Source organism: Pistacia vera, unplaced genomic scaffold, assembly GCF_008641045.1.
Source record: "Pistacia vera cultivar Batoury unplaced genomic scaffold, PisVer_v2 Contig521, whole genome shotgun sequence".
In the NCBI taxonomy this organism is placed as follows: Eukaryota; Viridiplantae; Streptophyta; class Magnoliopsida; order Sapindales; family Anacardiaceae; genus Pistacia; species Pistacia vera.
The window spans coordinates 44,204-112,664 of NW_022196359.1; the positions used below are offsets into that span (position 1 = coordinate 44,204).

Here is a 68,461-nt window from a genome sequence, read left to right on the forward strand (position 1 = left end):
ATATACTATTTAAACTGATTTTAAATCGAACCAATAATTTGGTTCAGAAAATTGGTTAACCGGTTTTGAATCGATTTTTAAATAAAAAATTAATTTACAAAAACAATCTTACAAACACACCAAATCCTAGCCACCGCAATCTGCCATACTCAACCACGGGTGGCTAGGCCACCACAAACCACAGTGTACAAGCACCTTTTCACTTCTTTGCTTGCAATTTCTCAATTTTAAATTTGTAAACCAAATCTAGACGAAGAAAAATTCAAAAACACTAAGGAGACCAAGAAGATTCAAAATCTGTTAAAAAATGTGTTAAACAAGAAATTACTATTTTATGATATACTTTTATAAAATAGCTAATTCTAACCAATTATAGAAAAACCCATTATATTATTGTCACAAAAATGCTATTTAAGCTTTTTATATTAATTATCATTCCTTGTTTCTTTTTTTCATTCTTCCTTTCCAGATGACTTACCCTCTTCCAATCTTCTCTGTCTATTTATACAACTAATCCTACTAACTAAAAAAATGTTACTTCTAGTGTTATATTTATAAGGTTTTACTATCATTTTTGGAAATACTAGAAAAGCTTCAAATTTTGAAGTAATTCCAATCTTAAGTTAGTATTTGACTTTTTAACATTACGATTTGATTTGAAAAATGAATTGATTTATTCTAAAATATGTGTATCATGCCAAAAGAATCAAGAGATGCGAAGATTGAATGTAAGAAAACAGGGATACAATAAACCACCATTGAATGTATCAAGTTCGGATATTGGATTGGATAAAACAACCACAAAAGGTTGGATCGTTTAAGATAACCACAAAAGGTTCTCAATAATTCATTCAAATAATATAATCAACTCTTTTTTCAAGGTTACAAATAAAGGTGGAAAAAATGGGCTGGGTTAGGCGGGTCAGCCCTAACCCAGCTTGACTAAACCTAGGCCCGACCCGTCCCTGCTTAAGGGAAGGTCGGGCCAGGCCGGGTATCCCCAACCGGGTGGGCTAGGCCTGCATAGGCCAACCCGGCGGCCTGGCGGGTTGTTATTTTTAAAAAAAAAAAAAAAAACCTGGCGGTCCTGCCAAGTTGGAGACAAAAAAATTAAATTTTTTTTTCAAAACCCATCTTACCCTTCAAATATAGCTATTTTATAGCAGTTGGAGGGTCTTTTTGGTCATTTTCTTTTCTCCTTTTTTTTGTATAAATAGTGTATAAACTTCTCATATTTGCTTACATCCGAAATTCTCTTAGTTTCTTCAATTGCTTTATTTGCTCTTGCTCTAAAAATTTCTCAAATCTCAGTTGTCAATTTGCTCTCATTTTATTTTTTTATTACTTTTTGCAATTTTCAATTCATATTTCCAAATTCTAATTCTCATTCTTTAATTCTTTTATATTAAATTGTTTTTTTTTTTTTTTTTAAAACTGGAATTGATAGATATTTCCATCCCACCATCAATTTTGATGATGAAAAAAATTATCATAGTCCTCCTAAATTTACAAACACAAATGCAGTAGATTCAAATATTCTTGCTTTCCCATTCTTAGAATCTGATATACCTAATAATATTTCCCCTTTTCCTCCCCGTGCTGCTATAGCTCCCATTGGTTCTAGAGGTCGTTCTCATAATTGTTGTCCTCATCCAATTCCATTTGAAGTAGAAACAGGTTCATCAACTGCAGCTACCGGAACTGACGACAGGCACACATTAGATGTTTGGATGCATTTCGTAAAGTTTTACGAGACAAAAAATTGAGTTTAAGTGAAGAAAGCAAGATGTAAGTATTGTGGAAATATTTATAAAGCTGATGTAGGTAATAGTACTAGTACTTTAAAAAGGCGTGCAGATAAACATATAACTCATAATATTTCCCCCTTCCTCCCCATGCTGCTACAACCCTAGTGGTTCTAGAGGTCGTTCTCGTAATCATCATCCTCGTCTAACTCCCTTTGAAGTAGAAGCGGGTTCATCAAATGCAGCTACCGGAATCAACAACAGGCACACATCAGACGTTTGGATGCATTTCGTAAAGTTTTATGAGACAAAAAATGAAGTTCAAGTGAAGAAAGCAAGATGCAAGTATTGTGGAAATATTTATAAAGCCGATGAAGGTAATGGTACTAGTATTTAAAAAGGCATGCAGATAAACATATAAATCATCATTGAAATAGACAAACCAATCAAATTCAAATAACTAGTATGGGTAATAGTTGGCGTTATAATTATGATGTATATAGGGAACAATTAGTTTTATATATTGTTGTAACTGATCAACCTATTAATATGGCTGGAGATATATATTTTGAAAGATTTATTAAAATTTCATTTTTACTAGAATTTAAAACTTATTCTAAAGCTTCAACTAGGAATGATTTAATAAATTTGTTAACAAAATGAAATTAGAATTAAGAAATAAAATACATAGTTGTCATGTTAATGTGGCTCTAACAGCCGATATTTGGAGAGGCAGAGCTAAACAAGATTAATTTAAATCCTAATCCAAGTGGTGTGAATTTCATGGTGACGATGGTCACAACACCGTTGATTGCATCACTTTAAGATTAGAGGTGGTGGCACTACTGAAGAATGGACACATTCGAGATTTATTGACAGACAAGGGAAATAACATAGTCAGCCAGAGAAACAATAAAGAACCATCTCCTCCTCTGCGAGAACTGACACCAAAAGGATTCTGCTCCATTATCTCTGGAGGTTCGGAAGTCAGTGGGGTAAGTTACTCCTCTGCCAAGCAGCATGCCCAAGCAAGCCATCACTCAGAAGTCCGCTTTACCCATCCATCCTCCCAAGCATCAACCCAGCAGGTCATCCAGTTTGAGGATGACGATCCAGCCACCTTAGTCGCTCCACACAATGATGCCTCAGTCATCTTCCTTCAAATAGCCAACGTCCTGGTTAAAAGAGTGTTTGTAGATGAGGGGATCCTTAGCCAACATCCTCTCTTCCTTGAAGTAGTGAAAGCCATGGGACTGGGTGAGTTGAATATCAACAAATGTCCAACCATCCTGGCCAGATTTAGTTCTGAACAGAAGTATACCATTGGAGAAATTGCCTTGCCTGTCTATGCCAACGGAGTCAACAGACAAACCATATTCCTAGTACTCGACTGCCTCTCCCCTTACAATGTCATCTTGGGTCAACCCTGAATCCATGACATGCGAGCTGTCCCATCCACCTTTCATCAAACCATCAGGTTTCCAACTAAGTGCGGGGTGAGGGAGATCAAGGGAGATCAAGGGAGATCAAGGGCGATCCCAAAGCCTTGAGAGATTGTTACAAGAACGCCTTCAAGGGCAAAAGCCATGCTTCATAGCAATTACAGAGCAATCCAACGCTTCTAACCTAGCTAGATCAACCATTCATGGAAGAGTTGGATAAAGTGCAAATACACCTGGATTACCCCGATCGAAAGACCCAAATAGGCTCTCATTTGAGGTTTGAGATAAGAGAGCGACTCATAGACTTCCTCAAGCAAAACTAGGACTGCTTCGCCTAGTCCCACACTAACATGATTGGGATTAGCCCAAAGGCCATTGTCCACCACCTTCATGTAGATCTTGATCACCCTCTAGTGAAGCAGAAGCTAAAAAAATTTGCTCTAGAACGCAACCGCGTCATCAATAAGAAAGTTGACAAGCTATTAAGTAACAGATCGATCCGAGAAGTGCATTATCCTGATTGGTTTGCCAACATGGTGGTCGTAAAGAAAACGAACAGAAAATGGAGAGTCTGCATAGATTTCACAAATTTGAGCAGGGCATGCCCCAATGACTCATTCACACTCCCCCACATCGATATGATGGTTGATGCGAGGATAGGACATGAACGCTTGAGCTTTATGGATGCCTTCTCGGGCTACAACCAGATTCTGATGCATCCAGGAGACCAAGAGAAGACAACCTTTGATCTGATTGTATTAAGTGTGAGTTAGTTAAGCTAGTTCAAATCAACCAACACAAAAACATCTCCACCTACAGTTCTACACAACAATCATTATCAAACTTTAACTCCAAACTCCAGCAAACAATCAACAAAAAACAAGCAAGAACAAGTTCATCCGAGCCTCAATAATTCATAACAACAATAAATTAACAAAGAAAGTAAATAGCCAACCTCAAGGCTTAAAGGCAAAGCCACCGGTTTGGATATTCCACCACCAAGTTCGGCCAAAGGTAAGATAAAGGATATGGGAAGACTCTTCAAGAGTTCAATTTTCATTCATCAAAAGCTCCCATTACAATGCAAAGTTGGCTTTAATTAGCCTTACAAATTGTGCTCACAATAAAAACTAAAAGACATAAAATAATAAAATAAAGGCAACATGTGACGTCCCAAGAAAAGAGAATCATTCACATGTTTACAAGAGCACATGGGTGCTTTAAATGCTAGTCTATGTCTTCCTTAAACAAAACAAAAGCTGATTTGAGATAATCTTTGACTTTCCAAATGAGGAAGGGGGACAAGGAGCTGTCGACTTGTCATGGATTGTCTTTTCCCGAAAGGGAAAGTCTTGAGTTGCCTTTGTCATAGGTTGTCTCCTTGAATTCTTGATGCCATGTACTTGAACTTTCTCCCAAGTTTGAATTTTCCCCCTCATTTTGACTCATTGGTTCCCATGATAGAATATTATACCCAAAGGTTGGATTAGGGTTTAGGAATTGGACTAGGCTTGCCTTGGGCCACGTGGGCTCACTTGAGTGGCCAATTTGAGTTGGGTCGAATGGTTTAACTCCTCTTGCAAGTTTTTATCAATGTGGGCTGAGATGTTGGTTGTTCTCTTGGCTTGGGCCAAACCTACATCACAAGTTTGGGTTAATTTCTCCTTAGACTTGACTTGGCTTATATTGGTGGGCATATTTGCATTAGCCTTCGTCGCAGAGAAGGGAACCTATTGTTACAAAATGATGGCCCTTGGTCTTAAGAATGCCGGAGCCACTTACAAGCAGCTGGTCAACAAAATGTTCGCTGAACACCTAAGAAATACCATGGAAGTGTATATTGATGACATATTAATCAAATCTCTCATAGCCAAGCAACATCTCGATCACCTCAGCTAGACTTTCATCGCTCCTCAGAAAATACAACATGAAACTCAACCCGGCCAAGTGTTCATTTGGGGTCTCATCCGATAAATTCTTAGGATAAATGGTGACTCAGTGCGGGATAGAAGCCAATCCTGATTAGATCTGGGTGGTCTTGAATATACCATCATCGACTTGTATCAAAGATGTCCAGCGCCTTGCGGGGCGAGTGGTTGCCCTGAGTCGTTTCATCTCCCGATCTGCTAACAAGTGCCACCTCTTCTTCGTCGCACTCAGGAAATCCAAGGAGTTTGAGTGGACCCTAGCCTGCAAAGAAGCCCTACAACAACTGAAGAGGCATTTGACATCTCCCTACTCCGCTCTAGGCCTTTAAACGGAGAAAAGCTTTACACCTACTTGGTAGTCTTGGAGATGACTATCTTAGTACTGTTAGTCCAAGAAGATAATACGAAGTAGCTACCGGTATGCTATGTAAGCAAATCACTCCTTGATGTTGAGACTCGGTATAGCCAGCTAGAGAAATTGGCACTCACTCTTATTTATGCATCTAGGAAGCTCATACCTTATTTCTAGTGCCATTCCATAGTCGTTCTCACCTCCTTCCCGCTCAAGAAGATACTACATAAGTGAGAATTATAAGGACGACTCACCCAATAGACAGTGGAGCTTAGTGAGTTCAATGTATCCTTCCAACCACGCACCGCCACCAAGTCTCAAGTGTTAGTAGACTTCATCGTAGACTTCACTCCTAACACTTCCATTTAGGCAGAGAAAGAGCTACTCTACATGACTAGTAGGACATCTTCGAAGTGGACTCTCTTGATGGATAGCTCAAGCAATGTGAATGGAAGTGGATTGGGCATCGTACTGATCACACTAGAAGGGGATATTATCCAGCGGGCCATTCGGTGTGGGTTCAAGTGAACAAACAACGAAGCTGAATTTGAAGCCTTGATTGCCGATCTATCCCTAGCCAAGGAGATTGGAGTAAAAAAGTTAGAGCTGAAATTTGATTCCCAACTCATAGTCAACCAGCTGCAAGGTATTTACTAGGCTTGAGACTAAAAAATGACAACTTACCTAAACTTGTCAAAGAACTCTAGTCAGCCTTTAAAGAATTCTCAATCACCTAAGTTCCAAGAACAAAAAATACTCATGCCGACACACTTGTCAACCTTGGCTTAGCCCTTCAAGGCTCCTTCGAGTTATCCATCCCACTCTTGTTCCTCCAATGGCCAACCGACAGGAAGGAATCCGTAACCAACGAGTCGCCCAATCCTCAAGAACCTATATAAGTAATGGATGTTGAACCAGACAATTCATGGATGACCCTTATAATTAGGTACTTGGAACAAGAAGAGCTCCTAGCTGACAAGAATGAAACACGCTATCTGAGGGCCAAAGCTGCAAGATTCACCATCTACGAAGGCCAACTCTTGAAGAAGTCATTCTCCGATCGCTATCTCAAATGTATAACTCCAAAGGAAGCCATGTATGTTTCTCGCCAAACTTCATGAAGGCGAATGTGGGAACTATGCAGGGGGACATAGCCTTGGCCACCGGGTGATCACCATTGGATACTATTGGCCCACAATATGCTTTGACTCAACATCCTATGTAAGGAAATGTGATAGTCGTTAAAGGTTTGCCCATGTCTCACACCTCTTGCTAGAGCGACTTAATTCCATCCTCACCTTGGCTATTCACGAAGTGGGGGATGAACATAGTTGAAAAACTCCCAATCGCACCCGGGTAGCGAGTCTACATGTTGGTGGTCACCAACTATTTTACTAAGTAGATCGAAGCCGAGGCATTCACCCAAGTCAGAGATAGAGAGGTAAAAGCCTTCATCTAGAAACATGTTATCTATCGATTTGGAATACTGAAGGAAATAGTCATTGACAACGGGTCTTAGTTCATTAGCTCAGGTTTCAAAGACTTTTGTGACATGTGGGGAATCAAGCTTAGCTTTTCTCCTCGCAATCCCTAGTCGAATGGCCAAGCTGAATCATCCAACAAAACGATCATGTAGACTTTAAAGAAGTGCCTCCAACAAGCTAAGGGTGCAAGGGCAAATGAACTACCAAGGGTCCTTTAGTCTTATCGAATAACAACCCGCTCATCCATTAGCCAAACTCCTTTCTCCCTTACATATGGATCTATGGTAGTCATCCCAGCTGAAGTATCAATCCCCTCTACAAGACTTAAATGGTTAGATAAAGCCAACAACCAGAACCTTTGCCACAACCTGGACACAATCGATGATCTCTGTGAGCAAGCCAACATACGTAATGCCATCTACTAACAGTAGGCCACTCAACACTACAATCGTAATGTCAGAATGAGAACTTTCAAAAAAGGCGATTGGGTTTTCTGCAAAGTCTTTCAAAACATCAAGGAGATCAACTCTAGTAAACTTGACCCTATGGGAGGGGCCTTACAAGATCACAAAAGAGGTAGGAAATGGTGCTTACAAACTCCAATCCCCTGAAGGCAAGGACATTAGCAATAGTTGGAATGCAATCCACCTCAAACGCTACTACTTCTAGTAAGATTTGTCTTAGTTTCATTTTTGTTTGTTTTCAAAAAGGATGAGTGGGATTGTCCTCTTCCTTCACCTTCAGTCGGCCTCATGACCTAGATTCAATAAAAGTACTATTCAATAAAACGATTGCATGCACTTTCAGTTTACATCGACTTGGCCACATGGCCACTCAATTCACCTTCAGACAGCCTCATGGCCTGGTTCAATTAAAGAAATATTCAACTACAAGTTGCTTTCACCTTCAATCGGCTCATACCGACTCGGCACATATGTTTTCACCTTCAAATGAGTCAAACTAACTTGATCACCAGACCACAACATTCTAAGGCTTATATGATCACCTTCAAACAACGCTATCAACTCAACTACTTGGCCTTTACTCCATAAAAATACAATTAGTCAGCTAGGATCGACTCAGCAAGGCATACACTCGGTCAGCCTACACCTACTCATCCAAACAAATTACATCTACAATGCAATATAAAGAAAAGAGGGTCAAACCCTCAAACATCAACTATCAATCAAACTTAGTTGCCCATAATGAAGGAAACAAAATGGAAACACATGCGGAATCACAGAAAACCTCAAATGGCCAAGTGTCAACTACAAAAAGGCACACGCGTCATGTACAAACAAAGGTAACTCAGGCCTCCAAATACAAAAAAGAAAAAACAAATACTAGTCTAAGGAGCATCATGCCCCATGTCATTAGTACGAGTTGTCTCATCCATCACTGACTCGGTCCGAATGTCACCTCCCCCGGAAGTCACCCCTCTAGCCTGGTCACTGTCATAAGCTCCATCCTTGGACCTGGTAGTCGTCCGCCCCAACTGACTAGCAAAATCAAGGATCTAGTCCTTGACTCGCTCTTCCGTATGATCACCCTGCCCAACAGTCTCCTTCTCCTCCATCTCGTGCCAGAGTTGGATGTCCTCATCCGAATTCCAATGGCAGTGTTTCTGGATTTGTAATCCAACATCAACTCTCCTCTGGCCCTAATGATAGCATCATCGACAATAGTGAGGCATTGACCCCTTAGCGAGTCAATCTTTACATCCTTCTCGGCCAACTCCTTCTTCAGTCGCTCCAACTTAGCTTTTACTTCATTTACTCGCTGCTGGCTCTCCCTCTCGGCCTTTTGGACCATCGCCTCTCTCATTCGCAAGTTGGTGTTCGACCTGGAGATTTCTTGTATCTTCATCTCCTATGCCATAGTGGACTTCTTAAAATGCAAACTGCTCATGAAAGCCTGCATAAAATCACTCAATCAGTGTTAAGTCACATAGCAAACACAATAAAATAAAAAGCCCGATTCATACTTGAAAGGCACAAGAAACCCCCTTATTAGTAGTTGCGGGCACCCCCATCTGATTCAGTCGACTCTCGTCTGTAGGAAAGAGGAACGAGTTAGCCAACTTACTTATTGAAGCTACATCAGAATATATTGACGCTGAAGCGGAGACATTGAAGGTCAACATCTCACTCTCCTTGTCCAAGACTATCGTCTTAGACGACCTGGCCTCAATCACAACCAGTCGGCCGGGAGGAGTCACAACCACATCCTCCACCCTCCTCTCTTCCCTAGATGAACAGTCCCTCTTCCTCTTCTCGCGACGCCTCATGATGGACTCACTTCTACTCGAGATAGTTAACTTTTTCATAAGTCTTGCAATCGTAAATTCCTCAACAATTAGTGGGTTCAACTGTGACTTATCAAACAACATATGATTGCAGTAGCGAGTGAGCAGCATGTGCCACGTCTGCTTCAACAAAGGAAAGGGGGTACCTCACTGAATCGCCTCGACACTAGCCCACAGGTGACTTGCCCTTAAATTGGCCTCCTCCAACACCACTCGCCAGTTTCTCTGCTCTTTCATATGGTAAGAACCTCTCTAGTCGGCACGTCTAAGCCGTATCCATTATGACCAGCTTGGTTGGAATAAGGATCTGTAAAGGAAAAATAGAATAAGACTTTAGTAATCAAAGTACAAGTAAAAGAATAAGTTTCTTACCGGTTGCTCACCAAGTATAGGGGATCTAGCCTTGGCCTCTCTCTCCAAAGACTGCTTTGCCCTTTAAGACGAAACACTTTTTCTAGTTTTTACCCCCTTAAGAAGAAGCGCTCCTTCAAGTTTTTATCACTTGATCGTAGGTTGGTTACAAGGTGGATTCGATCGTGCTTGAGAGTCACCGCGTATCTACCTTTATCATTGTCCTACTTCTTCAAAAAATACGAGTACAACTCATGCAACCCAAACATGACTTCGTTCTACACACAAAGAACTTCCAAAGCCACCAGCAGCCTCCACTTGTTTGGCATAATTTGGGTCGGCATGATCATAAAGTGGTTCATCACCTCTAAGTCAAGACGGGGTATTGGAAGTCTCGGCTCGTCATGGAACCACTTCTCATAAACACTAACCCAGCCTTTTACTTCCCAATTGACCCTCTCATATGACTTAGGTATCCTTATTTCGACTGACTCAGGAATATGATACAGTGTGCTGATTCTAAACACATCATTCTCCTTCAGTAAGGGCAGATAATCTATATTAAGTATCCCACTACTAGGCTGATTCGACTCGTCCCCTGAATCACCATTGGTAGAGGGCAAATCTTCAAAACCATCAGAATCATCAAGGTCTTCCCCACTCGTCCCTTGCTTATATGAATTATCATCACCAAAATCGGCACCACTCAGCCCGAGAGCAGCTACACTCACTCCCCTCGATATACCTATAGGTACGCCTCCACCCTTTTGCATCACCACCATCGTAAGGGCTCTCTCGTACTCATCACCTACCTCTATCTCTCCTTCGCTCGACTCATCCGACTTTGAATGTGACATTCAATAAGTCTCTTTACTCAACTCAACCCAAGCGACCGACCGAATCTTCACCAAAGCTAAGATACGTTACCTTTCAACTAAACACAACTCTGCCACTCTGCTTGGTCAGGACGACAGAGTGATTATCTCTTGATGATTTTTTTGCCAACTCTCACACTCGACTCAGTCAGGGAGACCGAGTGACCATGCCCCAAACTTTTCAACTCACAACTTGCCTTACTCGGCTCGATCTTATAGACCGGATGACTAAGGCGCCTTAGATCTAATTCCAAAAGCACCTCCAACCTTAGCTCCCAGTCAACCACCTCACATGGCTCGGTCAAGTAGACCGAGACGAGCTAAATGAGGTTCTTATATAAATTGACTTCATCTTCTGTCTCCCCAAAACCTACAAAACCCAAAAAAGACAAAAACTAGCCAAAATCCAGAACCTCGCTCTTCAAAATACAAACCTTACCAAATCAAAAGCCTAAATATCCAAACCTTCAAAACCGGAAAATGAAATGGCCAAATCACTACTGGAATGCCTAGTTCAATCTAAAAAAACCTCACACTCTCTTTTTCTTCAAACTCTTCCAAATAAACTACTAAACTTCACTAAAATTTCTTCAAAACTACCGGAAACACTAAAAGAAGTAAAAAACAAAACAAAAGTTCGAAGAAAATCAAAGACTTTACCGTGATTGGTTAAAAAAATCACCAGAGTAACGCTACTGCAACAGAGAGAACTTTGAAAGAAAGAGAGAGAAAATGAGAAACGAATGAAGATGAACAATCTCCCCAAAGGAATTTCACATTTTCTACACATCAAGCCTATCCAAGCATCACACATGGTAGCCTACAATAAGTCATTGAACGACGAGACTTTTCATTTTCCTGCCTCAAAGCAGAAACGAAATCATAGTCGTACACGTGTTGCATAGCAAGCTGTCCTTGAAAAGGCTCAACCTTTTTTTTCCCGCTCAAAGTTCAAAGTATTCACGCCTTGCACATGCTGCTCCATTCACCCGACCGAGTAAGAGGCACCACCACATGATACAAGGTATGTCCTAATAACTCTCTATCCTATTTATGTAATGCCACGCCATATAGCTCACATTCACTCACTCAGCTCGTCATGCTGAGTGGCAGATACATAAGGCACCAAATCCAACCATTTGGTCTAGACCGAATGGGTACTTTGGGTAGAAATTCGACCTCTTTGTACTTCACAAACGCTCATTTAGTTAAGTCAATAGATTCATTCGATATTGCACACCAAGAGATGATCCTTTAAGATTCTACTACTCCTACCCACTCGGTCAAAGACACTGAATGAACGTTTCTCCAAGGAATCGATTCACATCTTCTTGCTCGGTTGTATGCACCGAGTAAGGACACCTTCACTGGATGTTCCTCACATCCTCTCACTCAGTTCGATGCACCAAGTGAGGACACCTTAAATGGATATTTCTAACATCCTATCACACGGTTAGATGCAACAAGTGAGGACACCTCCACTGGATGTTCCTCATATCTTCTCGCTTGAGTCGATGCATCGAGTGGAACACACCTTCAAGGAATCGCACAACCTTCACTCGGTTTGATGCACTGAGTAAGGACGCCTTCGGATATGTTTCACACCCTCCCTCGGTTCAATGCACTGAGTAAGGCCTTCATTTATTGCCTTTTTTTTTGCTCGATTCGATGCGCCAAGTGAGAACAAAATCTTAGTTTATGCCTCATACTTACCCACTCAACTTGACATATCGAGTGAGTCACCTTGAAGTTTACTAAGGACCTGGTTCCATGAACCGAAGAGCTGGTATCTACATACATACTCACCTAGTCAGACAGGCAGATTGACTGAATACACCTTCACGTAACAGTAACTACTCTCTAAGTTAAGTACTCCTTAACTTAGAGAGTGGGGGGCAAACTGTTAGGGCAAAAAAATATCTTCGGCCTCAATAGGCCCAAAAGTGAAACACCGTAAAGAGGGCTCACGGCCATGCCCTAATTTTTGGTTAGGCCCACAATAGAACTCGCATAAGTTGCTAGCCCATTACACCCATTAGGTTGCTTATAGATTGAACCCAATCACTAAGGGCTTGATTCACTTAGGCCTCACCATCAGTTTATCAGGGCCTATGCCCATTAATCCAAGATCACCTACTGGACCTAAGGTTTACTTGGACCCTAAGGCTGTCTACTTTATATTTCGATACTATCCAGATTCTCTCAAAGAGATCCATCAATATCCTAATTCGTCTAAGATTTGAATCGTAGAATAAATAGGAATCCTTCCCCTACTAAGGCAAGTGAATCGAAGACTTTTCTGTTCACTAAACCTCAACCACTATGGACTCATAGTCTTACTAGGATTCAGATATCCTACAACTACTATATAAACATAGGTATACCCTCCACAATTCATTTAGCATTACACCTTCAAACCCCCTAGTTCTCACCCTTGAGAGCTTTACATCACCGCCGTAGTTCTAGTCTTCAACTAAACTTTTGGTAACCCTCTCTTTCCTTTACCCTCACTAAAGTAATCTCATTCAACCTTGTTGACTTAAGTGTCAGAGTGCCTACGACAAACACCACCCCAGTTCATTTCCGTTTGCTTCATGCTTGTTTCTTTGTATGTGCAGGTGCAGCGGATTGCTAGTGGCCTCAACCTCACGGGATTAGACCTCCTATTCCATAACTGTAGATTTTACCGTCTACACTAGCTAAACATGGCATTGTTTTTTGAAAATTCCACATTTTCAAAGCATACAAAAGCATTAGTTGCCAGGGATCAATTTTTAGTTGGGCATTTGAGCTAAAGAGCTTGTCAATTGTGAGAAAAGAATGTTTGCTCTTTTCAGCTCTTATTTTAGGATTGTTTATAACCAACTTTCAATATCCTAGTAATGTAAGTGGTATTTATCTTCGTGTGTCTGTTTAGGCTAATAATTATAAAATTTTTAATCGTTTCTAGGTCCATTTATGGAAGATAATTTAATGTTTAATTTTCACAATTGTTTGCTGTTTTTCAGATGGTTGATGCTTTACCTTACTCGCATAGGAGAAAATTCTTCTTCTCAAAAAGAAAAATAAATATGAAAAAGTAGTGATTGCTTCCGATTGGTGATTCCAAAACTGAAATTCGGGGATCATTGTGTGTAGAACTTGAAACCTGAGATAATTGTTAGCATGGTGCACTTGTTAGGTTGTCAAATTCCATCCCCTCTTCACATAAATAATAGTGTAGCAAGGACATGTTTTAATTATATTATTAGATAGTTTTGGTTATATTTGTCGAATGGTGAATCAATAATGGTTTGGTTGTAGTAGATACCATTTTAAGCAATGGTTTTACGGTCTGTTGATTTTAATAAGCTTTGATGTTACACAGATTTGAGTAGCTAAAGCTAACCTATACCTAGGGGTGTTTAAAACCAGTTAACCAGTCCGAACCGGTTGGTTTTTAAACTGAATTGGAAATTCGGTTAAACGAAATTTTTGAATCGAAATCGAATCAGTTCAGGGGTTAAACTGGTTTTGAACCAAACCGATAATCCAGTTAACTAGTTTTGAACTGGTTTTACATCAAGTTTGTAATCGGGCATATCCAACAACTTTAAAACTTAACAAACATACTCCTAAGAAATTACATCACAATCCCTACAAGTTTGAGATCCAATAAACACACCCTTACAATAGAGAAACCCTAGTCGCCACAATTTGTCATACTCCACCACGGGTGGCCATGCCACCGTAAGACACCACAAACCACCATGTACAAACACCAATCAAACCCACAACACAAACCAATCGGTGGCGCGTCTTGGGAGTAGAAGGAATGGCAAAGACTGCGAGATAGTGGGTTGGATTGCATGAACAAGCGCATTATGGGGTTGCTTAGTGATGTTTGGGGTAAGCAAATGTGATGGAGTGGCGAGGGAAGCAAGGATTGGAGCAGAAGATCGCGCACATAGGCATCGTGCTCCTAACCAGTCACGCGAAGGGAGATCAAGAGCCAAGGATGACGGAGAGTCAATCACTACTTGAGGATCTGCTTTAGACTTTAGATAAATCAAAAGTTTAGAACTGCAGATTTTAGGTTTAGGAATTTTTAACATAATCGATTTTTAAAACCGGTTCGGGTAAACTAGTTTTCAACTGGGGATGAACTGGTAACCGAATCGGAAAACCGATTCAGCCAAATTTGTGAACCAAAACCGAGTTGGTTTTAAAAAAAAGNCCTTACTCGCATAGGAGAAAATTCTTCTTCTCAAAAAGAAAAATAAATATGAAAAAGTAGTGATTGCTTCCGATTGGTGATTCCAAAACTGAAATTCGGGGATCATTGTGTGTAGAACTTGAAACCTGAGATAATTGTTAGCATGGTGCACTTGTTAGGTTGTCAAATTCCATCCCCTCTTCACATAAATAATAGTGTAGCAAGGACATGTTTTAATTATATTATTAGATAGTTTTGGTTATATTTGTCGAATGGAGAATCAATAATGGTTTGGTTGTAGTAGATACCATTTTAAGCAATGGTTTTACGGTCTGTTGATTTTAATAAGCTTTGATGTTACACAGATTTGAGTAGCTAAAGCTAACCTATACCTAGGGATGTTTAAAACCAGTTAACCAGTACGAACAGGATGGTTTTTAAACTGAATTGGAAATTCGGTTAAACGAAATTTTTGAATCGAAATCGAATCAGTTCAGGGGTTAAACTGGTTTTGAACCAAACCGATAATCCAGTTAACTAGTTTTGAACTGGTTTTACATCAAGTTTGTAATCGGGCATATCCAACAACTTTAAAACTTAACAAACATACTCCTAAGAAATTACACCGCAATCCCTACAAGTTTGAGATCCAACAAACACACCCCTATGACAGAGAAACCTAGTCGCCACAATTTGTCATACTCCACCACGAGTGGCCGTGCCACTGTAAGACACCATAAACCACCATGTACAAACACTGATGTAGACCTTCTAGGCGAATCACCCTAGGAACCCACGAACTCAATGGAATAGGAACTAGTTAGTTTGTTAGGAACGTGTTAAGGATGATTGAATTAGAACCCTAAGGAAACTAAGTCCTTAAAACCCTAATTTTGAGACGCCACAAAAGTTGATCACTCCCTTTGATAAGTCGAGATTCAAACATTCATTCAAGAACACAAGAAGGCAAGCAAATAGCTTTCTGAAAAAAAACTTCAACTGATAAAAATATGTCCCTAAGAAATAACATGGCTACCCCTTTTTATAATCAGCAAACCCTAAAAAAACCCTAGCTAATTGAAAAAAATAGGTTGGGCTTAAGTACAAGCGAATTGGGCCTAAATAAACCTTAAATAAATAAAAGACTAAAGAATCTAATGATAATTTAAAAATGAAAAAAAAAGCCCAAGATTAAAAAAACAAAAAATTAAGTCCTAAATTAATCCTCGCATCTAACTTGATCCTCCGAATCTACCCCTTGCGTAAAAAGATAATAGATCATCCTTGGTGAAGCTTTGAAATCTTCGAATTTAGTCTTAGAGTCTTCTATTACAACCTCTTTGTATTACACTTCCATGATCAAGCCTTGCAAAGCCTCTTTCATCCTCTTTGTCTTTGCCCTAGTCATTGGACCGCCAATTCCTTGCAAAGGATCTTGGGAATATTTGGGAACATCAACTTGGTCAGCACCTCGATCTCCATTATTCCCCTCCTCTTCGAAAGGATTCGTCCTCGAATCACCTACATCAAACAAAGATAAATCAGCAACATTAAAAGTTGCACTAACATTACCATAGTCGCTAGGCAAATCTAGCTTGTAGGCATTATCATTGATCCGCTCCAAGACTTGAAAAGGTCCATCTCCTCTAGGTTGCAATTTTGATTTCTTTTGTGTGGGAAACCTCTCCTTACGCATGTGCACCCAAACCTAATCTCCGGGTTGGAGGACAACCTTCAAACGCCCCTTATTGGCTTGCTTAGCATATTGCTCATTCTTCCTTTCAATGTTGGCCCGAACTTTGGCATGTAAATCCTTCATAAAATCTACCTTTTTCTTACCATCAAGATTAGCATGCTCATTAGTAGGCAAAGGTAAAATATCCACAGGTGTTAAAGGATTAAAGCCATAAACAATTTCAAAAGGAGAAAATGAAGAAGTAGAATGAACAGTCTTATTATATGCAAACTCAATATGTGGCAAACATTTTCCCACTGCCTTAAGTTCTTTTGAACGATAGCATGCAACAAAGTAGTAAGTGTCCTATTAACTACTTCCGTTTGACCATCCGTTTGAGGATGTGCAACAGTAGAGAATAACAGTTTGGTTCCTAATTTATTCCATAAAGTGCGCCCAAAATGACTCAGGAACTTAACATCTCTATCACTAACAATTGTCTTAGGCAACCCATGCAAACGAACCACTTCTTTAAAGAACAAATCAACAGTATGTCTTGCGTCATTGGTTTTAGAACATGCAATAAAATAAGCCATTTTACTAAACCTATCAACAACAACAAATACGATATCCTTACTACTTTGAGTCCTTAGTAATCCTAAAACAAAACCATAGATATATCAATCCAAGGCTGATTAGGTGCAGGTAAAGGGGTATACAAGCCATGCAGTCTAACTTTAGATTTTGCTTGCCTACATGTAATGCACTTATCACAAACAAATTGCACATCATGCTTCATATTAGGCCAATAAAAATGCTCATGTAGTATATCTAAAGTCTTTAGAACACCAAAGTGACCCATCAAACCTCCCCCATGACTTTCCCTAACAAGCAACTCACGAACAAAACAAATAGGCACACATAATTTATCTTTCTTGAATAGAAATCCTTCATGCCTATAAAAATCACCAAACGCACACTTATCACATGCATTTCATACTTGGCTGAAATCAGAATCATTTGCATAAAAATCCTTAAGCAATTCAAAACCAAGTAATTTAGTTTGCAATGAATTAAGTAATACGTACCTCCTAGACAATACATCAACCACAACATTTTCCTTCCCATGCGTGTATTTGATTACATAAGAAAACGTTTCTATGAACTCCAACCACTTAGCATGTCTTTTATTAAGTTTACCTTGGTTCTTCAAGAACTTCAAGCTTTCATGATTGGAATAAATGATGAATTCCCTCGGCCACAAGTAATGCTGCCATGTTTGAAGAGTTCTCACTAAAGCATAAAGCTCCTTGTCGTAAGTAGGATAATTCAACACTGCCCCACTTAGCTTTTCACTAAAATAAGCAATTGGTTTGGAATCCTGCATCAAAACAGCTCCTATTCCAATCCCGGGTACGCACATTCTATCTCGAAAGCTTTATCAAAGTTAGGCAAACACAACAAAGGTGCATTAGTTAGCTTATCTTTCAAAGTTTTGAAAGCTCGGTCATGCACATCATCCCACTTAAAAACAACATTCTTTTTAACAAGTTCATTCAAAGGTGGAGCAATAGAACTAAAATCTTTAACAAACCTTCAATATAAACTTGCTAAACCATGGAATTTCTCACCTCATTCGCATTCTTAGGTGTAGGCCAGTCCTTTATTGCCCTTACCTTTTCTTCATCAACACTAATACCCTGCAAACTAACAACAAATCCAAGAAACACAACAGATTCCATGCAAAACGTGCACTTCTTAAGATTAGCATACAATTGGTGCTCTCTCAACACCCTAAACACAGCATGCAAGTGTTTCACATGTTCATCCAAATTTTTGCTATAAACTAAAATATCATCAAAGTAAACTACCACAAGTTTTCCCATAAAAGTACGCAAGACATGGTTCATTAACCTCATGAATGTACTAGGTGCATTAGTTAAACCGAAAGGCATTACTAACCACTCATACAATCCATATTTAGTTTTAAATGCAGTTTTCCATTCATCTCCCTCTTTCATGCGAATCTGATAATAGCCATTCTTTAAATCAATTTTAGAAAACAATTGAGAGCCATGCAATTCATCAAGCATATCATCTAATCTGGGGATAGGATGTCTATACTTTACCGTTATCTTGTTAATAGCTCGGCAATCCACACACATGCGCCATGTTCCATCTTTCTTTGGGACTAAGAGGACAGGAACCGAACATGGGTTGAGACTTTCCCTTACAAATCCCTTTTGCAACAGCTTATCCACTTGCCTTTGTATCTGCTTCGTTTCCTCGGGATTAGCTCTATAAGCAAGTCGATTTGGTATGACGGAACCAGGTATGAAGTCTATTTAATACTTAATTCCTCTTAAAGGGGAATCTCTTCAGGAAATAGGTCCTCAAATTCCTGCAATAAAAATATGATAACACTAGGCAAAGATGATTTAAGGTCGTTAGTAGAAAAATAAGTACTTGTTGCCTCGCCATCATTACACTCTTAACCTCATGTTTTTTAGCAAGTACACTCATTCTTTTATGTTTCTCTCCTTCTTGCTCACTTTTCTCTCCATTTTTCCTCTTGACCTCACTTGCTCTCTTTCTATTTTCCTCTTGCTCACACTTTTGTTTCTCTCTCATTTTGCACTCTCTTGCTATCCTAATATGGTTCTCATAAGCTTGCAAAGGTTTTAGAGGGGCTAGTATAACTTTTCGGTTGTTCATTACAAAAGAATAACGATTTTTGTACCCATCATGAGACACCCTCCTATCAAACTGCCACGGTCAGCCAAGTAATATATGACCAGCATACATTGGTGCCATATCACAAGAACCTCATCCTCATACTTGCCAATGGAAAAAGGAACTTGAACTTGCTTGTTTATCTTCACTTCTCCACAGTCATTCAACCATTGTAGCTTGTACGGTTTAGGATGCTTCTCCTACTTCAAATTCAACTTTTCTACCAATAAAGTACTAGCAACATTAGTACAACTCCCACTATCAATAATCAACGTACATACCTTATCCTTCACGTGGCATCTTGTGTGAAAAATATGCTCATGTTGCTCCTCATCTCCTTCATCCTTAGGCTGTATACTTAGGGCTCTCCTTGTAACAAGTAAATCACCATGCACAGGTTCTTCCACTTCAACATCGGAACAATCCTCCAATGGTGGCATCTCATCGTCACTTGAGCTAGCACTTTTGACTTTCCCATTTGCCCATACAACCATAACCTTTTTGTTTAGGCATTCGGAAGCAATATGTCTGAACCTTTGGCACCTAAAACACTTAATATCATATGACTTAGTAAGAGTTTTAGTTTTGGGTTTACCGTTAGGAATAGCAACTGAATTCTTTGACTTTGCTTCTTTTTTTGTTCTAAAGGCAACTTTGTTGTCTTTCCAATTTGATCTCCACGAACAGATACAGGACGAACTAAGTCTGAACCTCTTGGACTTGATTTGCTTCTCCACTTTAACGGCTTTGTGCAGTAGCTCCTCCATCTCTACGTAATGTTGCAACTCAACCACGTCAGCAATCTCCTTGTTCAATTCGGCAATGAATCTAGCCATTATTGCTTCTCTGTCTTCTTCTCTGTTTGCTCTAATCATGGAAATTTCCATCTCCTTATAATAATCCTCTACATTCATGGAACCTTGAACCAGTCCTTGCAACTTCCTATACAAATCTCTATAGTAATGGCTAGGTATAAATCTCTTGCACATCACCAACTTCATCTCTTCCCATGACCTAATAGGCCTCTCACCATTCCTGCTCCTATTGATCACCAATTGATCCCACCATATACCTTCATAATCTGTAAACTCCACGGCTGCTAGCTTTACTTTCTTCTCCTTGGAGTAATTATGAATATCAAATACGTGCTCAACCTTTCTTTCCCACTCCAAGTATAGCTCAGGATCATTCTTTCCTTGAAAAGTCAGAATTGCCATCTTTATACTGCCTATATTGTTATCTCCTTTGGAGTCAATCTTCTTGGCCTGTTTATAACGTGTTCTCTCCACTTCGGAATCAGCTTCGTCGAATTCATGTCTTCTATGTGATTTAGAAGCGGAAGAGGACTCCAAATCATTCAATCTCGCATTCAGCAATTTAAATTGGTCATTAACAGCCTTGATGAAGAATTTCATGTCGACCTCTTCTAGTTCTCCTCCTTCCTTACTCATGGTTTCAACCTGTAAAATAAAATAAAATAAAAGGTGTTGTTCCTCACACACTCCTTCACGTGTTTGTACTCAAATCATATTGTTATCACTCGTGTTTCACACTATTTTGGCTTTTTCTTGATGATGATCTCTCTTGCCTTTTACCACTCAAAGCCAAGCCAACCCCTTTTATGTTTTTAACAGAATCAAAGAATTCACAAATCTCAAGAAGCAACCGGTTAGATGGTGACAATCTAAAAAATCAGAACTTTAAAACTTAGTTGAGGCAAACGGTGAACAGAAAAAGGACCCAAGATGACTCCAAAGAACCAAGGAAAAATAAGAAAACTCTAAAAGGAAGCAAAAGACATGTGAAAGAAATCACTAGAATTGACACCAATTGATTAAGAAGGCAAAAGACAACAAAGAACCTTGTATATAGTTGAAACAATCACTAGAACAAAAAATAAAGGGAAACTTGAACAAAATAAAAAGGAAACTAGAACATAATAAAGGAAACTAATTCAACAAGAATAAGAAACTCAAGCAAGAAAACAAGAATTGGAATTAGCAAAGAGAACAAGAATGAGAAATTTTACAACTTGAAATTGCTACTTTGTTCTTCTTCTTCTTCTTTTTTTTTTTTTTTGATGTGACCTCTAGGCGAATCACCCTAGGAACCCACGAACTCATAATAGGAACTTTAGTTGGTTAGGAACGTTGTTAAGGATGATTGAATTAGAACCCAGGAAACTAAGTCCTTAAAACCCTAATTTTGAGACGCCACAAAAGTTGATCACTCCCTTTGATAGTCGAGATTCAAACATTCATTCAAGAACACAAGAAGGCAAGCAAATAGCTTTCTGAAAAAAACTTCAACTGATAAAAATATGTCCCTAAGAAATAACATGGCTACCCCTTTTATAATCAGCAAACCCTAAAAACCCTAGCTAATTGAAAAATGGTTGGCTTAAGTACAAGCGAATTGGGCCTAAATACCTAAATAAATAAAAGACTAAAGAATCTATGTATTTAAATGAAAAAAAAAGCCCAGATTAAAAAACAAAAAATTAAGTCTAATTAATCCTCGCATCTAACTTGATCCTCCGAATCTACCCCTTGCGTAAAAAGATAATAGATCATCCTGGTGAAGCTTTGAAATCTTCGAATTTAGTCTTAGAGTCTTCTATTACAACCTCTTTGTATTACACTTCCATGATCAAGCCTTGCAAAGCCTCTTCATCCTCTTTGTCTTGCCCTAGTCATTGGCCGCCAATTCTTGCAAAGGATCTTGGGAATATTTGGGAACATCAACTGGTCGCACCTCATCTCCATTATTCCCCCTCCTCTAAAGGATTCGTCCTCGAATCACCTACATCAACAAAGATAAATCAGCAACATTAAAAGTTGCACTAACATTACCATAGTCGCTAGGCAAATCTAGCTTGTAGGCATTATCATTGATCCGCTCCAAGACTTGAAAAGGTCCATCTCCTCTAGGTTGCAATTTTGATTTCTTTGTGTGGGAAACCTCTCCTTACGCATGTGCACCCAAACCTAATCTCCGGTGGAGGACAACCTTCAAACGCCCCTTATTGGCTTGCTTAGCATATTGCTCATCTTCCTTTCAATGTTGGCCCGAACTTTGGCATGTAAATCCTTCATAAAATCTACCTTTTCTACCATCAGATTAGCATGCTCATTGTAGGCAAAGGTAAAATATCCACAGTGTTAAGGATTAAAGCCTAACAATTTCAAAAGGAGAAAATGAAGAAGTAGAATGAACAGTCTTATTATATGCAAACTCAATATGTGGCAAACATTTTCCCACTGCCTTAGTTCTTTTGAACGATAGCATGCAACAAATTAGTAAGTGTCCTATTAACTACTTCCGTTTGACCATCCGTTTGAGGATGTGCAACAGTAGAGAATAACAGTTTGGTTCCTAATTTATTCCATAAAGTGCGCCCAAAATGACTCAGGAACTTAACATCTCTATCACTAACAATTGTCTTAGGCAACCCATGCAAACGAACCACTTCTTTAGAACAAATAACAACAGTATGTCTTGCGTCATTGGTTTTAGAACATGCAATAAATAAGCCATTTTACTAAACCTATCAACAACAACAAATACGATATCCTTACTACTTTGAGTCCTTAGATCCTAAAACAAAACCATAGATATATCAATCCAAGGCTGATTAGGTGCAGGTAAAGGGGTATCAGCCATGCAGCTAACTTTAGATTTGCTTGCCTACATGTAATGCACTTATCACAAACAAATTGCACATCATGCTTCATATTAGGCCATAAAAATGCTCATGTAGTATATCTAAAGTCTTTAAACACCAAGTGACCCATCAAACCTCCCCATGACTTTCCCTAACAAGCAACTCACGAACAAAACAAATAGCACACATAATTTATCTTTCTTGAATAGAAATCCTTCATGCCTATAAAAATCCACAACGCACACTTCACTGCATTCATACTTGCTGAATCAGAATCATTGCATAAAAATCCTTAAGCAATTCAAAACCAAGTAATTAGTTTGCAATGAATTAAGTAATACGTACCTCCTAGACAATCATCAACCACAACTTTTCCTTCCCATGCGCTGTATTTGATTACATAAGACGTTTCTATGAACTCCAACCACTTAGCATGTCTTTTATTAAGTTACCTTGGTTCTTCAAGAACTTCAAGCTTTCATGTGGAATAAATGATGAATTCCCTCGGCCACAAGTAATGCTGCCATGTTTGAAAGTTCTCACTAAAGCATAAAGCTCCTTGTCGTAAGTAGGATAATTCAACACTGCCCCACTTAGCTTTCACTAAAATAAGCAATTGGTTTGGATCCTGCATCAAAACGCTCCTATTCCAATCCCGTACGCACATTCTATCTCCGAAAGCTTATCAAAGTTAGGCAAACACAACAAAGGTGCATTAGTTAGCTTATCTCAAAGTTTTGAAAGCTCGTCATGCACATCATCCCACTTAAAAACAACATTCTTTTTAACGTTCATTCAAGGTGGAGCAATAGAACTAAAATCTTTACAACACCTTCAATATAAACTTGCTAAACCATGGAATTTCTCACCTCATTCGCATTCTTAGTGTAGGCCAGTCCTTATTGCCCTTACCTTTTCTTCATCAACACTATACCTGCACAACTAACAACAAATCCAAGAACACAACAGATTCCATGCAAAACGTGCACTTCTTAGATTAGCATACAATTGGTGCTCTCTCAACACCCAAACACAGCATGCAAGTGTTTCACATGTTCATCCAAATTTTTGCTATAAACTAAAATATCTCAAAGTAAACTACCACAAGTTTTCCCATAAAGTACGCAAGACATGGTTCATTAACCTCATGATGTACTAGGTGCATTAGTTAAACCGAAAGGCATTACTAACCACTCATACAATCCATATTTAGTTTTAAATGCAGTTTCTCCATTTCTCCCTCTTTCATGCGAATCTATAATAGCCATTTTTAAATCAATTTTAGAAAACAATTGAGACATGCATTCATCAAGCATACATCTATCTGGGGATAGGATGTCTATACTTTACCGTTATCTTGTTAATAGCTCGGCAATCCACACACATGCGCCTGTTTCCATCTTTCTTTGGGACTAAGAGGACAGGAACCGAACATGGGTTGAGACTTTCCCTTACAAATCCCTTTTGCAACAGCTTATCCACTTGCCTTTGTATCTGCTTCGTTCCTCGGGATTAGCTCTATAAGCAAGTCGATTTGGTATGACGGAACCAGGTATGAAGTCTATTTAATACTTAATTCCGCTTTTGAAACCTGAGATAATTGTTAGGATGGTGCACTTGTTAGGTTGTCAAATTCCATCCCCTCTTCACATAAATAATAATGTAATAGGGACATGTTTTAATTATATTATTAGATAGTTTTGGTTATATTTGTCGAATGGCGAATCAATAATGGTTTGGTTGTAGTGGATACCATTTTAAGCAATGGTTTTATGGTCTGTTGATTTTAATATGCTTTGATGTTACATAGATTTGAGTAGCTAAAGCTAACCTATACCTAGGGCTGTTTAAAACCGGTTAACCAGTTCGAACTGGCTGGTTTTTGAACTGAATTGGAAATTCGGTTTAGTGAAATTTTTGAATCGGAATCGAATCGGTTCAGGGGTTAAATTGGTTTTGAACCGAACCGATAATCCGGTTAACTAGTTTTGAATCGGTTTTACATCAAGTTTGCAATCGGGCATAGCCAACAACTTTAAAACTTAACAAACACACTCCTAAGAAATTACACCGCAATCCCTACAAGTTTGAGATCCAACAAACACACCCCTATGACAGAGAAACCTAGTCGCCACAATTTGTCATACTCCACCACGGGTGGCCATGCCACCGTAAGACACCACAAACCACCATGTACAAACACCAATCAAACCCACAACACAAACCAATCGGTGGCGCGTCTTGGGAGTAGAAGGAATGGCAAAGACTGCGAGATAGTGGGTTGGATTGCATGAACAAGCGCATTATGGGGTTGCTTAGTGATGTTTGGGGTAAGCAAATGTGATGGAGTGGCGAGGGAAGCAAGGATTGGAGCAGAAGATCGCACGTATAGGCATCGTGCTCCTAGACTGTCGTGATGGCAGTTGCGTGAAGAAACCAGTCACGCGAAGGGAGATCGAGAGTTAAGGATGACGGAGAGTCAATCACCACTTGAGGATCTACTTTAGACTTTAGATAAATCAAAACTTTAGAACTGCAGATTTTAGGTTTAGGAATTTTTAACAGAATCGATTTTTAAAACCGGTTCGGGTAAACTAGTTTTCAACTGGGGATGAACCAATAATCGAGTCGGAAAACCGATTCAGCCAAATTTGTGAACCAAAATCGAGTTGGTTTTAAAAAAAAGGCTAGTTTTCCGATTCGTTTTTCTTGTTTGGTTCAGTTTTTGATTTTTCTGTTTAACATTCCTACCTATACCTATGATATCTGCTAGTAATTCATATTTTATTTCTGCAACATATTTAACTCATTAGTTGATATTTAAGCACACCTCATTTATCATATATATTTTGGCTTTCCATCTTTGTAAAGAATTCAATTTCCCTTTTCATGTTTGAAAATATGCAATTTTTAACTAATATTTGTAAACTGTAAACTATTGGATGATATGTGCAGAACTTATGACTTTGAAGTAAGCTAGAGAGTGATAGCGAAATCCTATTTTGTGCTGTTTTTTTAGGTTTTAGAACCATAAAACGTAGTAGTTATAAAGTATGTACATTAATTAACTTGTTAGTGTTAGAGTAGGTGCCCTAGAGCCAATCAATTACTGTAAAATTGACTCTGTAATAAATGTTTATTTATCAATAGAAGACATGTTTTTCTATATTGTGTATGTACTGATATATGTCCTTAGGATGGTAGAACCGTGATGAGGGTATCAAGTGTTTCAAATCTTGATAGTGAGAACCCTATGATCACATATGGTGGCCATTCTAGAAATGTACTTAGCCCTAATATTATTCTAACCAAGGACACATAAAATACGATAAGGCTATCATAGTGTTGAACGACCCTCTCAAAAGGCAGTGACTAATCTCACTTGTCAAGGTTGTTTGCCAACAACCTGGTGCAACGCATGAGTGCTTGCTAGAGGCAAGTTCACTGGATAGATCCACCAGAGGATTCCATATGGATGGTAACCCCAGTGTCTATGGAATAAATCCTCTAACGGATGGTGGTGCATGTGATCTTTAGACTTGAGATCATAGGAGCGCCTTGTGCACCAATTGGTGTAGTTTGACACTAGCCCAACGTAGTTCTATTCAGAGCTATCAATACGGTAGTGATTGGCTACATTGAGAAGTGTATCGAGACTATGGTGGATCGACAAAGGATTCATCACTCTTGGGTATGGGAGAAGTTATCTCACTAGGTAATTTAGTAAATGGCAATGACACTAGATCTGTGGCCATAGCGGGATTGAGTTGATACTCAATCCAATTTAATATTCCTGTCATTGGTCCAGTAACTAAATACAAACATGTCGAGGATATCTGAGGTTAACACTATTTCTGTACCTTAGTCTCGATGAGATAACAATTGATGAAAGGATTTGATTGCACAGTAACCATATCATTGACAAACTACGATTTCGCTAAATCCGAATCTATCGGGTGGCTAGGATGCCTTATTAGGGGCTAGTCTTGGTCTGTGTGTAGTGAGACGATTAATTGGTGTTAATCATGATACTATACACTGTCGATATGATGAGGAGCCTACGGGTCAAACACTTAGAAGATAATTTAAGAATCAATTTGTGAGAAGGGTATTTTCATCTTTTAGGACAAACGGGTATTTTGGTAATCTCACAGTGCAATTAAATTTGATGAGGTTGTTGTTTGTATTTAATTTTAATATTAAAATTAAATTAGTGAGATTATATTTAAATATATCTATGTATATATTTAAATGAATTATTATTATTAATTGAATGTTAATATATTATTATATATTAATTGATTTTAATTATAATAATAATTAATGAATTAAAATACCATAAAAGGTGTGTTTGGTTGCAAGGGTGAATTAGGGTTGGAGCCCATGGCTATTCCTAATTGGAATAGGGTTTTAATTGTTGCACTATACAAGTGCAACTTAAAATTAAAACATAATAGAATTATTCATTCAATTAAAACCCTAGCCACCCTATCTCTCTCTCTCTCTCTTAGAAAACTTTTCTTGCTCTTCTTTTTTTATTCTTAAAGCCCTTGATTGTTCTAGCAAAATAATCAAGGGTTCTTCGGATTATCTTCGTGTGGACTTTCGTGAATGCGATCCTACTTTGGATCAGTAGGCAAAAAATCACGTGAACATTAGATGGTGAACAGTACTTGTGAACAGTATCGTGAATAGTGTTCTTGTCCAAAATCAAAGATATTCGAAAGCGCCTCCAAACATACATAAGTTTTCTAATCCTTGAATAGATTTACTTTTTAAAGATTTTTGTTTATAAACATGTAAACGGTATAATCTATACTTGGATCTAGGCAAAGAAAGGTAATTGATTTACCGATTGAATTTTTGTTTTCCGCTGCGTATGGTAGATCAATTACTTATAATGGTATCAGAGCCTCAGGTATTAGATTATATTGTGTAATTGATGTTTGATAACATGTATATTTGTTTGATAACATGTTGTTGCATGATTTGAAATTAAATCTGGAAAATTCTGTATGTTGAATGTCTTAATTAAACAAATGATTAAATAATGTGTTGATTGAATGTGTATTGGTTGGTTGGTATCCTAGTCGAATGTTTAAGCATTCGATTTGATTTGGATCCATGTCATTATGTGAAAAATTGCAAAAGACGTTACTGTGCTTGATTCACTGTTTTGTGGCGTTAGCCGCAGCGAAATAAAACTTTTCCACGGCATAAAACCCTCTGGAACGATGTGTTTTCTAGAAGTTCACGGTCGTCGTGGCAAAATAAAACTTTGCCGTAGCGACCATGTTTGCATGAACTTCGTCGGGGCAAAGAATTTCTTCGCCGCGGCAAGAAACCAACTGTTCCGTTTTTGCTTTCCCTTTTTTGTACAAGGGCTAAATTGTAGTTTTTGAACCTTTAAAGCCAATATTGATTTTGCATGTTTAAGGTGGTAACTTGATAATTCAACCCACCCAATTCAAAAATTGATTGTTTTTTAATGTATACAATGTTCTTGTTTGATAATTGCATGGTGCCGGTACATGAGCCTTAGACCTATTATTTATTGTTTATTGGGTTTGTTTGTAATTTTTATAAACAAATAGGACCTGCATGTCCTGCTTTTCTCTCTCTTAAATCTCTATGTATTTCTTCTCCTCATCTCACTCCCCTTTTATGTAACGCGAGGTTTCTATTTTATTGATGTCAATTAGAATAAGTTTTTTATTATAAAATTATTTGTAATGAACGTGAAGAAGAAACAAAGGAGCCATGAAGAGGAATAACTTGAAGATCCAAGATTTATTTTTAAACCCTCGGTTGACCCACCGATTCCTTTAGGCTCGAAGAAATCGGTTTTAGTGGGCCATGTACCGGCACATTTTATTTTGTTTAGAATGCATGCTAAGGTTGAATATTCAATAGCATGCCAAACAATGACATCCTAACAAAGATAATAATCTGGTGAGACATTAAATAAAAACCCTCAAATAAGATATATTAAGTCACATATGCCTTCTATCACCATGATTTTAATCAAACTACTGTTCGTCGGAACCTTGTTCGCCACAGCGAAGGGTACACTTCTACAGTGGGAGGTTAAAATTCATTGGAGTTTTCCTTAATGATGATGGGTTGACTTAAAATGATAGTTTTGCTTGTTTGCCATAGTGAAGGTTGATAAACACGCCATTGGCATAGTAGAGAAGTACACATGTTGAGTGTACGTGGCGACATGTAGTGTCCACTCTACTAATACTGAGAATCACACTTGAGGACAATGGCTAGGCTATTGGATTGTGTGATTGGCTTGTTGGCTTACTTCACATTTGAAGTTAATAGTGGGAGCTATCAACTGGTGTGGATTAAGTTTGTTGGCCTACCTAATCAACCCATTTTGGCTTGTTCACCATAGCGAAGGTTTGAAATGGGCCAGATGGGATCTTAGTCCACTAGGAAAGCCAATGGGCTTTCTCGAGTTAATAGTGAGGGCTATTGGCTTGAGGAAAATAGTGGGAGTGTTTTTAATAAAAGACCATATTAATAAATAATAAACATTATTTGACTTTACTTTTCTGAATTGTAAATTCACTTAAAATGAGCATTATGAACCTGCGACCAATAATCAAGAAAGAAAATAGGTTGGATGGATCCAATTTCTCGGATTGGTATCGTAATCTTCGGATTATACTTAAGTCCGAAAAGAAATTGTATATCCTTGATAAGCCATACATGGCTGAGCCTGATCCTAATGCCACTCAGGAAGTAAAGGATACTTATCAAAAGTTCCTTGATGATGCTGATGGTGTTGCGTTTAATGCTTGATGTTAGCATCAATGACACTAGTGCTACAAAAGCAGCATGAGAATATGGGTGCTGCTATCATTATTTTACACCTCAAGGAGCTTTACGGAGGGAATGCTTGACATGAGAGGTATAAGGTGTCAAAAGCACTGTTTGGAAGATGCCTGATCGAGGGAGCCCAGGTTGGCCCTCATGTTCTCAAAATGATCGAGCACATGGAGAGGCTTGAGACTTTGGGGTTTGAGTTGGATGCAGAATTACAAGTGGATTTAATTCTGCAATCCTTGCCTGACTCTTATGCACCGTTCATAATGAACTTCAATATGAATGCTATGGTGAAAATCCTATCGGACCTTTTGAACATACTAAGGACTGTAAAGCAGGACTTGAAGAAGTCCAAGCCTATTTTACTGGTAGCTACCAGTAAAGGAAAGGGTAAGGGCAAGGGAAAGACCAAGGCCAATCCCAAGCCCAAGCCTAAAGGACAGGATGCTCTCAAGCTTGCGGGTGGCGTTGGGAAAGGTGGGAAGGTAGTTTGCTTCTATTGCGGTAGGCTTGGCCACTGGAGAAAGCACTATAAGGCTTTCCTCGCAAACAAGAAGAAGACAGATGCTTCGACTTCAGGTATGTTTATGATTGAGATTAACTTGTCTCCTTCAACATCTTGGGTCATTGACACAGGATGTGGTACTCACTTTTGTATTGATGTGCGGGGACTAAGGCAGATAGATTACTCGCCAAAAGAGAAGTGGACCTACGAGTTGGAAATGGAGCACATGTGGCTGCATCAGCTGTAGGGACTTATTGTTTGTCTTTGCCTTCAGGCTTATTATTAGAACTCAAAACCTTTATTTTGTACGTACGATTTCTAGAAACATTATTTCAGTATCCGCTTTGGATAATATAGGATATCGTTTTGAGATTTCTAATGGATTGTTGTCTTTTAGTTTGAATGGTATTCTATTTGGAATTGCAATGTTATATAACATATTATATGTTCTTGATTTGAACAATAAGGATATTCTCAAAGTTGAAACTAAGAAAGCTAAACATAGTGAACAAAACCATACATACCTTTGGCATTGTAGATTGGGTCATGTTAATCAGACCCACTTTGCAAAACTTAAAGGGATGGAGTTTTGGACCCTTTTGACTTCTAGTCATTTCAGGTATGCAAGTCATGCCTTTTAGGCAAGATGACCAAGTCACCTTTCACAGGACAAAGTGAAAGAGCTACTGAACTGTTAGGCATCATCCATAATGATGTATGTGTCCACTAACAGTTGAAGCCAGAGGTGGATATTCCTACTTCATCACATTTACTAATGATTTTAGTAGATATGGTTATGTCTATCTCATGAGACATAAATCTGAAGTCTTTGATAAGTTCAAAGAATTCAGGAATGAAGTACAAAATAAGTTAGGCAAAAGTGTTAAAGCTCTTTGGTCGGATCGAGGAGGTGAATACTTACGCTCAGCGTTTTCTGAATATTCATCCCTTTTCCAAGTCATCAAACTTGCATCAAATATGCTTATATTACACATGCATGTATCATATGTGTCACATGCACATATACAATTTATGCATGGAACAACCTCAAACACTAACTTTAATCAACATGCAAACATTTGCATTCATAATACAATCCAACCCAAATGCATTTATACTCCATTATATCACATATAACTTCTCAAAAATGCATTTAAAGACATTATGTATCCAAATAATGTTTGGCCGAATTCATCCCTTTTCAAAGTCATCAAACTTGTATCAAATATGCTTATATTACACATGCATGTATCATATGAATGTGATATATTCATATTTAGTCAAAAATGCATCAAGATGCATAAAAAACAACATGCATGTTACATATGACTTTAAGAACAAGAAATTTTGTATTCAAAATATCAAAATTTCATACAAGCATGAATGTCATATATCCATCATCAAATGTATTCCAAATACACAAGCTCAACATGCACTCAAAACCGAGAGATAGCCATGTCCAAACCAAGCCATTTTTCACCAAAAATGCTACATGCATACATGAATTTAAACATGCTCTGATACCATTGTTGGGATTCATGCATTTTGGACATGGAAATGGAGAGAAAATGATGATCAAGATGATGGACATAAGGTAGAAAACAAACAATTAAAACATTAACTTATTAATGTAAGAAAAGGATAGAAAATTACCAACTCCTTTGCCTATTAAAAGCTTGATGTTGAAACTTGGAGTCTAGATTCTTCAAAAGAGAATGAAGAAACTCAAAATGAAATCCACCTAAGCCAAAGATGAGAGAGAGCCGAGAGAGTGCTTTTTGTTTTCAATTGTTGCAAAAATGCATTAAAATGGTATAATACTTAATTTATATACCATGGGCACAAAGTGTAATTTTAAATTGTTTTGGGAAGGCCTCAAACAATTTAAAATTAACTTGAGAATAAACATTTATGTCAAGTCCTTGGTTTTATGGTTAATTCATAATTAGATCAAATTTTAATTCCATTAAATATTCTAACCCTTTAGAATAAAACCAATGCACTTTTGCCCCCATCATTGAATCCAATTCAATAATAATATTTAATAAATCCTTATTACCTTTGGTTAGTGCTAGCTATCCATGGATAATCATTTCTCACCAATACATTAATTTGGATGCAACCATTTACATTTGAACATCATTAATTTGATTAATAATATGTATTACTCTCTCTCCTTGAGCTTGGTTTTATGTGTGACCATTTTGGTTCACTGTGATCTAGCCGTGGGCCCAATATCTAATTTTGATATGTTTCGTTATAACTCTTTATAATCGAAACTCCCACTGATTATGGTAGACGTCTAGCAATGTTCCATAACCCCTAAACCACAATGAAGTGTAAACTCCAATGAACCTATTCTGATCGTACGTACTGTGTAGTCAAATCCCTCTGTTGTCTAATCCCAATTAAGAATGGTTCATGGTATGTCAAAATTTTTAACTTAATCTTTAATCGAATTGTCAATCAATACAATGGAACTTGTCAACATGAAACTACTTTTCATCTGACATTCATTATACTCTGGCCAGAGATTTCCCTTTTCCAATGTTCATTGACATTCATCTGGGAACTCGAGATTGGACTATTTTGAGTTAACGGATCCCATCTTGACCATCACTTGTCCTCGTACATGAATAACATATGACCAAACCGGCTTATTACACAAGACATGACTAGTCTCATGCTTATACACCATATGAACCATATGCATCCTATGTTGAATCAAACCGTGATGTCTTAGGTCTAAGGATCAATGGTACGCTAGCACGATCCTACGATGCATCATTGACTACATCCATGTGATTCATCGTAATCGGTCGTATTCGATAAACAGTTCACTAACCGTTTATCCATGCTAATGCCTTAGTGACATACCTCTTATAATCACCCACACTAATACCATCACATGATTTTCAGTGGAGGCATTCACCATGCCCACTATGCAATGTTATTGCCCAATTAACATTACTTGCGTAGGGAATTCTTTGATGTTTGATCTTTTGAAGATCCGTGTCATCCAGACATTTCACATGCAATATTAAATATAATATAATATAATATAATATAATATAATATAATATAAATGAAGCAGAAAATCAACATGTGAAATAAGAACACTTTCTTTTATTCATAATACATTTACAAGATATAATGTCCTGAAACTGACAACACGATTGGTTCCTAGGACATACACTAACAGTTACTCCACAACTTGTGGATCAAAGTGAACCACCTCAAGTAGCACAGGAGCTACGTAGATATAGGGGAGTACGCCATGAGCCTGAGAGATACGGTTATCTCGTGACTTAACATGGTGATGTACTTGTCTACCAAGACGATGAACCCAAAACCTACGAAGACGCTATATCGGATCCTGATTCCATTAAATGGCTTAAAGCCATGAAATTTGAGATAGACTCCATGTACCAGTACCAAGTATGGTCTCTGGTGGAACCACCTAAAGGGATAAAACCCATAGGGTGTAAATGGGTCTTCAAGAAGAAGACTGACATGGATGGCAAGGTGCACACTTATAAAGCATGACTGGTTGCCAAAGGTGTCAAATAAATTCATGGTATTGACTATGAGGAAACCTTTTCACCGGTTTCCATGATTAAATCCATATGGATTATGCTTGCGATTGCTGCATATCATGATTATGAGATTTGGCAAATGGATGTCAAAATAACTTTCCTGAACGGAAACCTTGAAGAGGATGTGTATATAACACAAAACGATGGTTTCGTTCTTGATGGGCAGGCTGAGAAAGTATGCAAGTTACAGAGATCCATTTATGGACTCAAGTAGCTTTAAGGAGCTGGAACATTCATTTTGATGAAGCCTTAAAAGAATTCGGTTTTATCAAGAACGAAGATGAGCCTTGTGTTTACAAGAAAGTGAGTGGGAGCGCAGTGGCATTCCTAGTGTTATATTTCGATGACATATTTCTGATTGGGAATGATATACCGAACTTGCAGTCGGTAAAGACTTAGTTATCCAAGAGCTTCTCCATGAAAGACTTAGGAGAAGTAGCATATGTCCTCGGAATAAAGATCTACCAGATATATTGCGTAGGTTGCTTGGCCTAAGTCAGAGTACATATATTGACAAGGTACTGAAGAGATTCAATATGGAAGAATCCAAGAAGGGATTTCTTTCGATGTCACATAGTGTCTATCTCTCTAAGGGTATGTGTCCTAAAACACATGATGAGAGAGATAGAATGAAAAAGATCCCATATGCGTCAACAATTGGATCCATCATGTATGTTATGTTATGTTATGTACTTGGATTGATGTCTCATGTGCGTTAAACACTTGTAGTAGATATCAATCGGATCCAGGTGAGCGTCACTGGATAGCTGTCAAGAACATCCTTAAGTACCTGAAGAGGACTAAGGACATGTTCTTGATTTATGGAGGGGAAGATGAGCTCACTGTAAGAGGATATAGTGATGCTAGTTTCCAAACGGATAAAGATGATTATCGATCGCAATCAGGGTTTGTATTTTTTCTGAATAGGGGTGCAGTGAGCTGGAAAAGCTCCAAGCAAAGCACTGTAGCGGACTCTACAATAGAGGCTGAGTATATTGCATTATCCAATGTGGCCAAGGATACAGTCTGGATTAAGAAGTTCGTCACCGAACTTGGTGTGGTTTCCATGATTGTTGATCTGATAGATGTCTATTGTGACAATAATAGAGCAATTGCTCAAGCAAAGGAACCACAATCTCACCAGAAGTCCAGACACATACTTAGACGTTTTCATCTCATTAGAGAAATGGTTGAGAGGAAAGATGTACAGATTAGTAAAGTGCATACTGATGACAATCTCGCTGATCCACTAACGAAGCCTCCTTGTAACAGAAGCATGAAAAACACTAAAGGTCATTAGGTATTAAATACATGAATGATTGGCTATAGTGCAAGTGGGAGATTGTTAGAGTAGGTGCCCTAGAGCTAATCAATTATTGTAAAATTGACTCTATAATAAATGTTTATTTATCAATAAAAGGCATATTCTTCTATATCGTATATGTAGTGATATATGTCCTTAGGATGGTAGAACCGTGACGAGAGTATCATGTGTTTCAAATCTTGATAGTGAGAACCCTATGATCACATATGGTGGCCATTCTAGAAATGTCTGTAGCCCTAGTATTATTCTGACCAAGGACACATATAATACGGTAAGGCTATTATAGTGTTGAACGACCCTGTCGAAAGGTAGTGACTGATCTCACTTGTCAAGGTTGTTTGCTAACAACCTGGTGCAACGCATGGGTGCTTGCTAGAGGCAAGTTCACTTGATAGACCCATCAGAGGATTCCATATGGATGGTAACCCCAATGTCTATGGAATAAATCCTCTAATGGATGGTTGCGCATGTGATCCTTAGACTTGAGATCACCGGAGCGCTTTGTCCACCAATTGTTGTAGTTTGACACTAGCTCAATGTAGTTCTATTCAGAGCTATCAATACGGTAGTGATTGGTGACATTAAGAAGTGTATCGAGAATATGGTGGATCGACAAATGATTCATCACTCTTCGGTATGGGAGAAGTTATCTCATTGGGTAATTCAGTAAATGGCAATGACATTAGATATGTGGCCACAGTGGGATTGAGTTGATGATCAATCCAATTTAATATTCTTGTCATTGGTCTAGTAACTGAATACAAACATATCGAGAATATCTGAGGTTGACACTATTTCTGTACCTTAGTCTCGATGAGATAACAGTTGATGAAAGAATTTGATTGCATGGTAACCATACTGTTGACAAGCTACGATTTCGCTAAATTCGAATCTATCAGGTGGCCAGGATGCCTTGCTAAGGGCCAATCTTGGTCTATGTATAGTGACACGATTAATTGGTGTTAATCGTGATACTACACACTGCCGATATGATGATGAGCCTACGGGTCACACACTTAGAAGATAATTTAAGAATCAATTTGTGAGAAGGGTATTTTTGTCTTTTAGGACAAAAGGGTATTTTGGTAATCTCATAGTACAATTAAATTTGCTGAGGTTGTTGCCTGTATTTAATTTTAATATTAAAATTAAATTATGAGATTATATTTAAATATATCTATGTATATATTTAAATGAATGTTCATATATTATTATATATTAATTGATTTTAATTATAATAATAATTAATTAATTAAAATACTATAAAGGGTGTGTTTGGTTGCAAGGGTGAACTAGGGTTGGAGCCCATGGCTATTCCTAATTGGAATAGAGTTTTAATTGTTGCACTATGTAAGTGCAACTTAAAATTAAAACATTAAGGAATTATTTATTCAATTAAAACCCTAGCCACCCTATGTCTCTCTCTCTCTCAAGAAGAAAACTTCTCTTGTTATTCTTTCTTGATTCTTGAAGCCCTTAATTGTTCTAGCAAAATAATCAAGGGTTCTACGGATTATCTTCGTGTGGACTTTCGTGAGTGCGATCCTACTTTGGATCGATTAGCGAAAAATCACGTGAACAGGAGACAGTGAACAGTAACTATGACACAATAGATGGTGAACAGTAATCGTGAATATTAACCATGAATAGTGCCCCGATGAATAGTATTCCTGTCTGAAATCAGAGATATTCAAAGGAGCCTCCAAACGTACGTAAGTAATCTAATCCTTGAATGGATTTACTTTATACAGATTTTTGTTTATAAACATGTAAACGGTATAATTTATACTCGGATCTAGGCAAAGAAAGGTGATTGATTTACCGATTGAATTTTTGTTTTCCGCGTATGGTAGATCAATTACTTACAATTAGACGAGTAGCAGAATCGACTCTTATCGTCTTTCTTGAAATTGTTGTTGAATTGCTTCATTCTTTTTCTTACATTTTGATATCTTATTGAAGAGTTCTGAAGTTTACAACGTTGCTGTCATTTATATACTGAGTAGCTCCATTTCTTTACCTTTGTTTGGTGGGAAGGAAAATGATTTTTTCCCCCTCTTTCATTGATTCAATTTTTATCATTAAAATTATAACTATATTCAACTTAAGAATCCTTACCTTTTGATTTCAACTTGCATGCATTTACTGAATTACTGAGATGATAATATCATAAAGTTATATTTTTAACTTTAAATCTTAATTCCTAGATCAGAAATTTACTTCTTGTATATATAAAAATATTTTAACTCAACCACTAGCCTTGTGGTCGGAAGACAAGACTTTAGTCATCTGATGGGTTATTCAGAGGTCGTGTCTTGGGTTTGTAGGGTGTTCAATAGACTTCATGGACCAGTTGAAGTGTGCACAAATTGACTCGGACACCCCAGTTAACAAAAAAATAAAAAAAAAAATTAACTCATAGATCTCAATCCCTTAAAAATTTATAGCTTGAAAAACATTGAATCTTAATTTATCTGATCCCTAATAAATGACTTTAGCATAGAAGTTTGCACAAACATATTTTACAAGTTTTTACATTTTTAGTTTACAAGTTTCAACGTTGTAATTTTACAAGTTTTATGTTGATGTATTGACAAACAAGAACCCTAATATTTAAAAGTTTAAATATAGTCCGATTATCCCAAATTGCACGTTGACCATTTCTGTACTTTTGACAATGGCTAATACAAGCTTGTGTGAGGAAATCCCATACCTTTTTCTCTTGGAAATTTAACGATCAAGATTAATACCTATTTAAACAAGAAATAACAATTATTTTGAGAAATTTTGAAGTTGAATTTATATGGCTTGAGTCTTTTTGTAAGTTTGATGAAATATTTCAGCAACCTTAGCTGCATTACTTCAAACTTTTAGGTTAAAAATGCCAGAATACTCGAATCATTGCATTATTTTTTGAATGGTTAAGTTAGAAATCCTTAAAACAGAACATTTACTTTATATGTTGTTAATTGAAAATCATTTTAACATAGATTTACATTGTATCAGTTCATCACAACTCATTAAATTTTTTTTTTAATATGTCCATATTATAAGTTGCTATTCAAAATTTTATAATTAATAACTGTTATTATAATTTATTATTGGTAAATGTTGGGCCAAAAAATGGCCTGGGCCTTAGCAGGCTCAAATACGAAACACCTTTTACGTGACCCAAAGCCGAGGCACAATCCTGGTTGGATCCACAATAAGATATGCATAATGGGCCAACCCATTTCACCAATTAGGTTATTTGCAGATTGGGCCTGACCACTAAGGCCTTAATCCGATTAGGCCTCGTCATCAATTTATATGGGCTTAGGCCCATCGATCCAAATCATTCTCAGAATCCAAAGTTTATTCCAACTCTAAAGCCATCTACTTCCTATTTTGGTACAATCTTGATCTTCTTAGAAGATCCATGAATATCCTAATTCCTGTAAGATCCTGGATCTTACATTGAATGAGATTCTAACTCCTTCAAAGGTAGGAAATCAAGGATTTTCCTATTCACTAAATCTCTATTACCATGGACTCATAGTCCTACTAGGATTCGAAGATCCTACTACTACTATATAAATAGAGGCCTATTTTCTCATAAGGCATTCAACATTACACCTTCAAACCCCTTTGTTCTCACTCTCAAGAGCTATACATTGCCGCCATAGTTCTAGTCTTTGACTAAACTATTGGTAACTCTCTCTTTCCCTTACCCTCACTAAATTAGCCTTTTTCAGTCTTTACTGACTTGATCGTCAAAGTGCCTATGGCAAACACCACCCTAGGTGTGTCTCGTTTGCTTCACGTTTGTTTCTTTGTGTGTGCAGATGCAACAGATTGCTAGTGGCCTCAATCTCACGGGATTAGACCCCCCTTTCCGTAACCGTAGATTTTACCGTCTACACTAAACTAAAAATTGTGGCATTATTTTTCAGATACAATGTAAAAAAATTTGACTTGTTTGATTTGTGATTTAAAAATAATTTTCAAAAAATAAAATACGATTCAAATTTTTTAGTTGTATATTAATACTTTTATATTTGAAAACGTGTTTAATATAATATTAAAAAAAAATGTTTTCTAATTTCACACTAGCTTTTAGGATTGTATTAGAAAACTGTTTCTGAAAATAATTTTGACTCATTTCTACCAAACACATTTTCATAAGATTTGTTGTATTACTTATTTTTATAAACTAATACAATGTTTATATTCTATGTGAAACAGACATTGACCCAACAATATTCTTTGTCAATGGTAGAAGGAATTGCTTATAAAGGGATTGCTTATGCTCTTGAATTAGAATCTTTGTACCGTTCTCCAGGACAGAAGAATCAATTCAATAATAGAGTAATGCCACTGTGCATATGATGAAGATTGTTGATTTTAGAGACTCAAAGATCTATTATTGAACACGACATCTCTTATAATTCAGTGCTAAAATCCAAAAGAGACTGCATGATGGTGTTATTCTTTACCCTTTTGAAGCACATTTCCAATATGCTATGTTGTGCTGTGGTGGACAAATTGATGACTTCTTGAAAAATACATAAAGCCAATTAACTTTTATATGGAATTTTAGTGGAATATTAGGCCGGGTTTATAAAATTACTTGTAGAAGAAGCAATAGTTGTTACTTTAAACCAAAAAAGTTGAAACATTTTGTCCCTAAAAGATGGAGGCAAAATAATAATGTAACTCCAAATGGGATCATAAAACCCTATTACAATACTTTCTTTTATCACAAATAACTAATTAATATTAATTAAGGTTAATTAGTCTCTTATGCCAAAATTCTATTTTAATCAAGAAATTTTAATATAAGGTAAGTGGGAATTGTTAAGCCTTTATAAGAGAATGGATATTTTCCATAACTTTCTTTGAGTTTTGACCATATAATTGGACCCACAAATTATTCCACAAAGTTTCAATAATGGAGTCTATCTTTATCTTAGACAAACCATCTTTTTGCAAGTAAAATCAAGTTTCATTAATTTTGACTATGATTTTATGGAATACTCCTAACTTTAAGTTGTCACTAATTTAAGAGAAAAATAATACCATGTATAAAACTTTCTATCCAAGTTTACTTATAAATTACAAACTACTAATCTAGCATGATTTGATTAAAAATTTGAAGTTGAAATAGTAAAAATAAATAAGATAAATATTAGTTAAAAGTTGGCAATAGGGTGAGTTATCATGTAGTGGGATTTAATTGAGATCTCCTAAGTATCGTGAAACAAAGTTTCCACCCATGGTTTCAAAAACTAACACCATCACCCCCAAAGACAGCCTCCGTTGGTTAAATTTGTATTAATATATAAATACCCATAAGTAAAAATTTTAATCACAAAAAAACTATAATAACTCCAACAACATGCGAACCACTGACACCGTTTTCCTTTACAAAGAAAGCAAAAGTCCTCATTTTTACACGATGTAATAAAATAAAATGAAAAAAAAAAAAAAAGAAGAAGAATAAGAAAGAAGAAGGAAAGAACTTAACCAAAGGAAATGAAAATCATTTAGTTTGTCTGTGATTGCTTCTTAAATATTTTCTTTCCCCTTCATTTTTGATCTAAGTTTCAACGGAAAAAGATGTCTTTGTTTACCTCCGGCTAGGTCATGTTGGGTGTGAGCAAAAGTCTTTAACGATTGAGAATGCAGGTTGAAAGACGAAAAGTCTCTTTCAACCTTTCTAATATGTGAAAAACTTCTGGAACTCTGTGCTACACTAGGAAGAGAGGTTTCCAAGGAAACTTTGCTAAACTTAATTTCCAACAACTAAGATTTTTTGCATTCTCAATTGCGAATTGATTAAATTTACCAATAAACCATTGATCCGTTAAATTTGTCTTACTAAAACTAACTTTGGGGTGTTGGCCTTAGTTTTTGAAACCTATGGGTGAGCGTAGTCTTTTCGCGAGACTTATTCTATATCACCAGAAATACCAATTTTCCTTTTAAACTTCTATCATTTTTTCTAGCAGCTATATTTCACACCGACCTTAATCTTATATATGTTTGTTACTAGTTCAATTTGTTAACAAACAAAAAGGGAAACCATGTGGAATAACCACATTTGGAGGGTGTTAAGGAAAAATAACCAAAGTTTAAACCTCCTTCCATGTTAACCATGAACCTCCAACAATGACACGCCTTCGATTGATTCTGCTAAGTGAGAAAAGCAGTGAATTGAAACAAAAGAGTTTGTTAAAGAGAAAGGAGGGCGACGAAGCTTGTGGAAAAGAAAGGTCTGTCATTAGTGAAAGATGGAGTTACATTTAGAGTTCTCAAGAGATACTTATTACTAACTCTTTCCAACTGCTCTAGATTTAATGAATGCTGAAACTACTAAAAAAATGAAGCTTATCATTTATTTTATTGAAATTTTCTTTGTCATTTTAGTTTCCTAGGAAGTCTAATGCATTGTGTTTAGTTTTAAGTGAAATATATTGATTAGTTGTGATATTACTAAGCTTGAAGGGTTGTTCCAAGACAACTATATAAGTCCTTTGGGGCTGTTTGGATCGGAGGTAAATAAGATAATCGGGGTAATCTTCGTTTATTTTGTAAGATTATTGTGTTTGGTTTGCAAGTAATAAAATATTACGGTAGTCTTTTATTGCAAATAGTGTTTACTATTGGTAATGTGGGGGATAATCTTATTACCTTGTTAAGAGGTGTTATTAAAACATTACCGGGCTAATATGATTTTTCTACTCATTTTGCCCTTAACTAAAAACCATTTCGGACACAACTGCCTTCAAATATCTATCAAATAACAATTGCCCGGTCACTCTAACTTTGAGAAATTAGCTAAAACACCCCAGCAACAAAAAAGTTTAAAAGTTAACAAAATAACCCCAGCCATCTAAGACCACTACTGGTCGTGACTCACCACCACCGGTCGCTGGTGTCAGTCGTCGTAATAGTGCACGACCGATGGGATCTGGCCAGTCGTGCGCCGAAAACAACCAGTTATGGCGTTTCTATGGCTGTTTCACGGCCAAAGATGTGGCCATTGATCTGGCATTTTCACGACCAGATCTATGGCTGTTTTATAGCTACATCTTTGGCCGTGAAATGGCCATAGATCTGACCATTTTTTTACCATGGATTTGTGATCCATAGCTATTTCCGGCTTTGCCAACGCGCGGATGGCTATATACAGCTAGTCGTGCGCCATTCCATCGACTATCGATGGCTATTGGCGGTGGTGACTGGCTACCGACAGTGGCTTGGGATGGGTGGGGGTGATTTTGCTACAAATTAAAGTTTTATATGATTGGGGTGTTTTAGTAAAATTTCAAATATAAGGGGTTAAAAGAGTGATTCAAAAAATAATAATAAAAAATACTATTATATTAATATTTAAAAAGGAGGGCAATTTAGTAATCTATATAACATACCCACCCATTTATCCTCCCAACCAAACATATTATTCACCAATTTATTTAAACCAACCAAACATATTTTCTAAACATTTCCAGTAATATTTAAGATGATCTTTCTTTCCGTTAATATAATATACCCCTATAATAAAACATTATATGATCCAAACGCTCCCTTAGTGTTGTAGTTAATTTGTAGAAGGAAAGTGATTATTGAATTTGAACATAATTTTTAGATCTTAATAGATTAATTGTTATCCTAACTCTGTATCTTGGTTGGATTCCTTTGAGTGGTGAGAATTACTATATATCTCTTTGGTTGGGATTCTATTGAGTGGTGAGTTTCTAAACCCTGTATCCCTTGTTAAACTCCATTGGATGGTATATTATGTATCCCTTTATATATCTAACAATAATATAGTGTTAGGATCCCACATCCACTAAGTATGAGATTAGTAGGTGGTTTATTAACCCCTAGGCTCCCAACCCTTACAAGTTGGTTTTAAGGGTGAGTTCTACCCTATGGGTTTGTAACAATTGGTATCAGAGCTATCCACCACATGTAACAGGCCATCGTAATGGACAATGTGGAGAGCTGCTACTCGTGAGCGGGCGGGATTTGTGAAGTCACCTAGCTAGGAAGATGGGCTGTTATGGGTGTCAACTTCAAAAGTGTGGTAGAATGTTAGGATCCCACATCCACTAAATATGAGATTAGTCAGGGGTTTATTAACCCATTGGCTCCCTCTTTTTACAAGCTTGTTTGAAAACGAGTGGGATCCGCAAAGTCACCTAGCTGCGAAGATGGGCCGCTATGGGTGTTGGCTTCAGAAACATGGTAGAATGTTAGGATCCCACATTCACTAACTATCAGATTAGTAGGTATTTTACTTTGATTTCCCAACAAAATTTAAATTGATAGAGATGGGTACAGTAAACTATTTAACTTTTAGTAATCAAGCTTAAAAAAGAGTATTGTAAACGGTGATGATCCACTTTTGAGTGAGAATAAGAAATATACACATCATTATGTCCATGCTATAGGATACATGAAATGACAAAAAAGTAGGACTTGGACAAAATTTGTTTAATTTATTGGGAGACAACAAGCAATAGTGAGTGAAACCTACTAGTTTACAAAGTAAAATCCACGTCAACTGTTGCCTTATCATGCTCAATCTAATACCTAAATTTTGCCTTCCCCTTTTTAAATATTTTTCATATGATCTTTAATGGGTTAATTTACTTCTTTTTGTATATTAAATTTCTTTCTCTTATAAAGATTTAACCTTCACCGGATGCAATATGGGTAATCAAAGACCTTTTATTTTTATTTAATTTTTAATTGGTTTGAAGTTGTTTTTCACAAATTGACATGTTTGAGATTGACTACTAGGAGTTGATATGTTAATTTTTGAAACAAATGGGATTGACATTTAGTCATTCAAATAGTGGGGTTGAAATAGAAATTATTTTCACCACTTTAACATCTAATTCCAATTTTTCCCTTAAAAAATAGTGAAAATTTTCATTTTACCATTTATTTTGAACCCCGTTAAACTTTGAGTGATTTTAGACTAATTTTCAAAACACAAAAAATGATTTTTTTGAAGAATATGCACAAACCTAACATTCAATTAATAATTTTTGAAATCTCGAGAGCAATATTTAAAATAACCTTTTAGAGAGTGTTGGAGTTAAGTGAACTCTATTTAACATTTAGGTACCCATTTTAAAGTGCAGTGGAATATTTATCAAGTAGATTAAGACATTTTCAGTGTAAAAATATCAAACACAAATGTGGAAAGTAAAGAACATAACCATATACATGCTTCGGATAAATTCCATTTTAGCCTACATCCATGTGACCTTGTCTAGATCGAAGCAATCCACTAAGTCAAAAACACATTATAAGATAACGTTCAAAGTTTATCTAAGTTACAGTAAAAAGAACTCCCTGTTCAACTTTACACTTAGCACCACACTCTGAATCTTTAACTTGTAGCAACTACTTGGATCTTCTTCACGTTGGGAACACACTTGAGAACAGCTTGTGAACCACCAAGCTTCAAACACCGACGCCACGCACCAACATCAACAAAGGAACCACATTCCAAGAGCCATCAAGTCTATGTTTGATATGGTGAGGTTTTGGCACACAATAGAAATGAACCTTGAACCATAAGAGAAAGAATACTCTAAGAAATTCAGAGTACAATGAAACAAAATGTCAAAAGGTTAGATTTATAAATGCAAGAAAGAAGATTATACAATGAAGGTTTTTTTGCTCAACAATATAGTGTCAAGTCAGCCAACAAGGGACTGACAAACGTTTGTCCAAATAAGAAAAATATTCCTTCTTTTGGTTTGGATCACAAAACAAATCGGGAAAGATAACTTTATTCTCTCAGACCACTTAAGGATATTATGACATATGTAAAAAAGTCCTAAAATGCAAGAGACAAAGATAAACAATATCTTTTTCACTTTATCAGACATGCAACTTTTGTTGGGTTACAAATATCTGAAGCGAGAGTGTAAGCACAAACCGTTGTGCACACACAGTCGAAACGAAACAAGCCAAGACATAAGTCTGACAATCAGTGTGCACATAGATTTGATGTGCACACACACGACAAAGGAAACAAGCCAAATCATAAGATTGGCAACCAGTGTACACACATAATTGTTGTGCACACACATCTCATAAGTTTGACAAATATGAATATTCCACATTCTTCTTCTTTGTCAAACTTATGAATAAAGAACATACTAAAAGAGATCAAGAGCAAACCTAGGGGTGAGCGATTCCGAGTACCCTACATTTTTCGGGGGAACCGAAACCGGAATCGCACAGTCCAAGTTCCCAAAAAAAGTAACCGGAACCGCATAGTGTATGTTCTTAAATTCAAGGAACCAGAACCTAAAATGCAGGTTCCGGTTCCTTTCCCGGGTACCTTGTAAAAAAATCAATTATCCCCTATTAGTTTAAAAAATGATAAAAATACCTTAAAAGTTTACAAATACACCCCTAACAAATTTTGATTACTCATTCATTTGTGTCCAATGTAACTCATAAATCTTCTAATCTCTAGGAAACACTTGTATTCAATCAATTCATTACAATTCACATAAAATTTCTCAATTAAAACAAAGACACAAACAATTATTCATCTGTAAATTGTTAATTAAATGTCATCAATTGTTATTGTTTATAATGTAATATAATAATATTGTAATTAATTAAGTAATTATTTAATTATAATGTAATGTTATAATTAATTAAGTAATGTACTAATGACTAATGTAGTAAATTAATAATGTTTATAATGTAATGTTATAAATTTATAACTAATTAAGTAATCATTTAACTATGTAATACTATAATTAATTAAGTGATCATAATATAATGTAATGTAATAATGTTATGATTAATTACGTAATAATTTAATTAAGTAATTATTTGTTTATAATGTAATGTTACAATTAATTAAGTAATCGTACCATAAATTTATAATGTAATGTTAATATGTTATAATTAATTAAATTTCTGATCATTTTATTAAGTATTATGCTAATGTTTATGTAGTAAATTACTAATGTTTATAATATAATGTCATAATCAATTAAGTAATCATTTAATTATATAATATTATAATTAATTATGTGATCATACTATGATGTAATGTTATAATGAATTAAGTAATCATACTATAAATCTATAATTTAATATTGTAATTAATTAAATTTCTAATCATTTAATTAATATACTAATGTTTATAATGAAATGTTATAACTGATTAAGTAATAATATTATAAATCTATAATAGAATGTTATAATTGATTAAGTAATTATACTATAACTCTATAATATAATGTTATAATTAATCAAATTTTTAATCATTTAATTAAGTGATGTAATAATGTAGTAAATTACTAATGTTTATAATATAATGTTATAAATTTATAACTAATTAAGTAATCATTTAACTATGTAATGTTATAATTAATTAAGTGATCATAATATAATGTAATATAATAATGTTATAATTTAATTAAGTAATTATTTAACTATAATATAATGCTTAATTAATTAAATTTCTAATCATTTAATTAAATAATTATTTGTTTATAATGTAATGTTATAATTAATGTTTATAATATAATGTCATAATCAATTAAATAATCATGTAATTATGTAATATTATAATTAATTATGTAATCATACTATAATGAATTAAGTAATCATATATAAATCTTTAATATAATATTATAATTAATTTGTTTATAATAGAATATTATAATTAATTAAGTAATCATTTAATTATAATGTGATGTTATAGTTAATTAAGTAATCGTACTATAAATTTATAATGTAATGTTATAATTAATTAAATTTCTAATAATTTAATTAAGTATTGTGCTAATGTTTATATAGCAAATTATTAATTACTAATGTTTATAATATAATGTCATAATCAATTAAGTAATTATTTAATTATGTAATGTTATAATTAATTATGTGATCATAATATAATGTAATGTTATAGTGAATTAAGTAATTATACTATAAATCTTTAATGTAATATTATAATTAATTAAATTTTTAATCATTTAATTAAGTATTGTACTAATGTTTATAATGAAATGTTATAATTACTTAAGTAATTAACTAATTATACTATAAATCTATAATGTAATGCTATAATTAATTGAATTTCTAATTATTTAATTAAGTAATATACTAAATGTTATAAGTCAATTAATTAAGCAGTAATCAATTAATTAATGCTATAATTAATTATACTATAAATCAATTAAGTAATGTTATAAAATTATAATTAATTAAGTAATCATTTAATTATAATGTAATGTTATAATTGATTAAGTATGATATTTAACTAGTAATTAAATTTATTAATGTTTATCAATTTATCATATATAATTAATGAATTGCTAATTTACTATAGATATACTTAGAACTTGATAATTGAAGTAAATAACTAAATATATTATTATTCAATCAAATATACTATTTTATTAAAAAATGATTCTTTTAATAATATTAAAACACTTTTAATAACATTAAAACAGTTTTAATTGGATCTTAATTCTAATTATACAATTAATTATCAAAATTTTAATATTAATATATTAAAGTTTTTAATATGGTGTAGTTTATATGTAATAAGTATCATTGTATATTTATTTAATTAGGTTACTCTAAAATTTTAACTTTTTCTATTTAAAATTTTTTATATGTAAAATAATGAAACCCCCCATTATTCACAAATATTTCATTGGAGCCCAGGTTCCAAAACAAGTTCCAAAATAGGTTCCAAAACAGGTTTCAAAAATCGGTTCCAAACAGGTTCCAAATCGGGTACCTGCTACAGGTTCCAAATCGGGTACCCGTTTCAAGTTCTTATTCCAGGTTCCTATTCCGATTCCTCCATACATAAGAACCGGAACCGCACAGTGTTGGTTCCAATAAAATGGAACCGGAACTTACCCGCACAGTGCCGATTCTGGTTCTACCCGTAGGTTCCGGTTCTACCCGCAACCCGTGATCACCCCTAAGCAAACCTGTTCCAATTAACCAATCAAACCTGCAGATTTGAAAAACAAACATACAAACAAAAAGAACCAACAACATAAATGCAAAACTCAAGGTTAGTTAAAAAAGTATCAAGATAAACTAACTAAGTTTTGCAGAAACATAACACAAACAGTAAAAACAAATAACAAACTCTCCTATGGAGAGATAACAGTTCAAAGTTTAGAAAAAAAAAAAAAATCTAAAGTCACTCCCTTATGCTTCTTACTCCCCTTTTTGTTCATAAGTCTTCAAGACTTTCGAGAGGGTAGAGAAGAGCGACCAGCTTTCCTCTTGGTTTTGCACTTTAGAGGGGCATTGATGGTGATGTGAGAGTCCTCCACTTGAACTTTTGGAACCGCAGTAGAGGAGGTGATAGGTAGTTTCATCTTGAATTGGAGGAGCATTGTCAATGCGCACATGGGAATATGTTTGAGCAGCTGCATTTTTAGGAGCTTTTTCTTTTTCATCAGCAAGTTCTTGGTCATCTTCATGAGTAGTGTCTTTCTCATCTTTACGAGCTACTTGTTCTTCTTCAACTTCATGATCAGCCTATTCTTCATCTTGAATTTCAGTTGCAGCATCTTCAGCAGGCAAGAGCAGAAGGGACAACATGAGCAATTGGAGCTGTAGGAGGCACTACGTTTTGATCAATAGGTTCTGTCTGGATAGACTTCTTTTTCTTCTTTAGCATCTTCTTTAGATCAGCCTCCATTTTTTCTATCTGAGAATTGAGAGAAATGTGAATTTCCTTCACATATTGAAGGACAGACTCCTAGTTTGATCAATAGAGGAAGATGAGGGCAAGTTCCCTATAGGCTGTCAAAAAGACTTCTTGGTGACAGCCTTTATCTTCAAAACGGGTTCCACTTCATAGGATTTAGGCTTGTAAGTGGAAATGATCTTGTAGATTAAAGAACGAAAACACAAAATCTGCAGAGAATGAGTTGATTGCGCTACAACTCTAACACTCGTGAAAATCAACTCAGCCAAATTAATCTTTTTCTTTTGAGCAATCCTATAAAAGAGTTGTGCTTGTTCAGGTCTAGCAGTTGAATTGTGCATAGAAGGACACCAATTTGGCAATGAGATTTTAAACAATAGTCTGTAAAATGGTGAGAGCACACCATGTTAAATAACACTAATTCTCGGCCAAACGGCTATTGAACCACCAATTATCACTTTGACAATTTTGTCTAAGTCTAAACTCTTCAAATCAAAGTTCTTTTTGCTTTCTTCAAACCAAGACCATCCCTAACAACATCCTTCGTAAATAAGACCCAATGTCCTCTAACATAAACTTTATCATTGTGTTTATTTGAATTTGGTTCAACATTGTCCAAGCCAAAATGGGCATAAAACTCTTGAACAAGAGTTTGGACAGGGGCAGTCAAACCAGTGACAATTCTTAACCAATTCCTTTCCTTCATCATTGCATGGAATTCATCAAAATCTTCTAGCCTAACATTTGCTTTGCTCACAATTGTCTTCTTGACAATGTGGCTCCTAAATCTAATCTCAGCAGCAAGTAAAACAACAGGAGAGATTTTACTAGTCACAGGCTCCTTCATAATAGCTTTTCCTTTCTTTTTTGCCCACTCTGTTGGAGCTAGAGGCTTTAAAGGTGTGGCTTTTGAAGAATCTTCTTTTTGCGATTTCAGAGTGGCTATCGGAGTGTTGTCTGAGGCGTTGTCCGACACCAAAGAGGATTTTTCAGGCGACTTCTCAGGCGAGGTAGACATAGACTCCTTCTGTGAGCGCATGGAGTCCCGGTTATCACTGGAAACGGGGGAAGAAACAAGTGAGGATGAATGACTGGTCTCTTCCTCATAGAACTCTTCTGGTGTCGCAGAATTAGACTCTGGTGGCTTTTTCTCCTTCATCACCTTTTTTTTACTGGATTTCTTCACGTTTTGAAATCCCTTCTTGAGTGATTCCTCCATGGCCTTTCTTTCTTGAATCCATGTGAGAAAACAAAGAAAAATCAGTAAAATTTTGAGAGAAATATTGTGAGGAACAGAAAAAATAGTCGGCGCTATTAGGGATTTAGAAAATGAAGATTGACGCAAAAGATATTAGGACAACACATTTATGGTAGGCGGTGATTCTGAGGGGCTAAAAAAGAGTTATACCAAAAATAGAACTCTATCCTAAATGAGTGTACATATGCAATTGTGTGAGCACACAACATTCCAAAAGATCATCAGAAATTTTTCAAAAGACTAGACTTTATTGAAACAAATTTTTAAAAGCATAAAATTAAATGATGAAATGCTTCACATAAATTTTTGAGGGCCAAGATAGTCAATCTGTGCAATTCATCCTAATAAATCAAAATTTTCAATCTTAAAAAGCACAAAAACTCTTACAGAAGTTGTCAACACAATACAATCAAAACAACACTTTCTCAATCACACACAAGTGAGATAAATTTCCAAGAGCTTGTCTCAGTGTGATAGTGTCTTCAAGGGGGTAAAATGACACATTGGTCAATTTTAAATTTTGCAAGGGAACCTCCCCCTTCCCTCATGCCCAACTATATTTTGCATTTTTCTTTTTCAGCATAGAAAATAAAGATTTTTCTTTTCATTTTGATTAAAGGGCAAGTAACTCTCATAAACGTAACCAAAATGTAGCTTTCACACTTGCAAGAAGGTAGTCTTCTTAATGGTAGATTTTCCAAAATATAGGGTCTCTACAAATCAGAAAATTACTCAAAACAACTTTCACACTTCATACAAGGTAGCTCTTTCAAGATGGTGACAAGAATAGACAATCAACAGAGTCTTAGTGAACACAACATACCAGAGTTAGCACATAGACAAGAGAAAATAAATGACAATTAGAGTGCTAGCACAGATTAAGGAGTCTTGATAAACAAAAATAAAAGTAGCATGTTCATGCTTTATTCATTAACTGAAATGAAAAACTATTCAAGTTGATGTAGTCCAATGGACTTCCTCAAGAAAATAAAAGTATCACGGTCAAGTGCTTTTGTAAATAAATTAGCCAACTGGGATTTTGTGTTCACATGAGCAAGTGCAATGATGTTTTCCTCAATTAACTCTCTAATGACATGATGTCTTATGTTAATCTGCTTAGTCCTAGAATGCTAGATTGGATTCTTTGAGATGTTAATAGCACTCATGTTATCACAAAAAATCATCATACAATCTTGATCAACACCATAATCATTCAACATTTGCTTTAACCATAAAATTTGAGTGCAACAACTCCCTGCGGCAATGTACTCAGTCTCAACAGTAGATAGGGAGATTGCATTTTGCTTCTTGCTGTACCATGTGACAATATTGTTTCTAAGATAGAAACATCCACCTGAAGTGCTCTTTCAATCATCCAAACTTCCTGCCCAATCCATATCACTATATCTAACCAAACAACTGTTAGAATCAAATGAGTACCAAAGCCCAAAATCACACTTACCTGAAACATATTTCATGATTATTTTCACTGCATTCAAGTGCAACTCGGATGGATTAGTTTGAAATCTTGCACAAACACCAACACTAAAGCAAATATCAGGTCAACTTAAGTAAAGAAGACTTCCTATCATGCTTCGGTACATTTTGTTGTCTATCTTTTTACCATTTTCGTCTTTGCATAACTTAAGGGTAACACTCATAGGAGTTTTAGCATGCTTTGCATTCTCAAGACAAAATCTTTTCAACATGTTTCTAGCACACTTTGATTGGGAAACAAACATGCCATTATTCATTTGTTTAATTTGAAGACCAAGAAACATATTCAATTCCCCTACCATACTTATCTCAAACTCATTTTTCATTAGACTAATGAATTCAAGTGCATGTGAATGAGATGTAGAACCAAACACAATATCATCAACATAAATCTGTGCACATAAGATTTCATTGTTAGCACGCTTGATAAAGAGGGTTTTGTCGGCATTACCTTGTTCATAGTTATGCTCAAGAAGAAAAGTTGTCAACCTTTCATACCAAGCTTGTGGGGCTTGTTTCAAACCATAAAGAGCTTTCTTCAATTTGAATGCATGATTAGGTTTGTGGGGGTCTTGAAAGCTAATCGGTTGTTCAACATACACTTCTTCGATGAGCATCCCATTCAAGAAGGCCCTTTTGACATCCATTTGGAACAATTTTATCTTGAGATGGCAGGCAACAGAAAGCAGTAGACGGATTGATTCAAGTCGAGCAACGGGTGTGAAGGTTTCATCAAAATCAATTCCCTCAACTTGAGTATATCCTTGGGCTACAAGCCTAGCTTTGTTCTTAACAACACTACCAAACTCATCAGTTTTATTTTTGAAAACCCATTTGGTACCTATTATGTTAATTCCCTCTGGTCTTGGTACAAGTGTCCAAACATCATTTCTTTTGAATTGTTCCAGTTCTTCTTGCATCGCCTCAATCCAATTTTCATCTTTCAAAGCTTGTTTGGCATTCTTCGACTTTGCAAGAGACATATAACAAAGATAGTTAATTTCATTTGTCTTCTCCTTCTTGTAACCATGACCTCATTTGGATCTTCAATCATGATTGAAGGTGGATGAGCTTTTTGAACCCATGTTGGTGGATCTTTTCTTCTTTGATTTCTCCTTTGAATGTTTTCATTAGAAAGATTAACAACCAGCTCTATCCCTTCATTTTGCAATGATGAATCAACAGATGATTTTTTGCATGGAGCGGATCCTGTTGTTGTAGCATCGAAAGTAGGTGATAACACATTTGACGAAGGTTTAGGTTCAGGAGATTCAGAAGCGTTCACACCATATTGTGTGGGCACACGAGGAACAAATTTGTCTTGAATTTTATATTCTTGAGAATATTTTGGAAAATCTTCTGCATCACTAAACACAACATTAATGGATTCTAAGACTTTTTCAAAATGCATGTTATAAATCCTAAATGCACGGCTATTGGAAGAATATCCAATAAAAACTCGTTCATCACTCCTAGAATCAAACTTACCTAAATTTTCTCTATCATTCAAGATGTAACATTTGCATCCAAAGACATGAAAGTAAGAGAAATTAGGTTTCTTACCTTTCCACAGCTCATAGGGAATTTGAATAGTACATTTTTTAAGGTAAACTCTGTTGGAAATATGACATGTCATGTTAATGGCTTCTGCTCAAAGTCTTGTAGAAAGCTTTTTGGCATTAAGCATCACCCTAGCCATCTCTTGAAGCACTCTGTTTTTCCTTTCCACAACACCATTTTGTTGAGGTGTTTTTGATGTTGAAAATTCATGGAATATGCCCTGTACATCACAAAAATTTGCAAAATCAGTATTCTCAAATTCCTTTCCATGGTCACTCCCAATTCTCACAATTTTTGTAGCCTTTGAACTCTTCCCAACAAGCAGCCTTTTAGCCAATTTTTAAAATGCATTGAAGGAATCAAATTTCTCATGCAAAAAATCAACCTAAGCATACCTTGAAAAATAATCAACACAAACAAACACAACCTTTTACCTCCCAAACTCTCAACTTGCATAGGACCCATTAGATCCATATGGAGCAATTCCAAAACACGTGAGGTATTGAGATTTGACAAAGCTTTATGAGATATTCTAGTTTGCTTACCATGTTGACATGGACCACACACATTACCTTTTAGAAGTTCAAGTTTTGGTAGTCCTTTAACACTTCTTTCTTTGGGAGTCTTACCAAGTCCTTGAAGTTCATGTGACCAAGTTTCTCATGCCACAAGTTTGTGGTATCTATTTTTGAACTGAAGCATGACACACGGTTAGAAAGCAAGTTACAATTGTCATTTGGCCTTTTTCCCTAAAGTAAAGAAACACCTTTACCATTCAAGATTTGACACTTGTCCTTTGAGAATTGAACCACAAAATCTTTATCACAAGTTTGGCTAATACTAATCAAATTAGCCATCAAACCATCAACAACTAAGACATCTTTTAAAATAGGAAAATCAGGTAGCACAATTGACAATTTACCAAGAATTTTACCTTTCTTTCCATCTCCATAAGTGACATGCCCACTATCAACCGATTCAAGTTCAGTCAAGAAAGATTTATTACTTGTCATATGCCTTGAACAACCACTATCTAGATACCAAAGATCATTTTGAAATGCAAGCAAAGAAGTATGAGATACAAAATAGTTCACATTAGACTTAGGTTTCCAAACTCTTTTGGAAGAAAAACCATTGTTAACATTATGATTTACATTAGCAACAAAAATATGGTTCTTAAAAACTTTCTTCAAATAAGCAATGAACCTGAAGCATTTGGGTATGATGTGACATTTTTTGTTACAAAAATGAAAAATAGGAATGAATTTTGATACCTTCGTAACCCATCTCACAGCAATTCCTTTAGCAGGAGTTTCAGTGGCCTTCACAAATATGGTAGTACCAGCTTTCGATGTGATAGCTCTAGGATTGAATCCCAAACCATACCGATCTCCAAAGGATTTTCCTTGACCAGACACTTCATCAAACTTAAGAGAACCTGCATTCAAATTATCAATGATGATCTTAGCCTCAGTTAGTTCAATAGTAAGAACAACTATCTTTTTGGACAAGGCTTTCTTTTGCTTTAACAAAGTAGCATTCTCAATACTAAGAGATTGCAACTTTTTCACAGCCTTTAGCCATTGGTCATACATTTTATCATATGCCTCTTGGTGCTTAGCATAGATATCAACAGTGTCATCTGAAACTTCACTCTTACTATCTTCTTGATTCACAATGAAGGCTAAAACATTCTCATTATCACCCGAATCATCATCATCATCACTCTCATCATGCTTACTCTCACTCAAAATGGCATCCATGACTTTACCTTTCTTCTTTTTCAGTGTGTTAGCATACTCAGATTGTATGTGCCCGAAACCCTCACATTCAAAACACTTGATACCTTTATTTTTATTTTCTTTATCTTTTGAAAATTTCTTTGTAAAGGTATCAGGGGTTTGATGGTCATAAGGCTTTTTTGCGAAAGGTTTTCGGCCATAACCACTATATGAGGCTTTTTCATGTTTTTTTTTTTTTTTTTTTTTTTTTTTTTTAAACTTTGCAAAATTCTTTTAAGTAAAACACAATTTTCATCATCCAATGAACTTAAATCACAATCATCAAAAGGATCAGAATCAACCTCATGTTTGAGAGCCAAACCTTTACTTGGTTTCTGCTTTTCCCAACGTTGCAGATTCAGTTCATAGGTTTGGAGAGAGCCAATGAGTTGATCAATGTCCATAGCATCCACATCTCGGCATTCTTCAATGGTGGTCATCTTTGACATAAACCTCTGAAGTAAGGAGCAAAGCACTTTCTTGACAAGTTTAGCATTAGAATACGTTCTACCTAAAGTAAAACATTCATTAGAAATATCACAAACTCTACCATAAATATCAGTTATAGTGTTATCAGCTTCCATGTTCAGATTTTCAAAATCAGTGACAAGTCTTCTAAGCCTATTTCTTTTTAATGGTACTAGTTCCCTCATTCTTGACTTGAAGCCTATCCCAAGCATCTTTAGGAAGCTCACAGTTAGCTATGACTTTCATTTGATTCACATTAACAACATTAAAAAGAGTATAAAGGGCTTTAGAGTTATAATTTGCCGAAGTTATCTCATCAGTAGTCCAACTAGCAATAGGTTTTGGTCTAGAAACTTCATTTTCAACAATAACAAGTGTTGTCCAACCATCCACAACTGTGGACTAGACTCTTTCATCTATAGACTTAAGAAAAGCACGCATCCTAGGTCTTCATGTGTAATAGTTAGGTACTTCTAACAGAGGTGGTCTATGAGCAGATCCACCTTCAGTGAAGAAACTCATGACAAAAAATAATCAGACAGATGCTAACATAACAAACGGTAGTGCACACACTGACAAGTAGCAGATCCAAAATAAAACACAACAACAGATCAGATTTCAACCAATAATCAGATCACTTAGATGCACACGAAAACAAGTAAAATGGGTAAGGATCTACTGAAGCAACTTATCAGAACTTGCTTTGATGCCACTTGCTGTAGTTAAGTGAACTCTATTTATCATTTAGGTACCCATTTTAAAGTGTAGTGGAATATTTACCAAGTAGATTAAGACATTTTCAGTTTAACTATATCAAACACAAGTGTAGAAAGTAAAGAACACAACCATATACATGCTTCGGCTAAATCCACTTTTAGCCTACATCCATGGGACCTTGTTCGGATTGAAGCAATCTACTAAGTAAAAAACACATTACAAGATAAAGTTCAAAGTTGGTCTAAGTTATAGTAAAAAGAACTCCCTGTTCAACTTTGCACTTACCACCACACTCTGAATCCTTAACGTGTAGCCATTCCTTTGATCTTCTTCACGCTAGGAAGACACCCAAGAACAACTTGTGAACCACCAAGCTTCAAACACTGACGCCATGCACCAGCATCAGCAAATGAACCACGTTCCAAGAGCCATCAAGTCTATGTTTGATATGGTGAGGTTTTGGCACACAATGGAAATGAACCTTGAACCTTAAGAGAAAAAATACTCTAAGAAATTCAAAGTGCAATGAAACAAAATGTTAAAAGGTTAGATTCATACACTCAAGAAAGAAGATTATATAATGAAAGGTTTTTTGCTCAACAATATAATGCCAAGTCAACCAACAAGGGACTGACCAATGTTTGTCCAAATAAGGAAAATATTCCTTCTTTTGGTTTGTATCGCAAAACAAATCAGGAAAGATAACTTTATTCCCTAGGACCACTTAAGGATATTATGACATATGTAAAAGGGTCCTAAAAAGCAAGAGACAAAGATAAACAATATCTTTTTCACTTTATCAGATATGCAACTTGTGCTGGGTTGCATATATCTGAAGCGAGAGTGTAAGTACAAATCGTTGTGCACACTAGGGGTGTTCGGTTCCGGGTACCTTGCATTTTTTGAAGGAACTGGAATCCGAACCAACGATTTCGGTTCCTAGTTACCCAGAATCGGAACATGTAACAATGGTTTCGGTTTCGGTTCCGGTTCCGGTTCTGGGTACCCTATAAAATTCAGAACCCCCCAAAAGTTTTTAAAATTACAAAAAAACCCTTAAAATTTACAAATACCCCCCCACTTGGAACTTGTTAACAAAAATAAAATTACAAATTATAAATTAAAAATTAAAAACTCCATTACTTTGTAAAGATAGATTCTCAAAAGTCAACCAACTTACTTTAAATGTTATGAAATATAAATATAAATGTGTTCACATTACTTTTTCTACAAAAGTTTTTATTAACTCCCTACTCTTTAATTTTATTTTATATTAGTCTTGGTACCCGGTTTTGGTTCCGGTTCCTAACTATAAGAACTGGAACCAAAAACGGAACCGCACAGTAACGGTTCCAAAAATTTAGAACCAGAACCTACCCATTGATGACCAGTTCTGGGTAGGAACTGGAACCAAACCCCGGGTACCTGCCGATTCTGGTTTCAATCGGTTTTTTTGAACACCCTTAGTGTACACACAGTCGAAATGAAACAAGTCAAGACACAAGTCTGAAAATCAGTGTGCACGTAGATCTGATTTACACACACACGACCAAGGAAACAAGTCAAATCATAAGATTGGCAACCAGTGTACACATTATAACTATTGTGAACACACAACTCATAAGTTTGACAAATATAAATATTCCATAAAGAGGTTGGTCATCTTCGTTTTTTTTTTTTTTTTTTTTTNGTCAAAAGGTTAGATTCATACACTCAAGAAAGAAGATTATATAATGAAGGGTTTTTTGCTCAACAATATAGTGCCAAGTCAATCAACAAGAGATTGACCAATGTTTGTCCAAATAAGGAAAATATTCCTTCTTTTGGTTTGGACCGTAAAACAAATCGGGAAAGATAACTTTATTCTCTAGGACCACTTAAGGATATTATGACATATGTAAAAGGGTCCTAAAATGCAAGAGACAAAGATAAACAATATCTTTTTCACTTTATCAGATATGCAACTCGTGCTGGGTTGCAAATATTTGAAGCGAGAGTGTAAGCACAAATCGTTGTGCACACACAGTCGAAACGAAACAAGCCAAGACACAAGTTTGAAAATCAGTGTGCACGTAGATCTGATTTGCATACACACGATAAAGGAAACAAGTCAAATCATAAGATTGGCAACCAGTGTACACACTATAACTATTATGAACACACAACTCAAAAGTTTGACAAATATGAATATTCCACAAAGAGGTTGGTCATCTTCATTTTTTTTTGAAGTATCTACATCGTACCTTTCTTTTTCTTTCTTTTTGTTAGCATATACTGTCAAAAACAGAAGCAAAACTTTATCTTATTCCAATGATGTTCTACCGAAAGTAAGAAAAATTAGTTATCGTTCTACCGAAAGTTTGTCACTTAATTAACTTTAATATGACTTTGACTTGCAATTTAACGTTTACATAAAGTTATATGCAGATCAAATCAATAATCCATCTGTATGGTCATTATCGATTAATAAAATATTCTTTATGAGCATGAATTTCCTAACTATACACAACGCTGAAAAGTTAATTCTATGGCACGTGATCTATATAGCGTATTACCTTTAAAAAGTTAATTACACTAACATTAGCGTATATATTTGATATTGTGGTCTAATAATTACGTAATCGTCGTATCAAAGATTGTGATACCATGAATTTTGAGTGTTTAAATCTAAAATGTTAAATGATATGATAGATACTTTTATTTATTTATTTAAACTTATGGTTCGGTAACTTCTTATAAGACCAGACTTAATTTGTTTCACACTGAGTTAACCTATAAATATAATGTTCTTCACACATCTATATATATGTTTTGAAGCTGATGTAATGTTAAGCCTTGTTGTCGATCTTGAAAAAGAGAAATAAAATATACAATAACCTACGTTTAGGCTCAATAGGATCGAGGAGTTGATAGGGTATTAGGGTTCATGTGGTTGATAAAAAGTTTATAAGGATTCAAAGGTATATAATTATACAGTAGAACTTCTTTATAGTCATGATTTTGAGACCAATTAAATTTATTACTATAAGAAGGTTATAATTTAATAGAGATGTAATTACAAAAATTATTGTTTTGATTTCTCATTTTGTAATTCATGTTTTAGTAGTATTAGTACGGAAATGGATATCGAAGAGTCACTGTAAAATTGAGTGATCAAATTCGACAACTTCACTACACTAATCCAATGGATATTAATATCTTCCTCAATAATCCAAATTAGCAACAAGTCATATATGTTTTAATTGAAAAAGAAATCATTACTAGAATTAGATAAGAAGAGGAAAGAGATAATCTTGAGGATGATAGTACGGAAATACCAAAAATTTCATGCCAAGAAGCTCTAAACATGTTTAAGCGCTAGAAATATTTTGGCTTCAACAAGAAGGTGTCAATGCTGGTGGTTTATTATGTACCTGCAAGATACAAGATGTGATAACAACTTTAAATTATAAATCAATGTCCCAAATAACTTTAAATAAATATTTTATTTCATCTTAAACTTTTAATATAACAGAACATATATATTTTACAATATGCATATAATTATTACTACGTAGAGACAAGTTTCTTAAGACGGGACCTAGAAAAATTATAACCTATTACAATTTGAAATTTATTCTTATTTATAATTGGCCCAAGTTGGGATCAGAAGTTTTTATGACTATGTGGAGGTTATTCCTATATAGAGTATCACTATAGAAATGTTCTATTGTATCAATAGTATTTGTAATGAAGGTTTTAAAGTTCCCAAGAAACTTGGAATTTCAAGTTTTGAACTCAATAATAATAGGGAAAAGAAGGTTTACTTTTTTTACACTCTAGTGAGACCAATTTGTTGTAAAAAAAACAATTTAATAAAAAAAAATAAAAAAAAACCAAATAATAAAAAAAAAAAAAGATTTAAAAAAAATTTAAAATAAAAAAATTAATTTAACCCAACCAAAAAATAAAAAAATAAAAACAATTTCTTTTTTATTCCACATTATTTTTATAAAACATTTAAGAATAATTAAAATGCTAGAATAGTTTTCACATCTTTTATTATTCATTTATAAATTTTATTTTAGTGATTTTGGAGGAAAAGATTTATTTCCAAAATATGGTTATTTTGATTTTGTCTTAATTATACTTATACATATTTTAAGGTTGATTATAATTTTTCCAACTTTTGTTTATTTCATCAATATATATTTCAAAACATTAAATTGCTTCAGATGGAAATTTTACATATATACAGTAAAATCTCTCTATAGTGATATTCTATATAGGAATAACCTTTATATAGTTATAAAAAATTATAATCCCAACTTGGGATAGTTATAGATAAGAATAAACTTTTCATTGTCATAAGTTATAATTTTTCTAATTTCCGTCTTAAAAAAGTTGCCTGCACATAATAATTATCTGTATATTGCAAAAAAAAAAAAAAAAAAAAAAAATGCTATGTTACACTAAAGATTTAAAATGAAATAAATTATTTATTTAAAATTATTAGGGACAATGATTTATGCTTTAGAGTTGTTATCACATCTTTTAACTTGTGGATGTGCAATAACTCACTAGCATAGACACTTTCATGTTGAAGCCAAAATATTTCTAACTTCTCAAGTATGTTTAGAGTCTTGGCACGATTTTTTTTTTTAATTTCCGTACTATCATCCTTAGGATTATTTCTTTTATCTTCTTATCTAATTTCAGCAATGACTATGAAAACAATAAATTGAAATCCTAATTCATACTACTAAAACATGAATTATAAAATAAGAAATCAAAACAGTAATTTTTGTAACTAAACCTCTATTAAGTTATAATGTTCTTATAGTAATAAATTATAAATTAGTTTGATCCCACCATTATGACTATATATATATAATCACCCTTAGGATGTGTTTGGTTGGAGAGTAATCTCCCATTATTGAGGTAATGTCATCTTATATTACTTGATTATCACGTTTGGTTGTCAAGTAATATAAGATTCCTCTAATCTTCCAAAACCAATAGTAAATACAGTTGGTAATATAGGAGATAATCTGATTACCTTCATTTTCTTAGGTATCTTAAGATTATTTGGTAATCCTATTTTTGTTACAATTTTATCCTTAACTATTAAAATTTTTGGGTAGTAATGCTCTCAATTTGAAAACAGTTTACAAATATATTCATGGACTATTTTATTCTCATATACAAAAATTTTAACACATAAATACCCTTGGACTTTAAAAAAATTACCCAAGGGTGGTGGCCAAATGTGGGTACCACTGCCAGTCACTGGCTACCGGCCACCACCACCGACCGGCATCAGCAAGGTGCATGACGGGCCAGAAATGGCCGATTGTGTGCTATTATGGCTTTTTCAGGCAGATCTACGGCTTCTGGCCATTAACGACCAGATAGATCTAGCCGTCGTTGACAGCTACATTATGGTCATCAACGGTTGAAACTAACGGCCTAAGTTCTGGTCGTTGTTAACGGCCAGATATCTAGATATCAATGCCTAGAACTCTAGCCATTAACTATGACCAGAACTTTGGCCGTTAACGACGGCTAGTTCTAGCCGTAGATTTGGCCATTTTCGGCCAAATCCATGATGGATTTGGTCGAATGGCTAGATCGACACACGACCGGCCAAATCCGAATGGTCGTGCGTCGTTATGGCCACTATTGTGGCCGCCGATGGTGGTGGCTGGTTGCCTGCAATGGCTTGGGGTGGGTGAGGGTGTTTTTGTTAAGTTTTAAACTTTTTTTGTTGCTTGGTGTTTTAGTTAAATATGACATGTAGCGGGTTAAAAGAAATAATTAAAAAAATAATGCTATATTAATATTTAAAAAGGAGGACAATTTAGTAAATTATATAACATACCCACAAATTTATTTCAACCAATCAAATACATTTCCCTAAACATTCATAGTAATTTTTAAGATAATCTAATTTTCTATTAATCTAACATTCCAAGTAATACGATATTTTCTGAACCAAACACCCCCTTAGATTTTTATATGTAAAATATCATTATAATCCAATAAGTAAATCTAATAGTATTCAAGCATAGTCATGATAAAATTATATCAGGACGATCTTATATATATATATATATTTCTCTAGAATTGTTGCGTCGTTCATACCGGTTAGTAACAAGCTAAGTACTGTTATCACTTATCAATAATGTAAAATTACGCACTTTTAATGAAATTTTAACTCAACAAGAAACATAAGAGAAACTACTTATTTTGTTGGAAATGCAACATCAACAACGACCACTCCCAACCTCACTAAGCAGACAAGAATTAATAATCAGCACAACTTTTCCTTAAATTTCCAGGAGGGAGTCCCTCTGGTCTGTTTTAGTCATTGTAGCTTCAACAGTATCAATTGGTGCAATTTCCATAAACAGCTCCGTGCATTTTCCTATATATTGCTTCTTCAGTTACCGAGAAAGCTCCCGAACCCTTTTATCTTTAGCTCTCAAACTCCTTTCCTCCTTCACTAAGTAAGAACCAACCTAGAAATTATAATTATTTATTTCTTCTCTTAGCTGTCTTTTAATTAATGATGCTACCTTTTCTATTTTCATTTATTTATTTATATTTTTCTTGATTTGCATAGTTAATTTAGTTTTTCGGAAGGAAGGCATAATGCATATCTTATTCAAAGATTTGCGGCTCATGGATCCTATGCAATAAATTGTTATTAAACTGGAAACGACATGCATCCATGTATCATTCATATTATAAAGTAAATGGAATATGACAAAGGTCCATTAATGGGCACTGTTCAATCTATAATTAATAACAGGATTTGTTGTGTAATTAATTGACTAACGCATTTTGTTTGTCTCTTGCAGCAAAACATTCAGATTCAATGGCAATAATCACAATGATAATGATTTCAGTTCTTGTTTCCATACTGCTTATCCATTTTACTACTGTTAAGCGACAAAAAGATACCAAGCTCGCTGAGGTAACCATATATATTTTACTCAGTAAGTTTTTTAGGTGCCAATATTTGATATTATATATATGTTTTAATTTTCTGATTTTGCAGAATAATGTTGAAGTTCAGGAAGGTGATCATTTCAGTGACAATAGTAGTATTATTATTGATCCTGAATTAGACGAGGGTCAAACGTCAAGTGAATCTGGAATTTTGGAGATCCAGGGTCATCACTTGCATTTTCCATCAGACACACAATATGGGCTCCCTGAAAACGTTCAAGAGGTCTGAATTTCCTTATAATAATTTGCTACATAATGTCAATAGACACAAGACTACAACATCGATCACTACTGCCAACCTCAAGAAAACCTGGTGAAAACTATCTATATCAACTCTTAATAAACATATGGCTATTCATCTTTTAATTTACGTGTGTTTTAAAGCTACAAGTAGCAAATACCAGTAAACAAAAAACATATATTAAAATGTGTATCAATATCATGCATATTGCACTCAGATTTTGGTCATTTGGTGTGTAAATAAAGTCTTCAAAAAGACAAAAATCTGACAGTCTTAACAAACTTTTTCCAATATTCTACAGTCAGATTTTTCTTTTTGTTAGACTTTGCAGAACAAAAAGTCTTTTGATCCTAAATTTAATCCATAAAAATAAATTAATGATTAACATAATTCATAATTCATAAATCATAAAATATAGTTTTATGATCACGTTGATAAACCGGTCTTTCCTTTATAATATTTTCGAACAACTTTGTCTTGATTTTGTAAACTTTTTCGCAGCAAATTAAAACTCTCCTGATCTATGTTAACATAATCAATAAGCACAAGTTAATGATGCACTTTGATAAAGGACTGGTCTTTCCTGAATAATGTTTTCGAAGAAGCTTCAACATAGTAAAGAAATGTTCTCAATCGTATACATTGTTATTTTAAAAAAAGAGGAGTGCTATTTATAATAGTGACTGCCAGCTATATATATATATATATATATATATATATATATACGAGGAGGGTTAGTGACAGTCACTAGCACTCGTCGATAGGATGATACTTGCATATCAATAGTCCACATTCAATTCCTTTACAGCCTTAATAACTTAACCAAAATTAAGAATTAGCCAAGTAATAACACAATTTCAATTTTAAACTCCCCATTATAATTTCTCTAGTTAAAATATTACAAAGTTTTAACAGTTAACTAATGATGATTAACAAAGAGATTACATTTTGCGTAACAAAATAATGACGATTAATTTGTTTCTTCATGGAAAACGAATTGTTGAATGATTTGATTTCATGTGCTATGGCAGCTAGATAAAACTACAGGAGTTGACCATCAAATACCTGAAGAAACACTGCTCCCAACATTCCAAATGGCTCCACAGCAAACTATAAGAGATCATGAAGCTGAAGCAGAAATTCTAAGAAAAAATGGGTCAAAAATTGCAGGCCTTGTGATCTCAGTATCAACAACTGGGATTGTTAGTTTTCTGATTGGCGTTTCAGGAAATCAATCATCAGCAACAACAATAAACAAGCTTCACTTCAAAGCAGTAGTTCTCGCAATGTGTGCCTCTTTGCTTTCTGCTATAGTTCTGTTAATACTTTCGACCCTCGAGCTTAAATATTCTTCCTTGATTTTGACTGTGAGAATCATAATTTGGATTTCCACAGGTCTAATGGCACTTGAGGTTCCTCTACTCGTTGCATTTTATTTTCATATGGCATAAAATTGACTGGTGTCTACCCCAAAAAATGGCTTGTAATTAATGACTCATAATCACTTAAATAATTTTGCAATATATAATTTCTCTGTCACTTCACTGTTATTGAATTTTCTGTTTGTATGTTATCACCTTTGCCCTTGCAAGTGCAGCAAAAGCATTTATATTATATAGTTGGATTCTTTTTATTGATTTAAACATAATTTGAGTTTTGAAGGATCTCGTACAGTCGTATAGTTCATATAGTATAGTCAAAATATTACACTCATTTTTATTAAATGTTGACAATAATTAAATATAATTTTAGAAAAAAAAAAAAAAAATAGCTAGCTCTCTTTTTTATGTGAAGTTATCTAAGTGTAGATGCAAAAAATCTACTTTCACGAAAATAGGGACTGATCCCGTGAGGTTGATGCCACTAGCAATCTACTGTACCTGTACACGCGAGAAAACAATCGTGAAGCGAATGGAAAACACCAAGGTGGTGTTTGTCGTAGGCACTCCGAGGTTCAAGTCAGCAAGCCTGAATGAGGCTAATTTAGTGAGGGTTAGGGAAAGAGAAGGTTACCAGGAGTCTAGTCGGAGACTATAACTACGGTTGTAATGCAAAGTTCTCAAGAGTAGAAACTGTCAGGTCTAAAGGTGTAATGTCCATGTCCTTGTAATAGTGTTGGCCCTTGTTTAAATAGTGACTGTAGGATCTTTGAATCCTGGTGGGACTAAGAGTCCTTGGAGTTGAGGTTTTGTCAAAAGGAGAACCTTTGACTCCCTTACCTTAGTAGGAAAAGGAGTCCCAACGGGTTTAAGACACGGATCTTAGATGATTTAGGGTAATGATGGACCTCTTTGATAGAGTTCGGATAGTATCGAGGTAAGTAGGCAACCCTGGGCTCCAAGTAGATCCTAAGTCCAGAAGGTGGCCTAGGATCAGAGGGCTTGGGCCTAGATAAACTGGCGGTGAGGCCTAAACAAATTCCTAGATAAACTGGCGGTGAGGCCTAAACAAATTGGGCCTCTACTGATTGGGTTTGAATGGTAAGCAACTGGGTAGGTGTACCAAACGGACCTGATATGCAAATTTTGTTGCAGGCCCAATCGGAATTGGGCCCTGGCTTCGAGCTTTGTTGAAGGTGTCTTCGTCTTTGGGCCTATTCGGGCCATGGACATTTTTTAGCCCTAACAGTTTGCCCCCCACTCTCTAAGTTACGGAGTGCTTAGCTTAGAGAGTAGACATTGCGTGGATGTGTACCTAGTCGACCTTTGCGATCGACCTATCGAACATGTGAACGTGATGCTTCTCTGTTCGCAGGAATGAATAGTATAGCTTTTGTTGTAGGTGATGCATTTGGTACACCAGGCCGAGCGGGTGGAGCTGAAACATCAGCATGCTTTCACTCGGCATATCTAACCGAGTAAGGGAGTAGAGTTGACCTTGATAGACACGCCCGGTGCATCGGATCAATGGGAAGCATGAAAGAATCTGCTTGAGGTATCCTCACTCGGTATGTCACACCGGGTGGAAGGACCTCTTCGATAGAGTTCAGATAGTACCGGGGTAAGTAAGTGACCCTAGGTTCCAAGTAGATCCTAAGTCTAGAAGGTGGCCTAGGATCAGAGGGCCTAGGCTCAGATAAACTGGCGGTGAGGCCTAAATGAATCAGGCTTCTATTGATTGGGTCCGAATGGTGAGCAACTAGGTAGGTGTACCGAATGGACCTGGTATGTAAACTCTATTGCAGGCCCAATCAAATTAGGCCCTGGCTTCGAGCTTTGTTGAAGGTATCTTCGTCTTTGGTCCTATTCGGGTCGAGGACATTTTTTGGTCCTAACAGTTTGCCCCCCACTCTCTAAGTTAAAGAGTGTTTAGTTTAGAGAGTAGATGTTGCGTGGAGGTGTACCTAGTCGACCTTCGCGATCGACTGGTCGAACATGTGAACGTGTTGCTTCTCTGTTCGTGGGAATGAATAGCATAGTTTTTGTTGTTGGTGATGCATTCGGTACACTAGGCCAAGCGGGTAGAGGTGAAACATCATCATGCTTTCACTTGGCATATCTGACTAAGTGAGGGAGTGGAGTTAGCCTTGATGGACTCTCCTGATGCATCGAATCGAGGGGAAGCATGAAAGAATTTGCTTGAGGTATCCTCACTTGGTATGTCGTACCGGGTGGAAAAAAATGCGAAACATCCCATGAAGGTGTTCTCACTTGGTGTATCGAGTCGAGTGTGTGGGTGTGTGGTTGTCCTAGGAAGGTGTCCTCAGTCAGTGTAACGAGCTGAGTGGAATGCGTTAGGGTCATTCTAGTGGTGGAACCTTAGGCCGATTGGTCAAATCCGAACGAAAAGGTGTATGTGCACTTCCCACTCATGATTGGCTCGTTTGGTCAGGATGACTGAGTAAGTAGGTGCTTTGTAACTTTTTGGTGAGGTTTGTCACAGGGCCTAAGGGCTGGGATAATACTTCTGATCCTTTCGTTTAGTCGGGAAGGCGCATTGAATGGGTGTGAAGTGTTAGAATGTGTTTGCTTGGCCGTAGGAAATGGACAATTTTTATGTTAGACACGTCTACTCGGTCAGGTTGGTCGAGTGATTGAGTTGGGCGCATGCATGGGGTCACGTCTTTCGAGTGTGCACGGATCTGCTACACGTGTGCGGTGGAGATTGCTCTTTGGTTGGGGCGGGAAAACAAAGAGCCACTCTGTTCCATAACCAATGCAAGACCGCCACGTGTCTCTTTTGCCAGCCTTTGTCCATAAAATCGAGGAGACGACTGTGCATCTTCATTTTGTCTCTCGTTTCTCTTTCTTTACATTTTCTTCCTCTTTTCAAGTTTTTTCAGCGGCGGTGGACGTTCTTTAGTGGATTTCGACCATTTTCACTGTAAAAATTGGTTTTTTGCGCTACTTTCTATTTCTTTTCTTTTCCTCTTTGTTTGTGTAGCATTTTTGGAAAGATTTGAGTGGGATTTGGTAAGTTTGCTTCAGCTTTTTGAAATGGTTTGAAAAAACTGGGAGGTGCCGTGTTTTTTCATTTTTGGGTAAGGTAGATTTAGTGGCGACTTAGGTTGTTTGGTTTGAAGTTTGGGGTGAACGAAGAAAACACAAAAATTTTCACATGGGTTCAAAGATTCTAGGTTTGGGGAAGGTAGAAGATGAAATCTGTTTACGTTAGTTTCCCATTCGGCTCGTTTCGGTCTGCTTGACAGGGTCGAGTGTAGTGCTTTCAGTGAAGAAGCGTGGTTTCTGGTAGGGGCTAGTTACTTGGGTCACCCGATCTTCTAGACCGAGTGGTGAAAGACCTGCATGAATGGTTCTGAGCAAGCAAGTATTTGGTTGCCCAAACCGAGTCGAAGATCGCATAGAGGTTAGAGAAGACTGTTTTGAGAACCAGTCGGTCGGTAGCTCTGGACGAGTGGGGCTTCCGAAACAGGGTTCGACTTTGAATTGAAAGTCGGTTGGTCGCCTGGGTCGAGTGGACAAAGTGTTCAATGTCGCGGTTAGAGTTGAGCAACTTGAGTGGGGCGGAGACGAAAGTTGGGAATGAGTATGAGAATGCCCTAACAGTAGTGATGATGCTCAAAGGTGGGGGCGTTCCGGTCGAGGTACCAAAGGGGGTGAAAGTGGTTGCCCCTGGGTCGAGTGGGGCCACCTCGAGTGATGGTGAGTCGGAAAGGCAAGGGAGGAGTGGGGAAGACTCCGATGAAGTTGATGATTCCGAGAGTTTGCCCTCTACCAACAGTGGCTCCGAGGACAAGACGAGTCAGCCTGGTAGCGGGATA

At 36.0% G+C, this 68,461-nt stretch overlaps 1 protein-coding gene across 1 annotated transcript; it reads right to left on the minus strand.

The window, feature by feature from the left end:
- Window positions 1-15,297: 15,297 nt before the first annotated feature.
- LOC116106728 lies at window positions 15,298-48,716 on the minus strand. The gene is given in 14 exon segments (XM_031393058.1): window positions 15,298-15,401; window positions 16,148-16,628; window positions 17,200-17,247; window positions 17,467-17,771; window positions 17,774-17,891; window positions 17,984-18,723; window positions 18,726-18,815; window positions 18,818-18,945; window positions 18,991-19,174; window positions 19,177-19,285; window positions 19,367-20,545; window positions 47,918-48,014; window positions 48,231-48,553; window positions 48,615-48,716. Coding segments are annotated over 14 exon segments (4,008 nt in total).
- Window positions 48,717-68,461: the final 19,745 nt, after the last annotated feature.